Source organism: Anolis sagrei, chromosome 5 (genome assembly GCF_037176765.1).
Source record: "Anolis sagrei isolate rAnoSag1 chromosome 5, rAnoSag1.mat, whole genome shotgun sequence".
NCBI lineage: Eukaryota > Metazoa > Chordata > Lepidosauria > Squamata > Dactyloidae > Anolis > Anolis sagrei.
In genome coordinates, this window is record NC_090025.1 from 36,352,081 (window position 1) to 36,407,905 (window position 55,825).

The following is a 55,825-nucleotide window of genomic DNA, read 5'->3' on the forward strand; positions in this document are numbered from 1 at the left end:
AAATCCTTCTACATATTCATTAAAATTACAGAAGCCCACTCCAACTCTGTGGTAACCATCATTTACTGATAATTTCTTATTTCCTTGAACACGACTGTTGAGAAATATATCTAAAGATCAGAATACAAATGTCTGAAATACAAATCACACATGAAAAAAAACAAGCTTAAAAATAACATAGGACAGGATCCACTGAATAATGAAATTTCTTCCATAAATTCAGAATCTTTAGACTTGCCTTTTCTCAATCAGCAGGACTCCCCCTTCATGGAGGAATGAACTTTATCACACTTTATCACACTCCAAGTAGGAAATGCCTTTTCTGTAGGCAACCTGTAACTTTTGAAGACTGGAGACATATGAATCAAATCACACTTGTGGTTCTTTCCTTCTCATATCTATTTGAATGACATGTTTTGTTTGATCACATAGCAGATGGATGTCTACCACCTGATGTTCCCCTATGGGTTGGTACTCCAAATGGGGTACCTGTAACTGACCCCTGCACCTCCTCTCCCAGACACATGCCTATCTCCCTGCCTTCCCATAAAAATATCTTATGTGTAAAAAGGTTCTGTGAGACAATATACCCAAAGACACTCAGTCCAATTCCATTGTTTTTCTTTTTTTTTTAAAAAAAGTGGGACCAGTCTTGCGCAACTGCACAACTTTGTAACCTCAATCCCAACTGGGAAATTTATTATTTATTTATTTATGGCCTTTCTATGCCACCCTTCTCAGCCCAGAGGTGACTCAAGGTGGCTTACAACTGGCACAATTCGATGCCACAATATTCATAAAACACAATTAAAAACATTTAGCACACATTATAAAAACCATGTAAAAATCATTAAAAACATATAATCACCAGTGACTTCCTATTAAGTCATTTTCCATGAACTATGCAACTCCATGGGAATAGAAAAACATATTTTTGTTCCTATGGAGTTGCATAGTTCTGTCATTTAAACAAACAAAAATAATAATAAAGGAAACAACAATGTAAAAGTAGAAAACATGATTGGCTTTACTATTCAGAATCTTTCTCTGATTACCACTGGATGTGTACTGTCGACTGATTCAACAAAGAAGAATTGATCAGTATGATAGCAGATACAGCTATTGAGATTCATACAAGAGTGGAATCACATCTGGAAAGCTGTGCCTCTGATGCACACCAAGCAAAAAAACTATGAATGAAGATGATTCGGAAACTGTTTTTCAAATGCTACTGGCTGCGTACTCTTTACTAGAGTTGTGTGCGGATCCGTTTTCCTTCATTACATCCGTTCATTACTTTTGTTACCTTTGGGAGCACATAACGGGAAGCCCCCTCCCGGTACAAAAACCAGCTCGACACAAAAGCAAGCGGGAGCCATTCCTCGCTCCTCACCTGCTTTTTGTGAACAGCCTCCTTGCCTTGGAAGGAGTGGGTGTGTGCCATGCGCCTGCCTGCAGCCATGTGCCTACTCTGGAGTATGAGAACTTGCCTCCTTGCCTTGGAAAGTGCATGTGTTATGTGTCAAGCTAAGGCGCAACTTCACAGAAGCAAAATGCTAGATCCACTAGACACAGCTCTGTAAATCAAGGACTCTGGAGACTTTGGTTACAAAAAAAATTCAGTTTACTAAGCACAGAAAAACACGTCCAGCTACAGCGAGCGACACACAGGAAGAGAGAGGAAAACCGAAAGTCAAAACAGAACTTTGCAGCTGTTAATCTTCTTGCTCCAAGCGGCAACTCCCTAGAAGTTCTCAGCAGAAGAGAGCTTATCTTAAGGTCACTTAATCTCAGTCTCAACATAAACATTTCAGTACAGTATTTCCATTCTCAGTGGCATCCATATTTGCTACACAAGAATTACATTTAAAACTCATACACATAATACATATAATGCCTCAATAAATCCTGACAATATGCAGGCCCAGAAAGGTGTGTGCCTGCCTGCAGCCAAGCGCCTCCTCTAGAGTAAACTTTCCTCCTTTTCTTGAAAAATGTGTGTGGCATGCAGGCCCAGAAAGCTCGCACACCTGCCTGCAGCCTCCTCTAGAGTAAGCTTATGACCTTGTCTTGGAAAGTGGGTGTGGAATGCAAGCCCACAACCAAGCGCCCCCTCTAGAGATAAGAAGCCTCCTTAATCACAAGCCTGCCTGCAGCTGAGCTCCTTTCCTCTAAAGTAGAACATAAATGCCTAAAATGACAGGAATGGTGACCTGGGAAGTCCCAATAGAAAACGGATCTTTTGGCACTCCGAATGAAAACAGATATCTGACCCCCCCCCCTCCCATTTCGGGAGGCTCCCAAAAATGGATTAGGATCCCCACCAAAAGCTGGGACGTGAAACTGGTCAAGGTTTATCCGAATTGCACAAACCTGCTCTTTACTCATATGTAAAGGGTGTCAGAGCTGGGTTATTTCCCTTTGTGATAAGATCCCAAGTCATTTGCAGAATGCCACATAACAAAAAAAAATTCCATTAAGATTTTTTTTAAATTTCATTCAAATTTTTAAATATACAGAGCCTTTTGTTGGGATGCAGTTTCCAAAATTCCCCAAGCAATCTTTGTTTTAGTTGCCTGAAGGTGGCTGTGGGAATTCTGGAAACCGTACCCCAACTGAAAGGTTATTTTCCTAGACTCTGAATATTAAAACACGTTCATGGAATGACCTACTTAGGCTTATACATAGGAACTATTTTTGTTTTGTGGACTTCTTCAAAAAACTGCACTCTCAGCCACAACAAGCTGCCATCTTAGGCCTCTCTGAGATTTCGTTCAAAATCTTACACAGTTTGCTGGTTATTGACGCATTTGATGCAGCACTGTGCACTTTTCCAAATTTTTTCCTCTCTAAATTAATAGTCCATCCTAAATGGCTTTCTCATAATGATGTGAGGTAATCACAGTGGAGATGTGATTATGTCATTGGCTTTTGTTGTGTACCAAAACAGCGTTGTACCACTATATTTCTGTATAACTTGCTCTTCACAACTGGTGCTGACAATTTAATCTCCTTAAGGTTAGACATCTTCTGTTCTAATGAATTCTGATAAGAACAATGTGCCAGCGCATGAGCTGACAGAATTGCTAAATAGCTGACGAAAGTCAAATCTGTCTTTCATGCATCCATAATGTCATGTGTTACACTGGGCAAACTCATTTGTTCTAATAAGATTCTACACATGGTTGCTCCAAATATCTCAGCAGGCATGGATTAAAAATTCATTTGAGTTGAGGAGTACTTCCTTTTAAATCCCAGCTCAATAATACATTTAGCTATATACTGGATTATAAGTAGCTTTGGGGTAGTTCCACACAGGCATGAAAACACGGTTATACGTCATCTCACAGTTGGGTATCCACAAAACATACACTCCTAATGTGCACTGTGGCAGAAATCCAGTTCAGATTGATCAGTGGATCTTTGTGGCCACCATCCCAGCCTGGAACTGGTTCCTGGAGTAATATTTATGCACTTTGCAGCCAACCAGATTTCTTTAATTCAATTCCTGATTCGAATTAAGTGCCTGTGTAGAACCACTCTTAGTTTCTCATTTATCTCTAAGGGTACATCTACACAGTACAATTAATGCAGTTTGACACCCCTTGAATTGCCATGAGATTTATAGTTTGGTGAGATCCCATAACTCTTTGGCAGAGAAGGCTTAAGACAGTGGTTCTCAACCTTCCTAATGCCGCGACCCCTTAATACAGTTCCTCATGTTATGGTGACCCCCAATTATAAAGTTATTTTTACTGTAATCTTGCTCCTGTTATGAATTGTAATGTATATCTGATATACAGAATGTATTTCCATTCACTGGACCAAATTTGGCACAAATACCCAATACACCCAAGTTTGAATGCTGGTGGATTGCCGGGGGGAGGGGGAACATTGATTATATTATTTGGGAGTTGCAGTTGCTGGGATTTATAGTTCACCTACAGTCAAAGAGCATTCTGAACTTCACCAACAATGGAATTGAACCAAAGTTGACATGTAGGACTCCTATGGACAACAGAAAATACTGGAAGGGTTTGAGTTTTGGGGTTGTAGTTCGCCTGGGCAAACTTCCCACACAGAATCCCCATGACCAGAAAATGACTCCTCCCCTAGAGGTCCCGATCCCTAGGTTGAGAAATGCTGGCTTAAGATCTTATAAAACTACTGCTCCCATGATTCCATATCTTGAGTAGGCTGGCCAACAAAAAGGATGGATGTGATTCTTTTGCTTGTTTTTAAACCTGGCTTTCTTACTCTAGACTTTTTAGCCATCAAAGTGGCAGAAGATGTACAGAAAAATGAAAACTTGTGTATAATTTCATCACTATAATATGAAATAGCACTATAAAATAGTTGTAATACAAGAACAAGATTAATTGCATTTGTTGTTCTCAAGTTCTTTATTACTCCTTTTATAATTATGTCTTTAAAATACGTATATTCACAAGGGGAAGAGGAGAAATGTTATTGTTAGTATTTAAAAACAGAGCAGTCATATTGGAACTGAATAATGTAACATCTAAATCATATTCCATTAATAACATTGCATCTGGGTTTCACAGACACCTCTCTCTGAAGGATTTATTACTTCATATTTAATCCATGTCAGTCACACACAAAAGAACCCAATGTGTCTACTGTGTTTTTCTTTGGCTGAATTCTACCAGTTCAGAAGATGGTGTGTGTATCATTCAATAGCAAACCCTTCTTTGTGTCTGATGCCTCAATTAATGTAGTTTTATTAGTATCCATTTTTGATTTTTGATTTTGAAATTTACCTGTAGCTGCTGCATTTCCCACCCCCAGCTAATACCCGAATCAATAAGTTTTCCTAGGTTTTTGTGGTAAAATTGGGTGCCTCAGCTTATATAAAGTCGGCTTATACTCGAGTATATATGGTAAGTGATTTTCCGGCATTAGATAACGGGATTGGACGGAATGGCCACTGGGGATGCTCCTATTACTATTATTACTACTCCTACTATTATTACTACAGAGACTGAATTGCCATCTGCCAGGGGTGCTTTTCCTGCATGGCATAAGGGGGTTGACTGGATGGCCCCTGGGGTGGTGGTGATGGTGGTGGTTGTTTTTGTTATTATTATGGATGGATGCCAGCTTTCTGAGCTATGAGCAAAATTCTGATATTTATGTAATATCCATGTTGGCTTCAATAAATACACAATACCCCTGCTGGCTTTTATAAATGAAAGCTTGCTTCCAAAACTGTTGAACACTTATAATTTAATGTCAGAATGTAATGGCAGGGAACACTTCTTTGAGAAAAAGAATGCTTCGTCCCTCCCTCAAACATTTCATGGCTTTTCTCAGAAAGAAATGAAAAACACACACCCCTTGAAAGCATAATAACTGTGCTTTGGCTGTAAGCACGATGGTTTGTGATGTAACCACTTTCATTCCAAAGCAACAACAGCCTCACAAAAAGAAAGAAGCAATAAAAATCGATTTCAAACTTAGGCTCTGAACAAGCTCCAACTAGCTCTAACAGTGAGGGAAAATATATCCACAGTTCTTTCAGATGAACTATCACACTCATGGCAAGTTTATTATTAAAGTTATTTGTAGGAACTAGAGTACGTTTCATTATTAAATGATCATTTAAGAATTCCACAGGTTGCTACTTACAAAAGATTAGTCCAACCATACTGAGTGAGAAGAAAAACGTAGCTCCACATCACCATCTTGTGGTCACATCATTTATACAGTATGTTAATACACATATAAAATTATTATTTTTCTGTAAGGAAACAATGCTTTAATACAGTGATCCCCGCACCCAAACAAATATCCCTTTTTTTTAGACTCCAGTTCCCCAAATTCCTGACTATTGGTCAAGTCAACCAGAGATATTGGGAGATGAAATCCAAAACAACCAAAGGCCCAGAGTTTGGAAATACTGAAATAATAAAGAAAGCAGCCTTATCATTGAAAGACAGCACTGGCACAAGGTATTTTTCTACATGATGCAACGTAGAAAAAAGATCTTGCTAAACTCCCCAGTTCTACACATAGAAGCAGACTGGACTGGCAGATGAATATTACTTCAGCGCTGAATAGGATAAGACTGCATTCTGCACTGCTCAAAAGGGTAGCAAGTGAGCAAATGACAACATAACACACATATTTTTGCCCTCCAATGCTGGACTGAGGGTACTAGGTTTAAGCATGTGAGGAGACTGCTTCCCTCTGCCTAACAGTAGGGCCATTCCTGTCCAAAGGCCAATCAACTTATTGAAAAAAAACATTTGCAAACTAATCCCTCCCCAGATTCATCCAATCCATGGTTCAACAGAAAGAAGGAAACCATGAAAATGAACAAAACTGGCTACCAGTATTTAAAAAACTCCGAAATCAGGATAGTAAATAAAGAACAACACTCAAAACCCAGGGGGATTCCAGAGAAGAAACAGTCAGGGACAGCTAACACCTCCCAACAAAGGATGCCTCCAGGCAGGAAGCAGACAGGCTTTGAAACTGTAAGGCCATTCAATGTTAATCAAGGTGGGCAATTGCAACATTCACACTTGTCTCAAACAGACAGGAGTTCTTTCTCCCACCCTGGACATTTCACAGATATATAAACCTCACTTGCCTAGTTTCCAACAGACCTCACAACTTCTGGGGATGTCTGCCATAGATGTGGATGAAAAGTCAGTAGAGAATGCTTCTGGAACATGACCATACAGCCCAGAAAACTCACAGCAACCCAGTCATTCCAGCCATGAAAACCTTTGACAACACAATCCATGGTTAATTGATAGTTTATACAATAGGGTGCCTTCATGTTCATGTTCACAAGAGTTCTATAGGAAGACACTAAAATAATTTGAGACCTCTTGCAGCATTGGTATTGACCGGTCTGGGCTCAACAAGGGTTTATATCAGGCTCTCCAGGTGTTTTGGAATTCAACTCCCAGAAATCCCAGCCAGCTTACCAGCTATTAGGAATTGTGGGAGTTGAAGTCCAAAACCCCTGGAGGGCCTGGTTTATACAGTCCTGTTAAGGCCAAATTGACCAAGGGAGCAGCTGCTCCAGCACCTCCCTGCTCCCCTTACCCCCTCCCACCACCTCTGCTACCATCCCTCTACTCATCTGCCCAGCATGGCTCCTTCCTCATCCCCGCCCTCCAACCTGCTCTGTCCATCAGCTCTGGATACCCATACATCACCTGCCCTCCTTCATTCTGCTCTATATCTTCAAACTACTGCAAGATAGCCTTTGGTTATGGCTACTTCTCCGGAAATTAAGCTGCCCATTGCTAGATACTTAGTACTGTCTTACAAGTATCCATCTTACCATTTAATATAAGTAAATAGTTATACTATGGGATAGAATTAAAGCCAAGGCATATTTCCTAGAGTTTTCTATTCTGTCGCAGTTGCAAACATTTCTTCCAACACAAAACTTTGCAGAATTTATCCATTATTCTAATTTGTTTTTCTGACATCTGTTTGAAAATGGTCTGAATGATTTTGAAAGTCATTCTAAAACAATGAGTTTTGTGAGGAAACAAAGAACTTTCATACACAAAAAAAAACTCCACCCGTGTTCAAAATTTCTTTTGTACACAAGGCAAAAGTCACTTCCAGAAAGACTGTGACAGAATGCTAACATTTGGTAGAGAATAGCCCTCATTAGTCAGGGATTTTGAGCATTCAGATGAGAGCTGATTTTGTGAGACTTAAATTATAGGTTCTTAAAATGACCTGCTCTTAGAATGTAAACAGAAGATCATCTACATACAACTCTGAGAACATTTTGTTCTTTATGAATGACTGAACTGACAATTCTGGCCTAAACATTTGTATTTAAACATCTGCAATCAATGGGAAGTAATGTATTTAATGGCAATGGTGCAGCAATCCATATATATAATCAGTGTATCCAGACTTCCACCTGCATATTTTCCAATGCTACGCTCCATTTCCTAAAAAGAACTGTAGAAATGTATGCATATTTACAGTGTTCAATGACCCTTATTCCCAAATCAATGGAATGAAGATAGTATGTAACACTATGTAACAAAGTTTGAAAATTGTTCTATTCCTGGTTTGAAAATGTTATTTCTTGTTTAATTGTGAGGTACTTACTTTGAAAGTAGTTGTACTCTACAACAGCATTTCTCAACCTGGGGGTTGCGAGGGGGTGTCGGAGGGGTCACCAAAGACCATCAGAAAGTCCAGTATTTTTTGTTGGTCATGGGAGTTCTGTGTGGGAACTTTGACCCAATTCTATCATTTGTGGGGTTCAGAATGCTCTTTGATTGTAGGTAAACTATAAATCATAGCAATTACATCTCCCAATGTCAAAGTCTATTTACCCCAAACTCCACAGGTGTTCACATTTGGGCATATTGTGTATTTGTGTCAAGGTTGGTCCAGATCCATCATTGTTTGAGTCCACAGTCCTCTCTGGATGTAAATGATATAAAACTCCAAAACTCAAGGTCAATGCCCATCAAGCCTTCCAGTATTTTCTGTTGGTCATGGGAGTTCTGTGTGCCAAGTTTGATTTAGTTCCATCATTGGTGGAGTTCAGAATGCTCATTGATTGTAAGTAAACTATAAATCCCAGCAACTACAACTCCCAAATGGCAAAATCATTCAACCCCCAACCCCCCCCCCCCCCACACACACACACACACACACACCATCCGTATTCAAATTTGTGCATATCGGGTCCAGTGAATGAAAATACATCCTGCATGTCAGATGTTTACAGTATAATTCAAAACAGTAACAAAATTACAGTTAGCAACAGAAATAATTTTATGGTTAGGGAATTAATACATGAGGAACTGTATTAAGGGGTCGTGGCATTAGGAAGGTTGAGAACTACGGCTCTAGAAACTATGTTTTTGTGGCTGCCATTTTTAACCTTTCAATGTGCCAATTTTACCTTTCATATTCCATTTTAACCTTTTATACAGTTTAATCAACTTTTTCCATATTTGTGATAGAACCGATGAAGAAATGACATTTATAGCCCAGGAACAAAAATCGTGTTACTTAGTGTAATCTTTGACCACTAGATTTCTCAAAGGATTTCCTTGACAAATTGGGAAATAATTGCAGGAACTCATTTGTACTGTGATGAGCATCTGGGCGTGAGTCATCCTTATGCAAATATCCATCCTGATTGCATCCTATTGATTGGGATACCCGTTCCCATCTAATCTAAGACGCAGATAAGAGCATGCATCAAACTGTGAAAGTAGTAGATAATCAACTGACCCAAATATAGAGATCATGTTTTTAAACACTTAGAGCCAGTTTCAAAGACACAACTGAGCCAATTTACATGGGAGAAGGAATCCTAACATTGGAATTTGTTTGCAAAAGGCACTGACTACTGAAAAATTGAGTTTGCAATGAAAGAGAGAAACTTTAAGTTGAAACTTTTTAAACATAAGTCCACCACCTCCCTGTGGATTTCTGAAACAAAGGATAGTAGCAAACCCTATATTTTGTTTATACTTGTACTGGAAGCATACCATAGAATGGCTCTAGAGGATATAGAGAGCCTTAGAAACAGAAGGTTGGGGATTCTATAGAGTGCAGGTAAGAGAACCTGTAGATATCAAGTGCATAGACAAGGGATTATTTATTTATTATTTATTTATTTACTTACTTTGCTTGTATACCGCAGTTTCTCAGCCCGACAGGCGGCTCAACGCGGTTTACAACAAGGGTAAAACGTCAATCAAAACAATATACAATTTAAAACCATTAAGAACATAGTATACAAAATAATAACACATCAATAACAACTCAATAACATCTCGTAACTAGAATCGTGATCCAATTCGTCGTCCATAATTCCGTTCCTGTACTCATCATATTCATTGCACTGTTTATCCGAATGCCCGTTCAAACAGCCAAGTTTTTAATTTTCTTCGAAACACCATTAGCGAAGGGGCTGATCTCACCTCCGTGGGGAGGGCGTTCCACAGCCCTCCCCACGGAGGGCACATTTGTTATGTTGTACAAATGTATTTTCTTAACTCCCTCGATGGATTGTCACCTTGTCATGGTGAGGGGACTTGCATGTTCTAATGACCCTGTGGGCATAACTGTCGGAGTAATTTACTCCCAGGAGGGACCACAGGAATTCTAGACCAAGCACAATCCGAAGACCTAAAGACCTCAATGGCAGACAAGGCAGAAGATAACATGGTACATGTTACAACAGCTATGAAGGCAGAAAAAGGCTGCAACAGATTGAGAAGCCACCGTTGTCATGTCAATCATGCCACTGGTTGAGACCACCCTCACTCTGTGAAGACTGTGGGTTGATCAGCTGTGCACTGACCTCCACACATTAAAACAACTCATGCACAGGCATCTTCCTAGAAAAATAAAACCCTTGGAAGGCCATCATAATCAGCAACGAGGGATCACCTAAGTAAGTAGTAGAGTATTTCCTTAATTAGTTTAATATAATTTTGCTTATATGGGACGGTTGTAATTACAGTGGCACACACAGCAAAGAAAGAAAATACTGATTATTTTGACTTTATGGAGTATGAAGTTACACTATTTTGCATCATAACAGTAACACTGGCAGCAGCTAGATGGCACCAGAATCAAAAGCAAAGTACATTCCATTTTGAAGCCATCTACACTGACTGGTATTTCACATTTATATGATAGTTAAACCCGAGTTTCAAAACTACATAATTTTAGTTAGCTGGACAAGGACATTTTGTCTTTGGCTACAACTGCTAGGATCTTAGGGGGATCTGGACTGCTTAAACTGCTTTTGTTCTAATTCCCTCCAATTTTGTCAAGAGTTTGCAAATCTGAATCAAAGCAATTTTTTTTCATCAAAACACATTACCGACTTCTTTCGCTGTCAGCTAGCATTTGGGGAAGGATAAGGGGCAGACTGCTGGGGAAATGTAGGTGGGATTCTGGAAGATGGTTGTGCATTTTGGGTGCTATTTTAAGTCTATTATTTATTGTTTGTATGTATGTTTAACAATCTGTTGCTCCTGGCTATTAAAGAGATAGAGGTCGCCATTCTAATACACAGTGCTCAATGGTGCACATAATGGTATCCACTGTTTAGCTGAAACTGAGCATCTATGGAATGACCAATATCTAAGTTATCTCTTCAATTTTCGCTTTCAGCTATTAAGCAGAAACTGACCTGTTGTTATTTGTCAGGGCTGAATAGCTTCTAGGACTGTGAGCTAGTAATTCAATGCGACTCCATTATCTGTTGCGCCTGTTTTCTACCCACCACTATGCTTTGTAACAGCTCTTCATAATTCAATAGCATTAATTCAATTCTTAAACCATCTTCTAGATCAATTCAGCTTTATATAACATGGTGAATAAACAACTTCTACAAAGAGAGATTCTGATCCATAGCTATTTGCCAGTGATTTATATACTGCTCGTTGACACTCTATTCAAAGGTAATTTCAGTACATAAATCTTGCAGGAGGTCTTTTCTTTCCACAATTGGTTTATTTTTAAAAAATCTTTAACTTTGTATACAGTCAAAACCTATTCAGGCATACCTACGAGCAACTAAGTATTGGAGGCCCATTACACATTCTATAAACACGTTTTCATGATGCCTGACAATGCTTTTTATAGTTGTGTCCATACCCTGTTTGATGGAAACTTGGTGGAAACTTTAAACCAGGGTTCAGAAAACTTGTAGCCATTGTTGGACGGATATCATTGGCCAATGGAAATCGTAAGCCTATAAATCTGGAGAGCTACACATTTCATACCCTGCAAAATATTCTAAGGGTTTCCTGTACTTACTGTATCAAGGTTTATAAACTTACTTACTTTGGTGATCCCTCGTTGTCCAAGTATGATGGTCTTCCAAGTGTAGTATCTTGGCAATGGATACAGTACATAGGTGACTGTGGAGCCCTACTCTTGACCTGCATGTTCTTCCACAGTGAGAGCATCGGTTTCCAGGTGGAAGTTGATCTCAGTCAGAATTGGTTTGAAGCGGCTTCCTCTTCGCACATTTCTCTCTTTCACCCGCCATTTATGCCTCTTCAAATTCCACAGCACTGCTGGTCACAGCTGACCTCCAGTTAGAGCACTCAAGGACCAGGGCTTTCCAGTTCTCTGTGTCTATACCACAGTTTTTAAGGTTAGCTTTAAGTCCATCTTTAAATCTCTTTTCCTGTCTACCAACATTCCTTTTTCCGTTCTTGAGTTGGGAGTATAGTAACTGCTTTGACCTCCCATGTAGGCATATCGTCAGCATTTCCCAACTATATGGAAGGCATCAGATGGAGGAAAACCCGTATACAACTTCACATGTAAACATATTTCCTTGTATAATTAACTTACTGGGACATTTCCTGTCTCTCATAAGTGTATTACTTTGAAGAAACAGCAGAACATAAGAACATCAATATGTTGTCTACTAGCAGATTCCCCACTGTGCGACAATATCCTATATCCTAGGAGTAGACAAAAGGCAGACTGAGATGACTGGTAGTACTTTCAACAATTTGCTGCACACTGGCAAGATTTTCTCACTCTCAAGAGGTTCACAATATAAAAATGATCTCTCATGGCTTCCCTACTAATTGCTTCTCTTTTAGCTCAAATGTTATGCACCTATAAAATATGTATACTAATAATCCCCTCTGTGCAGCTCTAACAGATATTTATACTTTAAAACCCCTCGTGCAATTACAGGGACAGAAATATTGTACTTGTATAGAGAGATCATCTGAGTCTGCATCTTATATGGCACAATCATGTTCTGATTCTGACCCTGATTAACCATTTTGGATAAGGATCCCGCCTTATCATTGTGTACGTCACTCTAGCTAGTGACCTTGGGAGATTTGACAACCAAATGAAATTGTACCCCATAAGCAGGGGCGGCTCAACTCATGACGCAAAGTAAGCATTTGCAGTATAGTTGATTTTGCCCAGGGGCGCTCTTGAGGCGCTCTTGGGGAAAAAATAGACCTTGACACATGCGAGTTGTAGTTACTGGGATGTATAGTTCACCTACAATCAAAGAGCATTCTGAACTCCACCAATGATGGAATTGAACCAAATATGGCACACAGAACACCCATGACAAACAGAAAATATATTTCAGTGATTGGTTGGGGGGGGGGGGGCGGGCGCCAAAATACTATTTGCTTACCGTTGAAATTAACTAGGGCCGCCTCTGCCCAAAAGCCTAACACTTGCCTAGTCCTGGTAGCCTATTGTCTTTCCTCTAACACACTGGTTCCCAACCTGTGGTCCATGGTCTGCAAGAACTATGGTCTGCAAGAACCTGTGGTCTGCAAGAACTAAAATATGGTCTGCAGCCTCAGTGTTACTACACCATTGCAACGATAGTGACTGGTCTTGCTAAACCTTCTTATAGTGCAGAGGCTTGTTAAATATGGTTTTCTGTGGGCGAGTAGATGCCAACTACTGGACAGCATATGTTCTGTACCAGAAACTAGAGCTGATGTGGTCTATACAATGCAGTTTTCTGAATCAGCACCCTAATAACCAAACTGAATCTAAAGTTAACCAAAAACTGATTTGTAACCCTTTTGGTACTAATATTGGAGAGTAGTCCCTAATCAAAGCGGTCCTTGTTCATGTGGTCCCTGGTCAAAAATAGGTTGGGAACCACCTTTCTAACAGCAGCCTAATGGCATTTGGAGAGTGGCCCAATACAAACACTGTCCAAAAACATGTGCACTTCCATTGGAACTGTCCCAGCTGTTCAGCAATTGTCTTGTGCAGACAATGTGATCCATATGCTAGAAGCAATGCCTATTATTCCTCATGGAAGATGATTCAGCCTTTTTTCCCCTTGACATGTGGAAATCAACAGAGAATTGATAAGAGTATTCTCCATTGCACTCCTCTGTCTTCTGGTAGACTTCTCAGATTCTTGATGTTGGACTGTCAACAACCAATGCTACCTGCACTATCTTCCTCCATGAAGTAATTTACAGCACTCAAATGGAGCCATCATAAGTCAAAAAGGGCACCTTGGGAGTTACATATACACATGCATATATGTATGTGTGAATGTGTGTACACATACTACAGAATTTAGATATTGTTAGATTTGGTCATTAGTCTTCTTCTACTCCCTTTGTGTTGTTAAGATTAGTCCCTCTGAAAAAAATATTTCTGTTCAGAAGTGGCTTATGTGAGCCATACCAAACCAACAAATCTTGCAGAACCTTTGTGGCATGTATTATATCATGAGGTTTGTGGATTACAGTCTAGTCCATCATATGGATAATATTTTGAAACCTACCTCAGAAGTACTTCCCTATCCCAGAAGCGTGATGCTGGAAGAAGCCAAAGGTCTGTTTGAGGGCAAGGAGGAAGAAAGAGATGGCAGTGTGTGACAATAACAACCCCAAGGAAGCAGCAAAAAAGAAAGGTATGGAGCGCAATACATAGTTCAGTAGCCATCTCTTATCCATCTATATATCCATCTGCCATGCAACTAAGATTATCATGTTTGAGAACTGTACCTACTGAAATTATATACATTTGGGGATGGGAGCATAAATGGAAAGGATTAGAACAAGAGTTAGGAGTCTGTGGTCATCCAGATGATTTGGACTTCTACAATCCAATACCCTGGCAATGCTAGGAAGACTGATGGGAAAAACCCAAAGTATCTGGACATCCAAAACTTTACCATCACCAGGTTACAGGCAGGGCTTCAACAGCAGAACAGCAAAACTAAAATGAATGGAGGCACGATGAGTGTAACATACTCACAAGTCTTTAAAATGCTCTGCATTGTGTACATGCTCTATAGCAAATGAATGCTACTCAAACAATTATATTTTCCACTTTTTTAATAGCACCATACAATACAAATACGGCAAGATGGTTTATGCACAATTCATAATTTTAAAGCCACTAGCATAAGCTTTTTTTCAAATTAGCATTAAATGAAGTACAAAATATGGTTCAAGGAAATTGGTTTGAATTCTTGGAATGTATTTTGCTTTCACTTTTACAAAAAAGGAGTTAAGACTTTTAGTTTCTTGTCTATTTTACAAAGAAAAGAGGTAAATTTGTACGAGGCGTTTCTGTTAAATTCTTTTTTTTAGTTAGGAATGTAGATATAACAGGCTGAATCTCAAATGATGGCTGAAATCCTGTCCTGCATTTTTGAGATAGTAAACTGAATTTACTATGTCATAAAATGTGCAATAGGAAAGAGTTCTAGAGAACTCAAAAGTGCACACAGTTTGTGGATTTACTTTTTTCCCCCTAAAAGATTGCTTGATTATTCCTTCATTAATCAACACTTATCTAAATGCCATGGCTTCAGTGGGTCTACTCTCCTTGAGACTTGCAATTAAGATTAACCAAAAATGGTTGTACTTCATCCCCCCTGAAATCAATGGGATGGAAGTAAACCATGAGGATGAATGTCTCCCACTGAAAGGGATTTCAGTGCAATTAGTTTTGTCCAAATCCAACCTAATGGCTTCTGGAAGACTGGCCTGACTTTTAAGGAAGGATGTGTAGTGAAATAATGTATAAAATACAATACATTGAAATACAAACAAGGTCAATAATAATAACAGCAACCACAAAAAAGGTCCTTGCTGAGCAGCGGCAATCCTAAATAGATGGTCCAGTAGAAATTTCAACAGGAAGAGTAACTTTTATCACTTGAGTACATATTTGTAAATTGCTTTTTATAATAGGGATGCAGCTCTAAATGCCAACAAGCTTAGCCATATTAAGAGAGGAAGGCACATGGAAAGAAGTATGACTCTTGTCTTCTGTACTGCTCTTAAGTTAGTCATCTTCGCCGCCACAGAGCAGCAGGAGACCTTTCCGGTAGTCCCCAGATGTGTCTTTCTGCAAATCAAAACACAGGGAAGAAGTCAGCTGTGACTCCAAGAATAAAATCCTTGATGTATGATAGCTTTACCTTTCACCATATGAAATCCATTTGTAGGGTCATAAAATTGGAAACAGTAGATAGAAATTATTGGAAACGTCATGTTTTTTCTACATTTCATCAAAAAGCTGGAGAAGCAAATCTGGAACCTCACTTGCAGAAGTCCAACAATGTTGATATTGAAGGCTTGCTTACAAAAGACATAGGTAGAGTAAAGGTAAAAGTTTCCCCGACATTAGGTCGAGTCGTGGTGCTTTATTACTGCACTATTTAAAGTCATTATGTCCCTGTTATAACTGCTCTTATCCTTACGCTGCTACATGATCTATGCACCTTATTGATTAGCCTATTTTCTAATTTGTTGCACACCAGCCCACCCTCCCACAACAAGACTTGAAGTATGTCCTCAGTTGTTGCTTATGATGCTTGTTATATAATTGTTATAATGTTGATTTATGCTGTTTTATATTATTGTTATATTTTATATGCTTTGTTTTTAACTCTGTGTGATTGGGCTTGGCTCCATGTAAGCCGCCCCGAGTCCCTTCTACTCACATTTACATGTTTTCAAACTGCTCGGTTGACAGATGCTGGGGCTAACTGCGGGAGCTCACCCTGCTCCCTGGATTCGAACCATCAAACTTGTGGTCAGCAAATTCTGCAACTCAGCAGTTTAACCTGCTATGCCACCAGGCCCTCCCCCTCACAACAGAGATAACAGATCTACAAAACAGTTTCAGCCACAATTGCTATATTTAAACTAATTTATTCCCATTTCCAATGGCAGCCTACAATGGATTTAACACACACCAATATAAAATAAAATATCACCCTGTATCTTCAAATTGTTATAGATTATAATGTTTTTGTACCAGACACCTCATGTTTGTGCAAAAAGAGAATAGAGTAAACTCACTGCATAAGGGCCTACCTGAATTGCATGGTACAACGATTTTGCAAAATTCTTTCTGAACTCCTTCCTGATATCCAAGAGATCAATTTCACTCCTTGAGACTATGATTCTGATCAATGTATCATCATCAGTGCCAGCTCCCTGGTTTTTTAAAAAAGGAAGAGCAGGAGAGTTTTTAAAAATCAATTAACAATACAAATTAGTCAGTGGAAGAGTTAGAATCTGAATCATCTGACATACAACACACCCTGATCTGTGGCATTTTGTTTAGATTTTTAACTGATTGTTATTTACTGTTGAATTGTTTTAAGGTATTGAATTATTGCGTCTGTTGTAAGCCGCCTTGAGTCCCCTTTAGGTTCGAGAGAAGCGGGATATAAATATAGTAAATAAATAAATTAATATTCAACTAAAAAACCCATAAAAATAGATGGTAAGTTATAGTTTGTGTTAGCCCTGATCAGTCAGTACCTTCTTTGGTATTTGAAATGCCATACAGCCCAGCTTACCTATCCGAACGTATCTCCTTCTATGAACCATCTCAGAGTTTAAGATCTTCCGGGGAGGCCCGGCTTTCGGTCTCACCAACCTCACAGGTGCATTTGGTGGAGACGAGAGACAGGGCCTTCTCAGTGGTCTCCCCTTGGTTATGGAACTCCCTGCCTAGTGACATCAGATCAGCCCCCTCCCTCCTGACCTTCAGGAAAAAACTGAAAATGTGGATGTGGGACCAAGCTTTTGGATTTCTATCAGTGCAGTATGTGAATGTGGAATGATGCAATGATAACTGGAACGGTCTGGACTATGATATTGGATTATGTGATTTTAATCATTTTAATCTTGAAATGTTTTTAGTGGGGTTTTTTATGTATATGTTTTATTTGCTAGATATGTGTTGTATGGCATCGAATGATGCCTTCATGTGCACCGCTCTGAATCCCCTTCAGGTGGGAAGGGCAGGATATAAATATGGCAAATAATTAATATTGGACATTAAAAGTGTTTTTAAAAAGTAAGCTTCCCACTACACTTATTTTATTTCATATATTGTTGAACATTTGGGGCATTTTCTTTCTCAGATATCTCAGCAAGAAAAAAAACATACATGCTCATTTAAGATGATATTTGGAGGACATAATAGGACTTTTTCCAAGTAAGCATGCATAGGATTAAACTATCAAGCAGCTAAAAGCTTCAGAAGATAAGACATAGGTCATTAATTCAGAACTATTCAAACCAGAGTTTTCAAAAATGTTTTTGCTGTTGAAATGACTTACTTTCATTGCATAATAAAGCGATTCAGCCAAATAGGCAGGGATGCTTCGGACAGATTTCACTGGAAAAGAAAAACAATATATTCTAATGTGAAAGCAAGGCCTTAAAAATCCTGCATCATCGAATGACAGGCTGTTTTGTGGAAATGGCATTTGCCTTCCAACACATTGGGCTGTCAATGAAAAGTATTCAGAAGCTACAACTAGCAGGAAATGTGGCAGCCAGCTTGTTTATAGTTTGTGTTGTGGACACCGCATGTCACCAGTCCAGAGCCAGCTGTGCTGAATTCTGATTTGTTTCTGACTTCAATTCAAAGCACTAATTCTGACGTGGGACTCTTTCATATTACACAGTTATAGTGCTATTTTTTTCATGTCAGGAGCGACTTAAGAAACTGCAAGTCGCTTCTGGTGTGAGAGAATTGGCCGTCTGCAGAAACGGTGCCCAGGGGATGCTTTGCCATCCTGTGGAAAGCTTCTCTCATGTCCCTGCATGAGAAGCTGGAGCTGGCAGATGGGAGCTCAGCCTGCTCCCCAGATTCAAACTGCCAATCTTTGGGTCAGCAGTCCTGCAATCACAAGGATTTAACCCATTGCGCCACTGGGGGCTCCTATAGTGCTATAATTACACTTTAACTGCTATGACTGCATCCTATGGAATTATGGAATTCTTAGTTTAGGGAAGAATAGTTAGAATCTCCAGCCTTCCTAAACTCCTAACTTCAGGATGTAACCATGGCAGTTAAAGTGGATTTGTAGTGATTTAGTAATACAGTATACAACCGGCCCTACTACATAGCTTGAGACCATGATATAGAAGAAACCACCTTTTCTGGATGAGGCTGTCTGGCATTTGAGATCTTATAGTCCTGTTTATGTCCCACTACCTTGGGATTCAAGGTTGCTCAACACAGTGCCTTCTCTGGAGAAACCATTTTGTTGTGATGCTTTCTCACAATAGCTTCAAACTACAGGAAAGGAGATTCCACCTGAACATGAGGAAGAACTTCCTAACTGTGAGAGCTGTTCAGTAGTGGAACTCTCTACCCTGGAGTATGATGGAGGCTCCTTCCTTGGAGGATTTTAAACAGAGGCTAGATGGCCATCTGTCGGGGGTGCTCTGAATGCAATTTTCCTGCTTCTTGGCAGGGGGTTGGACTGGATGGCCCACAAGGTCTCTTCCAAAGCTATTATTCTAATTCAATTTAAGTCCAATCCTGCTATTCTTCTAGTAGCAGGTGAGAATTAAATAATTCGGTCTGGGCTTTACTTTTTCTGTTATCTGTTCTGGGGGGGAAATTAACAAGTTGTGTGTCTTGCTGGGCAGAGAAGCAATTAATTACTTTATTATTGTTGTGTGCCTTCAAATCATTTCCAATTGATGGCAACCTTAAGCATGGGATTTTCCTGGTGAGCTTTGTTCAAGAGAAGGTTTGCCTCTGAGACTGAGTGAGTGGGTTTTCATAGCCAAGTTGGGATTCAAACCATGGCCTCCACAGTTGTAGTCCAACACTCAAACCATTACACCATGCTGGCTCTCTTTTGATAAATAAATAATTACAAAGAATTGAAAATATATTAAATTAGGACTCCAACAGAACCAAACAGTGATCTAGGCTGCAACTCTATGTACATGAAGTGAACACAATGGGACTGATTTGTAAACATGCATAATAGATCTATCATTTCATAACATTAAAAATCTAGAATTGAGACCAACATGTTATGGTTTTTTGTTTTTCAGTCAGGAGTGACTTGAGAAACTGCAAGTTGCTTCTGGTGTGAGAGAATTGGCTGTCTGCAAGGATGTTGCCCAGGGGATGCCTGGATGTTTTACCATTCTGTGGGATGCTTCTCTCATGTCCCCGCATGAAAAGCTCGAGTTCATTCCAGTCCCCAGATGCAAACTGCGGACTTTTCGGTCAGCAGTCCTGCCAGCACAAGGGTTCAGCCCATTGCACCACTGGGTTCATATTAAGGTGAAATGCAACTAAAATCACTATCTCTATTTCCCCACTTCTAAGGACCTCAATAAAAAGATACTATTTATCCTTTACTTGTTTGTATTTCTTATAAACAATGTACTAAGAGGACTTCTCATTACCAATTGCCAGAAGCAGCTTCTCCATGGCTCCAGAAGTTTCCCGGTCAATTGTTTCTTCAATTTGAAAGCCAGAGATGGTCATATATTTATCAAACACTGAAAGAGAGAATACATGTGGTGACTATGTGCACTTAAATTTTCATTGGTAATTTGTAATTGTAAGTTGACAAGAAAACAAATCACCTCAGTGCATTGTACAGTTAATTTTAAATACAACAATAATGTAAGAATGTTCAACATGCTAAAATCACAGCAACAGGTCTACTTGCATTTGCTTCCAGTGCTAACATTTTCATCTCTTACCCTTCCTTAGGTGAGAAACACTTCGAGTTCCCAGGATGGTGATGAACTTTTCTTCATCTGTTCCCCATTTCAGCTCACCAGCTCTAAACAGCTCCTATTCAGAAGAAAATAATAAAGTTGGACCGGGCTTTAGTACAGCTGATAAATCACCAGCAATTATAAGATCTACCAGCTGAAAGGTTGCCAGCTCGAAGTCCTGGGTTGGTGTGAGATCCCGACTGTCGACCCAGCTTACTGTTTACCTAAGAAGTTCAAAAACAGCTTGAGCTGTAAGTAGAGAAATTAGGTACCTCTAAAACAATCGAGGGAGTATTGTACGACACCAAAAAGAAAAAGATTAGAAAATGCTTGGTGACCAAAAGGAAAGAGGAAGTCCTGATAGCTCTTCGTCATAGAGGATGGAGCGATAGCACCCCCCACCCCCCCGTGGCTGGATTCAAGCACAACCTCAAATGCGCCAAAAAGCTGCATGTCAACATAACATATCTCCTTCCTGTTCTGTCTGTCTCTGTCCTATCTATCCAAAATGGCATTGAATGTTTGCTGTGTATGTGTACTGTGATCTGCCCTGAGTCCTCTTGGGGAGATAGGGTGAAATATAAATAAAGTGTTGTTGTTGTTGTTGTTATCATCATCATCATTATCATAAGGGTAAGTTTTGAAGATGTTTCTGTTTTCTGGACCAATCTTTTATAAATGCAGCTACTTAGCCACAAGAGCATTTAAATATAGTCTTTACTAAATCCATATACAGACACACATTGCCAGATATAATAGGCTGCAGCTCCTATCACCCCAGCCAGCAATTGCTATATTAGCTAAGGATAACTGGTGGCAATTCTATCTGAAGGATGGCATTTTAGGGAAGGCTCATTTGAGGAGGTGCTGAATATAGATTGCCTGAAAATTTCATTTTATTGGACATACAAACCAAGAAAAATCCAAGAATCCAAGAATACTTCACAGATGGTTTCATGTGGATAGTGCATCACATGATAGTTTCCATGACCGACATTTCACAAAGTTCATAAAGAAAAAACACGATTCCAGATGTTAGCCTTGTCCACTCAAGAGAACTTATTTAAAGCCATCTGCTAGCTAGCATTAATTAACTACTTAATGCAGATATGTTAGGATCATAATTTGTTTTGATATTACACCAATGCCTCTGGTACAATTATAAAACCTCTTTACAACCTTTCTGAACATAGTTGCTAATTGCTATGTAAATAAGCCTCCATCCAAAATGAAAATGAGGGCGGCATGCACTTGCCCTCATCATTTTTATGGCTGTCTGTTCAAATCTAAAAGATGTGACATGCTTATCCAAATGACATAGCAATTCACGGGTTGGGTTGCAAAGGTGATGTCTGACCAGATCCTCCATGTTATGCTCCCTTATAGGTCCAAAAGGGTAATGCCTACATTATTATGTGTAGCCTTTCCAATCATTCTGTAACATTTCTCAGGTGCACCTGGCTTCACCCACTGAATTTCCCCCATGTGATGTTTATTCCAGTAGGTTAGAACAGTGCCCTGGATTGCCAAAATAAGCCCTTTGCCATTATGTGCCTGTCACTACAAATAAGACATGTGCAGTGTGCATAAGAATTCATTCATTTTTTCCCAAACTATAGTCCAGCCACCCAACAGTCCAAGGGATTGTGAATTAGCCATCTGTTTAAAAAGTTTGAGGGCCCCTGATCCATGCCATTATGTATCTTATAAGATATAGATGTGCTCATTTTAGGATGGAGCTGTGAAACCTGCAGGGTGAAGGCCACATAAGTCCTCTCTAAGGCTCTCCCCAAGGGAGAGTTATTTCAACCAGCCAGGACTAGACTGGCAACTGTCAGCCAGAGGATCTTTTTGTTGGCTGCCCCCAAATTGTGGAATGACCTACTAGGAGAATTCAACAAGTAAACACACTGTCTGGATTTTAAGAACAGGTCTGGTCTGGCCATTGCCTGGATAAGTAATTGCTTGACAAGCTACAGTTGTTGGCTCCATTTTGTTATCAGTATGCTGTTGGACTTCAACGTTGGCAGTTCGCTTTAGACCTCAGTGGAGGTGGATGCAGTGTGCTTTTGGGCTTCAAGAGAAGCAGTTGTCTTTTGGGCTTTTACAGGAACAATTTACTATATGTTTGCTTTGAGAAGCAGTGAGTACAATTATACAGTTTGGATTTTCATAACATGTATACTTAAAGACTTTGGACTATGGACTATTAAGAATGATACCCTGTGTTCTCAACACAGAGAAACTGCATCCTATCTAGAAATGTGCCTGTGTACTAAATTAATACAAGATGTTTATGAGTAAACAAGATATGTTACTTTTAAAAGAAGACCTTGATTTTTGTCTCTAAGTTTCAAGGGAGTGTATATGTTTTGGACAACTTCAACTTCAAAGATTTTTTTTCAAAACTCTGCTAGCTATGTGTTTTTTGTGCAGTGGCATGTCTTTCTCCCTGGTAGTTCAAAGACATGGTTTATCAGTTTAACAGCTGTGTTATCTGTATGCCATTACATAAATGCTTGTGAACATCACTTTTTCAGATGGTTGACTTCTAACAAGGTCATGCCTTTCCTCGATTTTCAAAAGGTGGTCTCCAGATGGTCATGGAGATTCACATTTGCCAAAAGGATAGGACATCATTTTTCCTTTTCAAAAAGCTTATTAATGCCATTTTTCCAAAAGCAGTGGTGTAGATGGACACATTCAGAAGAGCCTTTCTTCACTATGAATGCAACAAACTTTGCCCTTCAGAAGTTTTTGTACTACAGCTCCCATAATCCATATCCATTGCATATGATGGCTAAAATTGATACGAATAAAAAATATTTGGAAGCCATTGTTGTCCATCCACTACTTTATTAGGTAACATTTCTTCTCACCAGTTTTATTTAGGGAATGGTCATAACCATGAATAAGAAAGGCTAGTGCTACGATGACATGATTAACAATGCCTGCAAGACATTTTTTCTGCTTATACCCACAGAATACAGAAGAAGCCAAGGGCTACTCCCGAGATTCACACTGGATACAATCCAAGGGATTATGCAAATAGCAAGATGAATTGCTGCCTTTGGGTGTTGTTTTGCTTTGAGAAGCCACCATTCCTGTAATTTAAAAATTGCTCTTGGAGCTCCCACAGTGTATTCCTTTGAGAGTAAAGTGTTGACTCATAAGAGACTGTGATTCAAAACAAGTCCTGGTGTTTCTTCAAAACCAATTTCGATCCAAAAGAACACATCTCTAAAGAACAGCAGGCCTCCCCTGTTTGTAGCAATATTGAAGTTCATTCAGAAACTCCAAACAGCAATTTAAAATTCACAGGGAGAAGAAGATTACTTAAATTTCTGATTAAATAAAGTGCCTGATTCCCTGTTACTTTCAAGAGTCCGGTTTAGGGCTAAACAGCAGGAAATGCTCATTAGGCCAAGACGATTTCACTATTCTCATCAGGCCTGCAGATGTCAACATCAAGTTGGCAAACATATATTGTGAAAACTCTTATTATCTCTGTAAGGCCAGTACAGTGTAGTCAATACTAGTTGAGCATCTCTTGTCCACAAATCAAAAATGTTCCAAAATCCAAAATTATCCATATGGGAGGCTAATATGAGTGCTTTCTGGTGGTTCAATGTACACAAACTTTGTTTCATGCACAAATCTATTAGAATTATTATCTCTAAAATTACCTTCAAGCAATGTGTGTTAAGATGGCTATAAAAAATGTTCAGACTGAAATTGAAGGCCAATAATTAATCCTGTTGTCAAGCTACCTCATTATGTTTATGAAAATAATCCAAAATCCAGAAAAGAAATCCAAAAGATTTTTGGTTCCAAACATTTCAGACAAGGGAGACTCAACCTGTATACTATGTTTCTATTAGTCTTTTCTCTTCTACGAAATCTATTTTTTTCCATCTATTTCTACTAGAAAACTTCAAAAACACTTCTACTTCAAAAGTATGGTATTTGATGAAGCTGTCCTAGAGGAACAGCTAGGATCACTATAATTAACACAACCAGCCAAATCTAAAATAACGTATGATCTAACTGGCCCCTTTGTTGCTACCACTCCTTTTTCCTGTTTGTAAACCAGCATAGAGAAAACAAAGTGAAGTCATGGAAACGTTATTCACCAGAAACATTGGCTTGCCTGAAATCTTCCTGAAACAGTCACATCTGTGGTGGCAGGCTCTGCAATATAGTTACTTTTAAGTAGCAGTATAGTTTTAATTCCCAACCTTCTAGTGAGTCATTATATGAGTATCATCGTTATGACATACGCTAACTTGATTTAGTATACAGTAGAAAGTTCAGCTAGGAACTAGGCAGCATGGATCGAATCCATGCTCAGTCCTGAAGCTCCCTGTGAGATACAAGGCAATCTAGTAAACTGAACTGCCTCCCAAGGTTTTAGGAAAGTTACATTTCTGGACCTCAGCTCCCAGAATTCCCTTGACACAATGATTATGCTGATAAGGAGACTTATAGTTTTAAAAATTTACATTTCCAAGTTCTAGGTATTTGAGAACAATCTCTGTCATTGCTCTGGGTTCCTTTCATAAAAATGAATGGTAATTAAAATATACTATAAGGTCCTACAGGTCTTCTCCAAAGGTAAAAATATAAGCATCTTATTTTTGGCAAAGCCTCTTCATAGTTAAGACTATTCTCATCACCAATTAATTTAGATAAAAATAAATAAATGGATATTGAAAAAACTCAATTGGTGTTTTTTTTCTTAACTTAACTTAACCCTTAACTTAAGATGAAAATAAATATGGGATGAGCACCCTTCAATACCACTCCAAATCTTGTTCAACCTTTTGGAAGATCAATTGATAATCTGTCATTTGGAACCTGTGAATCTGGTGTGAATCAAAACATATCTAGTCCATGGCCAAACCCTGACACTGTCCACTTGTTCTGGTACTTGATACTTTATTGAGTTAACTGAAATACGTGTAGAGTTTGTTTCCAAAAGGAAAAGTTATACTTGGCAGCACTATTGGCTAGTAGAAGATTATGGACAGATCAAAATTATCAAAATGTATTAAAACACTTCAGTATATAGGGCTTGAGAAATTTCATAGCAAAAGAATTATATCCACACTTTTTTTCAATTCCTCTAAAATTTGTTCAGATTAATTTATTACCTTTTGGAAACATGATCCACAAATGTAACACTTACAAATGTAATCTTGCAAAACATTCCTTTTGATGGCATCCTTAAGAAGTGATATCATTTTTTTAACTGTTTGGAAAATGTGCTCGGGCTCTATATAATGCTATCTAATCTAGCACATAATGACTTAAATGTTATATTTAAACATATTTTGGGCTTTCTGTGAAATGTACTTTATTAGAGTACAGTAGTTGTAATGAACATCTCCCTCAGTAATAATATAACTGAAGCACATGTTTTCCTTATTTTTGGCAAAAGAATGATTACATCTTCGAGACCACATCTCCTTCTATGGACTGGTGTGGGCTCTGAGATCTGCCAAAGATACCGTCCTGTCTGTCCCCACCAACCTCCGTCTCAAGTGCGGTTGGAGGGGACAAGAGAGGGGGCCTTCTCAGAGGTGGGCCCTTGCTTTGGAATGTCCTCCTAAGAGAGATCAAGCCTTCTGGACACAATTGAAGACATGGCTTTTTAGACAAGCCTTTGACCATGTTTAGAAATTTTTAATAAACATATTTGAAGACCAAGAGATTATTTCTCCTTGCACTTTATGATATTGTTTGCAGTTTGTTTTATACCTGCAGCTATTGCTGAATTTTATTTTTAACCCATGGGATTGGTGATATTATGTTGTTTGTTATTGCTTTTGTGTTATTGTTTATCCACTTGTTGTATTTTGTGTGTTTACGCCTTTGAGTGCTTTGTAAGCTGCCCCGAGTCCCTTTGAGAGATGGTGGCGGGGTACAAATAGATTATTATTATTATTATTATTATTATTATTATTATTATTATTTACTACTACTACTACTACTACTACTACATCTGAAGGATACATCCTAAAGAGGACTATACCAAACATGTCTGAATTAACTGATTTTCTTTTGCTGAAGCATAAATGCAAAAAGAGAGGCAGCATGACGTGATCTGGGCTTTGGACAAGGATACTGGGAGACCAGGGTTTGAAATCCTCCAAGAGAATGTCACATTATTTAAGCCGCAGAGGATAGGTTTGTCTTATGTTCACCTTAAGTCAGAAATATGGTAACTTCAGCTTCACTCACTCTTTACTAACTAGTTCCATTTCAAGTTGGAAAAAAATCTAATTCTCTACCAGTTGAACATTCAATTTACCTAATAGATCAACGGGGCTGTTGTTGTTTTGCATGGGGCCACACTAATTAAAATTCTTGGAAATGCAGCTAATCGTTAACATTCATTTTTTTCACAGATGGCAATAAAGAGGAAAGGCCAGTTTGTAGAGAAAATGGTAGCAGTCACTAAAACATGACCGTCACTTTATTTTCTAGCAGCCATTTATTTCCTTAAAGCTTTTAAAAATGTGTCACTCTCCAAAAACAAAAATGATATTTGACACTTCAGTCAGCTCTGTCACCACAACCCCTTTTAAACACACATCCCTGGATTTTGTATGAACTGATAATATCATTTCCTTGTAGAAATCATGCCCTTAAGTTGATTTTATCACTGCTTCTGTCTTTAGGATGTTTTTCATGCTCATATGGGTGAACAAAAGAGCTGAGGAAATCTTCACTTACCTGAGCATCTTGCTCCACTAGCTTCTCGTTAACTGGGCCATCAGGGTCTCTATTAGCCTAAATAGGGAAAAATAAGTGCAGGTTAACTAATAAATGAATTAAAACAGTGCTTTCTCAAAAACAAAAAATAGTTTGAAAGGGAAATTTGTACCCACACTGTATTTGTTCACTTCATATGTCCTATACCTTCTATTACCAGGAATTTCCAAATGTTGTTGGACTCCTAACTTTCCACAGTGTTCATTATGCAGGCTATAGCTGTTGGCTGTTGTCATTCAACAAAGTATGGACTATGAAGTGCTACATGGTTCCTACCCAATGATCTTTGATATTTTTTGCCTTCGGTATGAGGATAATCCAAATACTAGGCTGTGTTCTACTTGGGTAATAAAGCTCATTTTAGCTCGGAATGCTGAATATATAGATCCAAAGTGATACAGGCCAAGGGAATGATACAGGCCAAGGAATGCAGTTGCCTTAGATAGTGATGCAGGCCAATAGACTACAATTGTCTCTGGGCTCCAAGGTTAATGACAAGAGTCAGAAACAACATCCTTAGATAAGGGGTCAAGTGAAGACGAATTGAAAGAAAACTTTCAAGGGAGAACACCTGGTGATACGGACCTAAGAAAGGATTTATGTCTGCAGATTAGGGCAGATAGTCAGCTCCGTAGATCAACAAGGCCTCATGGGAAACAGATAGAGAAAGTCAGTGGAAAATGCCATGACTTCATGTCTGTTTATTAACAGCCAGTGTGTACCCTAAATTCAGCTCAGGCAACATAGCATTTGAGTGAGAAGCTAGGCCTGAGTTCTCTGGTTCTTGTTTCAACTCAAGCCTTGGTTTTGGATTTAAGTATCCTGGAAGTTTTCTATGTTCTGGTTTTTGTATTCCTGCTCCAGTTTTACTAAGTATAACTTTTGCTTGTGGACTTAAGCTATATCTGTGATTTTTGGCTATTCCTGGACTGTGTTACCTTTGAATCTATATGAGACATTTGGATTCCTGTTTGGTTATCACCTATTGCTAATCATCTTCTTTATACATCTTCTTTCTTTATTCCTGAAATTTTCATATACTTCTAACATGTTTTTACAATAAACTTTTTGCCTACACTCTGGACTCTAGTGTTGTGGTCATAGGTGGCTCCATGCTTGGGGTGCAACACTTTCAGACATTTTGGAATAGAAAGGATTTATATAAATCAAGTAAATCTAGGTTTGGAAGAGTTACTTCATTTGGACTTCGCTCCTAGAATTCCTGGCCACCAATCACCCTGTTAGTGGAAGACTGGAGCTGTAGTCTTAAAAAGTAACTTTTAAGCATAAGTAAAGAGTAATGTGAACTGAAAGCAAAATGTTTTAGATACTCCAGTTTGTATAAAAGTAACTTCTACTATAATAAAAACTTACCTGAAGAAGAACTACCATCATCCTTTGATAATAACCAGAGGTGTCGGATGTTATATGATCTTCTAGGTTAGCTTCATATTCTACAAAAGACCATAAGCAGATACCATTAAACACAATTTGAACCATTTCAGTGCTTTGAAAGATGTAATCAAGAGAGAGTTATTTGTAATGGTGCTGGTTTTGTGAAGCATCTGCAAAGTGTGCAATTAATGCTATATGGAAAAGATGCCTACGGAAGAGTTAATGTAGTTGATGTTCTCTAAAAATGCAAAAACAGCAATAAACTGGCCTAACAACATCAGAAAATGGAATGGAAAAATGCAGCAAGCATGAATTCAATCTGCTAGCACTCCATCTGAAGATTTATGCAACAGGAAATAGCCCTGAAGAGTCACTTTATTACCAAAAACTTTTAATTACTTCGTCTTTCAATTACTTTTTCTTTCACTACAAATTAGCATGTGCCCGACTCGGAACTTGAGAAAATTACTTTATGGATTAATGTTCTCACAATCCTTTGAATAGCCAGTAATTGTGTGGTTCTGGTAGCTATACCATGATCTCTAGAATTCCAGAGGATTGAACCATGCCAGTTAGTGGAATAATCGTTGGATAAATAGGGTCTGAAAGAAATTGGGATCCAAATTCTCAATTGGCAAAAACTGAAGCAATGTCATATTCTATCCATTTTTGATCCCCATAAATGCAGGAGCCTTTCTGAGTAGAGAGCTCAATGTTTTACCTTCCTCGTAAACCTGCTTTATATTCCGGACTTCAGCAGGTGTTCTCGAAGCAAAAATTTCTGTCAGAACTTTTTCATTTGTTCCTGCCCCCTGCAAATAACAAAATCAACTCATGAGATGACATATTGGCTCAGTTCATACAGCTAATATTACCCCCTCCCCAAAACACTGAAGGAAAGTATCAATTGGTTTCATCAACCTTTTTAAAATTCCATAATATCAAAATAAAGATAATTTAACACCCAACATAAAGTAAAATACGGCCTGCCTCAAAAGAAATCCACAAGACTCATGGTTACAGAGTTCTGTTTTTGAAATGGCATGTGACCCATTAGCCATACATGGAATCCTATAAATAGAACACATGCTGACATGAACAAGAAATCTCTGGTAAAGTAAATAGCTAAAATAGGAACTCCCAGAACTCTTTCAATAAAACCAAATGAAGATTCTTTCGCCGATCTTGTATGTTTGACAAACTATAGGTTTTGGTTCAAAAAAACACAAATTGGTATTCTTCCCTTTCTATTCTCTCAGCATTATTATCAAAATGGCAAACTTCCAACTTGGAAAGAATGAGCTCATTTTTGCTAATGTGTACAGGAAATCATGGCCTTTTGTCTACCCCCTTTTCGCCCTGTATAGAAACTCTACTGCAGCAAAATTTGTAACTAACACAAAGAAGAGAATTTAAAGATGTCCCCCACTGTTATTTCTATAGCTGAAGTGATCTGGTTAATGTAAGATGCCAATTAGCAATGTCTGCTAAATATTACAATACTGTTGAGGTTTTTGTACATCTCACTAGTTATTTGTTCAACACTTAAGACACTCAAGAAAACACCAATGTTAGGTCCGGGCGTCTCTCTCTCTCTCTATGATCCACCTCAGAAACTAAGAGAGTCAGGGGAGGCCTTGCTCTTGATCGCACCCCCCTCACAAGCGCAACTGGTGAGGATGAGAGACAAGGCCTTCTCAGTGGTGGCCCCTCGTCTATGGAACTCCTTGGCCTTCAGAAAAAAACTAAAAATATGGCTCTAGGATTTGGCTTTTGGTCAATAATGGGAGTAGTGCAATAAGAGACTATAAATTAACTTAATGATGCTCTGGAATTACGTGGTTTTTATTGTTGTTTTAATTGGTTGGTTTTAATGTTTTTGTTTTGTTTAATGTTTTTGTTTTGTTTAATGTTATTCATTGATTTATGTGTACATGCGGCATTGAATTGTTGCCTTTGTAAGGCATAGCTGTAAATATTTTGGAGAATATTTACTCAAGTCACAACTTCAATTCTTCATGAGAAATGGGAAATAAAAAAAATAGAACTACAACAATAGCTGTAAGTATTTTGGAGAAGGAGGCATTAGAATTATAACTGTATACTTAAAAATGTAACCTTCCAAATTTTCAAGACCAATAAAAATATACCAACTCTATCCATAGAGTTTGCTTGGAAAAAATTATTTAGAAGAGATGGAACTTTTCAAAGGACATCCAGTGAGTTTCCATGAATCAACAAGAATGCAAACAGGCATTCAAGCCACTAGGCTACACAGGCTCAAGGCACAACTTCATTAAAATTCAAACACACCGTGAATACAAACAGAAAAATGTCCAGTGAAACCCTACTCATCTTTTCTTTTCTCTGCACTAGTAGAGTGAACCACAATGTGTACTCCATCCTGATCTCTCTATTTCCAATTTCCATGTGCTGCCAAGCCAAATATGAAAAAAGACCACTTTTTGTGAATGCAATGACAGAGTTCAATGCACTCAGGACCACTGACAAAGCAATGCTTCCAGTCAAGTGCAATTCTTCCAGTCAAGTGCAATTCTGTAGCTGGTTTCACAAGAACCGACAAGTCCTTTTTAGACTTTCCTTGCCAACAGAGAATTACAGGCAGTCCCTGAGTTACAAACATCCACTTAAAAACAACTCGTAGTTAAGAACAGGGGTGTTTTTTCATGTCAGGAACAACTTGAGAAACTCCAAGTTGCTTCTGGTGTGAGAGAATTCGCCATCTGCAAGGATGTTGCCCAGGGGACACCCAGATGTTTTGCCATCCTGTGGGAGGCTTCTCTCATGTCCCTGCATGAGAAGCTGGAGCTGACAGATGGGAGCTCACTCCGCTCCCTGGATTTGAACCGCCAACCTTTCGTTCAGCAGTCCTGCTGGCACAAGAATTTAACTCACTGCACTGAGAATTTCTACCCATAGGAAAGGAAATTCACTCCTGAATAAGTTATCATGGAGAAAAGTGTCTGAACTGAAGCTTTATCTCCAGTTCTTGTTTCCACAACAAGCCACATTTTTCTAGAGGATGTTAACCCTTCCCTACATTATCCAAAGCTTAGATAGATAGATAGATAGATAGCTCGAAATACATTTTAAAAGTATCTGTTCCAACTTATATACACATTCAACTTAAGAATTAAGCTACAGAACCTATCTTGCTTGTAACTTGGGGGCTGCCTTTATTGGGAATGGAGAGAAAAAGACTCATGAAGACAAAAGATTGCTTGAATATCGGGCAAAGCATCCCTTGTGAAGTGATTTCCAAAACATGGGTGCCACAACTATGGAGATTTGTGTATATATGCCTCTATTTTCACGCTTAATGGAGACAGAGAGATGAGCAAAAAGGACCTGCACATTTACAGGTAGGTTTGTGAGGAAATAAATGGCCTACAGAGAGCCTAACCACTGCTTTTCATGTAGGCAGTTTGAACAGTTTACTGTTTGACAGAAATGTAAATTCCCAGCTTGGGGTGGCAAGTCTAATGTGTAGCTTCAATCTCTGGTTTGGGAAGTAAAGTAAAGTGGAACTGTAAGATCTGTGGCAGAAACCAATCAATCCCTGCTTTAAGCTCTACTCACTTGCATAATACAACCAAGGTGACAGGAGTGAGACCTTTTTCATTCATTAACATGGTTGACACAATCATTAACTGTTGACATAACCTTCGTTACAAAAATTCCCTGCTGGAGTCCTTGTGAAAAGAAGATGTGAGGCAGGAATGCCACATCAGAATTGTGGCATTTCATACCTGTCCCTTCTTCTATTTGCCATCTAATTGGTTTTATCTCTTAAGTTAATATAAAATCATAGCCTTTAGATTTTCTCAGTTACCTCCCATGAAGTTCTCCAAATTCCAGGTGCAGAGGGGAATAAATATTTGGCTACAATGCTTTGCTGAGAGCATTCAGGCCACTGGAATGTCATAGATAAATAGTAGCTGCATTAGTAAGGAATTGAAGGTTGAGTGGGCTTGCGTATGGTGATTCACCATACTAGAGGTAGAAAATGTTCTAATTCAATTCACATCACCCTTAGCCAGCACATCCAAAAGGAATGCTGGAAGTTGTGGTCCAACAATTTCTGGCAGGCTGCAGAACTGCCTGGCTCAGTATTCCCAAGACCAATAAAACAGCTCTATGGAATATTCAGGCGAGATTTTTTTTCCTACCCTGCTAAACCTTCAGGATTAATTTGAAAGACAAGACCAAAGCATACAAGGAGGGAACATTGCTTATTATGAAGACTTCACAGAACATTTCACTACCTTCTCTAAGGACCTCATCACACTAGAGCATTGTTTCTCAACCTTCCTAATGCTGCGACAGCTTAATACAGTTCCTCATGTTGTGGTGACCCCCAACCATAAAATTATTTTTGTTGCTACTTTATAACTGTAATTTTGCTACTGTTATGAATTGTAATGTAAATATCTGATATACAGGATGTATTTTCATTCACTGGACCAAATTAGGCACAAATATCCGATACGTCCAAATTTGAATACTGGTGCGGTTGGGGGGTGATTTGTCATTTGGGAGTTGTAGTTGCTGGGATTTATAGTTCACCTACAATCGGAGAGCATTCTGAACTCCACCAATGATGGAATTGAACCAAACTTGGCACACAGAACTCCCGTGACCAACAGAAAGTACTGGAAGGATTTGGTTGGCATTGACCTTGAGCTTTGGAGTTGTAGTTCATCTACATCCAGAGAGCACTGTGGACTTAAACAATGATGGATCTGAACCAAACTTGGCACAAATACTCAATATGCCCAAATGTGAACACTGATGGAGTTTGGGGAAAATAGACCATCATTTTGGAGGTGTAGTTGCTGGGATCTACAGTTCACCTTCAATCAAAGAGCATTTTGAACCCCAATGACACAATTGGGCCAAGCTTCCCCCATGACCAATACAAAATACTGTTTTCTGAGGACCCCTCTGACACCACCTTGCAACCTTGCACACCCCCCCCCCCTCAAGGGTCCTGATGTCAAGGATGAGAAATGCTGCACTAGATTCACTTTAAATCTTGTTACTGCCTTCTGTAGACTTCTGGGGTTTAACCGCTGAGGTGTTGAAAACCAAAAGGTCACCAGTTCAAATCTGGGGAGCAGGGTGAGCTCCCACTGATAGCTCCAACCTCTGCCAACCTAGTAGTTTGAAAACATGCAAATGTGAGTAGATCAATAAGTACCACTCCAGCGGGAAGGTAACAGTGCTCCGTGTATTCATGCTGGCCACATGACCTTGGAGATATCTATGGACAACGCCGGCTCTTCAGCTTAGAAATAGAGATGAGTACCACCTCCCAGAGTCGCACACAACTAGACTTAATGTCAGAGGAAAACCTTTACCTTTACTAAGCCAAAGCAGCTATGCTGGTCATCATTTAAAAAATGTTTCCAATAGAATCACAGAGGCACAAAGTCATAAGATATTTTGTAAATGTGAAATTTTGATCATGGCATGAATACCTTTAATGTACACAGTCTACTCTGTAGTTCCTATAAAAAGGTAATGAACCTCTGAAAGCCTGATCACTCAGATCTCTTTAAAATTACTCAGATGAATAGGGAGATAGATGGAGTCATTAAAATGAAAGTAATTGCCAAAAACAATCAAGCAGATCAAACGCTGTAAAAGAATGAGAATAAAAAAGGAGGCTCAGTTCTAAAAAAAAAAGCAAGATTTTAATATATTTTTTCATTTTACCTTAATGGCATGCTTCACTGCATGGGCATCAAAAATTCGTGCAGGTCTCATCAGATTAACCATCAGCGTCTCAAATTTGCCTGTGAGTTCTGACTTTAGATCATCACAAAGGTCCTGACAGAAACAATGGAAGATGCATTATGAATAAAAAAAACAGTTTGAAATTCATGCTTCAGTCAAACTTAGAATATTGCTGAAATAAACTCAAAAGGGGCAATATATTTTGGGTGGGCTGGAAAAGGGACAGTAGGTCTTTGGGATCTGCTAGGATTGGATTCCAGGACCCTGCTCTACCTCAAACCCTGTGGATATCAAAATCCATGGATGCTCAAAACCCATTATATACAACAAAATGGCACCCCTTATATAAAATGGTCAAGTCAGTATTTGCTTTCCATAGAATCATAGAGTTGGAAGAGACCTCGTGGGCCATCCAGTCCAACCCCCTGCCAAGAAGTGGTAAAATCGCATTCAAAGCACCCCTGACAGATGGCCATCCAGGCTCTCCTTAAAAGCCTCCAAAGAAGGAGCCTCCTCCACACTCCACGGCAGAGAATTCCACTGCTGAACAGCTATCACAGTCAGGAAGTTCTTCCTAACATTCAGGTGGAATCTCCTTTCCTGTAGTTTGAAGCTATTGTTCTGCATCCTAGTCTCCAGGGACGAAGTAAACATGTTTGCTCTCTCCTCCCTATGACTTCCCCTCACATATTTATACATAGTCAACATGTCTCCTCTCAGCCTTCTCTTCTTCAGGCTAAACATGCCCGGCTCTTTAAGCTACTCCTCATTGGGCTTGTTCTCCAGACCTTCGATCATTTTAGTCATCCTCCTCTGGATACATTCCAGTTTGTCAACATCTCCCTTCAATTGTGGTGCCCAGAACTGGACACAATAGTCCAAGTGTGGTCTGACCAAGGAGAACAGAGGGGTAGCATCCCTGGATCTAGAGACTATACTCCTATGCAGGCCAAAATCCCATTAGCTTTTTTTGCCACCACATGACATTGTTGGCTCTTGTTTAACTTGTTCTCCACGAAGACTCCAATATCTTTTTCATATGTACTGCTGTCAAGCCAGTATGTGTGAAAAGTACATTTTCAAAGGTCAGTACGTTTTCTTTTTTAATATTTTCAAGCTATGAATGGATGAATCCATAGCTTGAAAATATCAATGGATAGGCCAACTATGCAGAATAATTCCAGCAGACTCAAAATAGTATCCTTCACAGAACATATATGTGTGTACACATATGCACAAACTCCCAACCCAAAGCAAAGTACTTACTCTGCCAAATAAGGTTTTAAAAGCGATAGCAATTTCCTGACGTTGAGCATTGCTTCTGCTTGTTAGGATCTTCACGATTGAGTCTTCATCAGTCCCTGAAATTATGCAAATGCAAAACAGAGTGATTTGCTGCAAGAAGATGAACATCAATATTTTGTAGATGAAATGAGTCACAGAACATAATTATGCATGAATATTCCATTTCTAGCAATCCTGCATTATGTATAGAATATAAAATAAATAGTTTCATACTATCTCCAATCTGTCTCTTTTCAATTTACAGTAAGAAATTCAATGATACTGAATTCCTCAGGAAAATGTTCATACTAAGTAGATGAACATCATTTCCAAGCATTGCTCACCACTTGTATTTGCCTATTTGTTTCAACAACCTACTGCTTTCATACTATTCCTTGTTAATCGCATTATGATATACTATCCCCTAATTAGCCTGCAAATCAGATTTAGTTACTTAACAATGCCACAACTGAGTGGAAGCAAAAAGTGATACCATCACTCAGAAGAGGTTTCCCTGTTATTTTGGCTATATAATGACAAGATAGAGTAAAAGCAATGTTCCAGGTTGATATGCTAGAGAAGTGTTTCTCAGACTTTGCTCCTTCAGATGTTTGGGCTTCAGGTGCCACAATTCCTAACAGCTTGTAAGTTGGCTGGCATTTCTGGGAACTGAATCAAAGAATCATTGAGTTGGACGAGACCTTGTGAGTCATCCAGTCCAACCCCCTCCCCAGAAGCAGGAAAATCGCATTCAAAGCACTTCTAACAGATGGCCATTCAGTCTCTGTTTAAAAGTCTCCAAAGAAGAAGCCTCCACCACAATTTGGGGCAGAGAGTTCCACTGCTGAATTGCTCTCACAGTCAGGAAGTTCTTCCTAATGTTCAGGTGGAATCTCCTTTCTTGTAGTTTGAATCCATTGTTCTGCATCCTAGTCTCCGGGACAGCAGAAAACAAGCTTACTCCCTCCTCCCTATGCCTTCCCCTCACATGTTTACACATGGCCATCATGTCTCCTCTCAGCCTTCTCTTCTGCAGGCTAAACATGCCCAGCTCTTTAAGCCGCTCCTCATAGGGCTTGTTCTCCAGACTCTTCATCATTTTAGTTGTCCTCCTATGGACACATTCCAGCTTGTCAACATCTCCCTTCAACGACAGTGCCCAGAATTGGATACTGTGTGATTCCAGATGTGGTCTGACCACGGCAGAATAGAGGGGTAGCATGACTTCCCTGGATCTAGACACTAGACACCTATTGATGTAGGCCAAAATCCCATTGGGTTTTTCGCTGCCACATGACATTGCTGGCTCATGTTTAACTTGTTATCCACGAGGACTCCTAGAGGAGTGGAGTTTGAAAAACTAGAGCAAAAACAATATTCTTCATTCAGGTAAACACCTTTTCACCAAGGACTCCAAAATAGTCATTGACACAGGGAGTAAATTTAGGATGGGCACAGATTTTCATGATTTCTCCCCATTTTAGTTTAGTTTTGCCATCAATTTCTCACAGACAGAAAGTGGTTGTTTCCTGTTTTGACTCATCATCTGTCTGCCAATATTTGCTAAGTAAAAGTTAACACGCTGAAGAAATCATTAACATTTCAAGGATACTGATAAAAAATACCCATTAATCTGTAATTTAGTTTCATTTGCTAACAATAGGCTCTGCAAACTAGTGCTTTTATGTCAAAATGTCAACTAATAGTAATTCATTTATGGGGTCTCATGAAATGTTAATGATGCTTGACATCTTATCCTTTGCTCATATGGATATCAATGAACGGATGTCAAGTTCATGTGTGGGAGGCAAGAATCAGACCCAGCCCTAAATATCTTGATCTCGCTTATAAAAAATATTCAAATCCTTATTCCGTTAATCACCACTTGATAAGATTCATGTGAGTGGGAGCATAGAGACTCTGGAAGGAACCTTAGACAAAGTCAGACCCATTAATCCATTTTCTCCAAGATTGGCAGATAGGGATGTGAGGAATGCTCACACATTTTCTCATCCTCCATGATAAAGGATGTCTTGACAAACTGAGTAACACCATCAAAAATAGTCAAGGTTTTAATATATATAAAGGCTTATTTCAAAAGAAAGTCCAAACTACACACACAAGGTTAAAAGTTCATTTAAAGATTTAACTCTTTACAAGAATGAATAATTTCAAACATTTTATCCTTGATGCATACGGGAACTTCTGTGCATTTTTAGAAAGATTTTTCACAGCATAAGTGCTGTGTGTATGTGTATGAATTTATCTATATCTATATACAGCAACTGTTGAATATTTTCTTAACCAGGTATCAAGTACCTTCAAGTATTGAGACCCTCTATATCAAGGACCAGAAAATTCATTTTTTTCAGCATTTTTTAAAAAGCAACATTTGCACATGAATTCTTTTTGTATTTATTCTCCCTCAGCAGGGAGAAAACTTCTGAAATTCTTTCTTCTTCTGAAAGAGAATTAAATATGTGAAAAAGTACATCCAGGCTTTAGCACAGCTGGTTAATCACCAGCAGCAATAGATCTTTCCCAACTGAAAGGTCAGCAGTTCGAGCCCGGGTCAGGGAGAGCATCTGACCTTCAGCCCAGCTCACTGTCCACCTAAGCAGTTTGAAAACAGATGTGAACTGTGAATAAAGACATTAGGCACCGCTTAAGCCGGGAGGTATTTTACAGCACCCTAAAAAGCCTGCAATCAAAGAACAGGAGGAAATCCTGTGATCAAAAGGTCATAGAAATTCAGCAACAGCACCCCCTGTGGCTGGAATCAAGCATAACCTCCAGGACGCTGAAGCTGAAAAATGTTGACACATAATTTAGCTCTCTGTCTGTCCTGTATGTCTAACAGCATTGAATGTTTGTCATGTATGTGTTCCATGATCTGCTCGAGTCCCCTTTGGGGTGAGAAGGGTAGATATAAATGCTGTAAATAAATAAATCTCTCCAATCTCAAGGGTTTGAGCTGAAAGGTCATACGACCTTCCTTGGAAATGCCATGGACTTAATTTGGGGTCATTATCATAAGGGCGAGGTTCTAAAAACATGCAATCCCATTAAGCTATGGCCATTCCCATCTTTCTCCATTAAGCCCTCATCCTCAGTTTTCATAGACCTTCATGTCTCAAGGCTTAATGTCAGCAAAGCTTAGCTGACTGCTTCTCAATGTTCCCTACATGATTCAAAAACACAGTTTACAGCATTTATTTTTGCACTACAATCCCAGAATCCCCTTGACCACACATGGGGGGTGCTGGGAGCTGTATTCTAAATGAAGCAGACTTGCAAGTTCTGTTTAGAAGCCCGGAGAACACTGGGAGCCAATCTGAATGCAGAAGGTTCTCTGTTACAAAAGTTGCCATCCACTCCTTGACACACAACTTTAACAATGCAGCTTTAATCACACGGGCCTCTATGTCACAAGGATAATATGCCGCACTTACCCAAGCCTTTCATTGCTTTTCGAAGAGCCTCAGCATCAGCTCTGGCATCAAAGCCAGGGAAAGGTTTCACAGTGCCTCTTGTATACTAAAAGAAAAATGAAATTACCTTGATGCATTGTATATCTATTCACATTATCCTAAAAGCCATTATCAAAGGGTGCATTAGCCCTTCAATAGTGTCTATCTTATTAACATTTTTAAAGCAATAAAAGCATCTTTTAACTCTAAATTGTCAACCACAAAGATTTGGCACAGTTTCAATTCTTATCCCTAGATACATGTAATGCATGAAAGCATCTTCTTTCATTGCAAAAGCTTGTCGAACCATGAATTTACACATGTTCATCCAACAGTGAGTAAGAAAAGTTTGCATAATGTGAAAGTTTGCATAGAAGACAAACATGAAAATTTACCATTTTCGTTTCCCTAAAAATAAATCCAAGCAATCAAGGTTGCAAAAGAATTGAGCCATTAGTAATCACAGAAAAATTAAACACAAGAATGACTGTGTATTACTGAGTTTGTTGTTTCAGGAATATGCAGTAATTTATCCTCAGATGTATGCTTTCTTCCCCCCAATTTAGCTTGAACTTTTTCTTCAGGTTCCCATTATTTATCTTGTAGCCTAAATCTACATGCATTGATCTGGTGCCCTCAGAACAATGACAGCTGGGGATGACGAGAGTTGCATTCAACATATCTAGAGTTTAGGAAATGCTAACTTAAGGCAAGAAATAATGCATAAATCAACCAGGTTGGTCCCACCACTGTAACAAGCGCGTTTGGTGGGATGAGGGAGAGGGTCTTCTCGGTGGTAGCCCCCTGACTTTGGAACACCCCCCCCCCCCAGGGAGACTAGGCAGGCCCCCACACTGTCCTTCTGTAGGGATCTGAAGACTTGGGTGTTTAAACAAGCCTTTGAGAATGGTCAGCAGTCAATGACACAGCACTGCACTTTCATCCCATGCCCTTGTTCCTTAGATACAATTTGCACTATCTCGTTCCCTTGTCTTGTTTACAGTCTGGCCATGTCCTACGGTAGTTGTCACCACAGGTTTTGGGCATTGTTCTGAGTTTTACATTGTTGTTTCATATACTATATGTTTTACTTTATTGTATTGTACTGTGTGTTTATTTTACGCTGTTTTAAGCACTTTGTGCCATATGTAAGCTGCTCTGAGTCTTTATGGGGAGATGGAGGGGCGTACAAGAATAAAGTTATTATTATTTATATTACTATTAAGTTGTCCTCTCTTCTCCACTTTTATTTTTATTTATTTTATTAACTTAATTTATTCTACTCCTTTCCCCCCTAGGGACTCAAGGCAGTGAACAGTTCCACACTTTTAAAAGTGCACATGTCAAAGTGCACATGCAGACAGGGCAGAAAATGCATGCCCTCCTGGATTTTTATGTGGGGCATCAAGAATGATCCCCCACATAAAAACAAATTCTTTCAGGACAAAGCAGGAAAACCCTGTTTTGTCCCAAAGTGGGTGATGTCTGGACTGTCCCCTCAGAAGTCCTGGAATTTCTGAGGGGTACATTCGCATAGCACTCTCGTGTTTTCCGGGCTCCATAAGCCCAGAATATCCAAGAGGGCCCTCCCCACCCCCAGAAAAGCCTTTACAAACTAAAATAACTTACCCAGCCGCCATTACCGTGCTGCCGGCCCTGTCCTGGCACATAGAAATGGCACACCAGGAGAAGGGGGGGCAATTGCTCCTGGTACATCATTTCTACAGACCAGGAGAGCTCCGGAGAAGGGGGCAAGTTATTTTCCTTTTTAAAAGGCTTTTCTGGGGTGTTTTCCGGCAGGGCATCTGGACACTCACCCCAGAAAAGCATGAGCTTTCTGGGGCGTGACTTTAGTGCAAGTCCAATTGGGTTTTTAAAATCCAATTGGACTAGCATTAAAGTGCTGTCTGGAACTGCTCAAACTTTTAGAAAAACACAATACAAACATTTAGAAACAACTAAATAGTACACTGTGGTAAGAACAGATAAAATTTTCATAAATACACTTAAAATAGTCTTTGAAACTCACCCCCACCCCTAGAATCGCACACACACTTCCCCAGCAGCATGCCCCTTATCCTTCCCCAAATGCCTGCTGGCATGAAGACCTGCAGGGATGGGGTCACCCTGATCTCTCTCAGGGAATGGATAATGGACAAGAAAAACATTGTTAGGGACATACACATGTGTAATAGCAGATGTGAAGGCAACGTGTTCATCTGTGCCTTGTCTTTGGAAATTGCGCATTGTGTGTTTTGTGTTATGGTTGTGCATGCTATAGTTTGCATTACAGTTGGCCACCATGTATTGTGCATTTAGCAATAGCACCTAGGTGTTCCACGATGTTGGTATTCCGCATGTGATGGCATAGCCCACACAGAGTGTACCTCCATCTGCAGACATTCATGCTATGCTAAGAGGATGTCAAATGGAGGCCCTTGTGTGCCTTTCCTGCAGATGAAGCACTTGGAGTACTGGCAGTTTGTTGGCTTAGAGCAGTTATCTACCAGGCAGCCAAGTATCCTTCAGGCATTTCTCTAATTTTGGAGCTGTTAAGAGTACAAGTGTTGAAATACTCCTGGCAGTATGATCTTCTGTTTCAGAAGTGGAAGGAAACCAGAAAGCAAGGGCACTCATATCATAGCAGCCACTATTGTGTTTACTACACCTAGATGCTTTTCCCTTTGTTAATACAGCAGTGTGTGGCAGCTGCTCCATTGAGAGGTAATATGATTCATCTTTGACCTGCCCTGAAACACTCTACTGCCTTTTTTAAAAAAGTATGTCTTTTGTGCAGATGCCAATATTGGCTAGTTCTTTGTTTTTCTTTTTGGCTTATGTGCGCCCTCAGATGTAAAGCCTTTGTTCCAATTTTTAACAATGAGCCAACTTACTCAAGATGACGAACAGAACTGAGTTTCCTGTAATAGTCAGATTAGAACCTGGATGAAATTTGTCACTGCAATGGTATGGGTGCTACTTATCACTATTGTTTAAAATAATGCAGGAAAGGTATACAGCAGGCAATTTTCCCATATAATGATGATGTGTGTTTGCAACTATGTTATGTTAGAGACAGACAGACAGACAGGTAAAGCTAAAGATGTCAACATGCCTCCACACATGGCATAATCCCCAACAATTCCTTAGTCAGCATGCTTCCTATGTTTTTCTCATATGAAATGCTCATGAAAAGCTTCCTTGACAAAGAAGAAGGAACGGGGGATATAACTTTTGTCAGGGCGATCATAACCAGTAAAGAATGGTAGAATCATATTATTAATACATCGGATTTCTTCTGGAACTTTTTACATGCATAGCACTAACGCAGAAAAGGAAGCTACAGTAAACTAGCAGAGGTGTGGAATTAACTGAGTTACACTGACAATAAAAAACTAGCAATGATTTAATGAGGGCACAGTATCTTTTTTCCCCACACTCATGTTTAATGTCAGTAGTGTCAGGAGTGTGGTGGAGGCTCCTTCTTTGGAGGCTTTTAAACAGAGGCTGGATGGCTATCTGTCGGGGTGCTTAGAATGCAACTTTCCTGCTTCTTGGCAGGGTGTTAGACTGGATGGCCCATGAGATCTATTCCAACTCTATGATTCTATGATTCTAAACAGTTCAGACCCAGGCTGTTTGAGAAACCACATATCTGCATACAAACCGGCACGGGCTTTGTGGTCTGCAGAGAAGGCCCTTCTCTTGGTCCCACCCCCCGTATCAGGCATGGCTAGTGGAAATGAGAGATGGGGCCTTCTCCATGATTGCTCCCTGCCTCTGGAACTCCCTCTCGAAAGAATTAAAAATGGCCCCTTCCCTCCTCTCCTAATAGAATCTATTAAAAACCCATTTATGTACACTAGCTTACTGGGAGGAGGAGGATTAGCATTTTACTACCACAGCACTGTTGGCTTGCTGCAAATTGCCTAATAATTTTAATGTTTTAATTGTTTATTATTATTAGATTTATTAGTTAAATTTGTCCTAAATGTTTTATTTGTATTCCTAATTTTCAATTTGTTGTTTATTTTATTGTTTTTAATTTGATCTGTTTGTTATACTTTGTTGACACTGAATGTTTTCTAATCTTTATTTGTAAACCACCATGAGTCCCCTTGGGGAGATTGGGGGGGGATAATAATAAAGTATTATTATTATTATTATTATTATTATTATTATTATTATTATTATTATAAAAACAGAAACACATCATGTCACCTAAGCACAAAAAGGTTACACCACCAATTTAAAAAGAATCTCACTAAAGCTCCTTCATCCCACATTACAGTTTGTGTACTCAAAATATGCTTCCAAAATGATAGTGCCACACCAAAAGAGGCACCAGGTGGAGTAGCACAGGCCTTTACTGCCAGAAAAATACCTTTCTACTAACAGAGCACTCTGCCAGGACAAATATTCTATTGTCTACAAACTGTTGGCTGAAGAGTGAAAGAAATGGTGTTGGAATAATTACATCAGATATAATATTTGCTCAGCGGTAATGCTAGCACAACATCAAACTCTTGGATTATCTCAAGAAGTCCTAGCCTAAGAGGATTTTGTATTCAAGCACAGCTAAAGCTCGTCTAGTGTTGGCTTTCTTCAACAGTTAGAACTACACTCTGATTCAGAACTTGTTCTTCTTAAATGGCTATAATCCCACTTTTCTTTTAACCTTGTTTTAAGCCTAGAATAATGTTTATGAAGATACAAATGGGAACAAGATTCAGATTAGTCATTGCAAAAGCCTGCAGCACATTGTGTAGCAGGAAAGCACTACGTAGCATTCGTGTGGGTGCTCCTCTTAACTCAGTTGTTAGATCTTATCATAACACCAGTCCTGGCAAATTCCAGCAAGGCGCTCCTGAAAAAAAATCCAATAGGCACAAATCCAAAGCATCAACCCCACATGCAAAATTTTGCAATACATCCTCGATAACAAATTGTTCCAATTCAATAGGTGAGTTTATCTGAGGCCCTGAGCTTGCAAGCAGATACATGCTTATTATCTGTTAAATTAGTAACTAGGAATAGAGGCTGTACTATGGATGAGACCATTAAAAGTTATTCCAAGAACAAAACCCAGGTGCTTCGGATCAGCTGCTTTGCTGGAAAACTCCCAGACCGCCCAAGATTTCATCATCCAGGATTGCTGCCCGCAATTAAATAAGTAAATGAAGCAACTGAGAAAACGACTACAATTGGATCATTTGTGTGCATGCATTCACCCTGAAAACAAGAAAAGCAGCAGGAACTGCATGCAGGAGAAAATGCGCTAAATGGTGATATAAAGAAAGCAAAAGAAACTGAGGCCAAACTAAAGGCCCAACTCATGGATGACGGTTCAATGATGTAGCAGGAATATATGAGCACCTTCCAGTTTATATAATTAAGCAGATGAACCCTCTGATTCTTTATCCATTCAAAATATCCCCAGCCACTTCTCTCCCCATGGAAAAAAAACTATTCAGAGTACAGTATCTTTCTTTCTGGCTAGTGGAAGGAGACATAGCCATTGTAACCACAGACATTGTTATGTGCCTTCAAATCAACTCTGACACAAATTCCCTGAGCCCCTGGTCATTCTTGTACGATTTCAGGTGTTAAATTCAGATAATAACTCTCCAACCGCCACTAGAAGTCATGGTAAACACCCCAAAGCTTCAAACAACAAAACAGCTCATTGGCAGAAAGTCTATAATTAAAAACCAGAAGCCAAGTTTCATTGGAAAGACAATTTTACAGTGTGCCACGAGCGCCAAAACATACCTCCACTGAGATTTTCCACATCACCTCTAAAGGAATACGATCAATCAGCTGATGGTGACTTTTAGTTTAACCCTTTATCTGTGGCCCGGAGCAGGGGATCTGTTCTCAGCTCTTTTATATTGCCCTCCCAAGTGAATGTAAGATGCTTATGTACTAATGCATAAGTTATGATCTCAAATGATCAGAAAGTGAGGGATTTCCAGTTGGGGATTTCTAGTGAATATGAATGTCCCTTTAAAAAAACACACTCCTCCATCATTCACACCAGATCTGAGGCTGTTTTTTAATTGTTTGAAACAGGATGGAAACTGTGGCATTCCAAGTATATGGGGGATACATCTCCCATCATCCCATAGCATTAGGCGCCCCCGGTGGCATAATGGGTTAACCCTTGTACCAGCAGGACTGCTGACCAACAGGGGGAGAGTGGGTTGAGCTCCCTATGTCAGCTCCAGCTCCCCATGTGGGGACATGAGAGAAGCCTCCCACAAGGATGGTAAAACATCAAACATCTGGGCAATGTCCTTGCAGACAGCCAATTCTCTCACACCAGATGCAACTTGCATTTTCTTAAGTTGTTCCTGACATGGAAAAAAATCCATAGCATTGGCCATGCCAGCAATGGCTGGTGGAAGTTGGAGATGAAAAACACCTGAAGACACAAAGTTGCCCATCTGACTCAATCAACAAGATGCTGACGATATGGTATAAATACAGTAATACAGACTCTGTTTTGAAAGCCAGGTGAATGTATAAGTTACATTTGTTATCCCATACACAGAAATCAAAGCTTCAGTTATATTTGTTTTAAAGCAAGGGTCAGCAACCACAGAGGGGATAGGATCCAATCCACCATCCCTCACCAATCCACAGGCAGATGCAGGAAGTGATAATACAATACTTCCAGTCACCATATTAAATATAAAAGTAGATGAAAATGGTTATGTTGGAGGATTTCAAGTGGTAGAAGGATAAACTGTCATATTGGTACACATTTGTGGTCAACCCTGTACAGTTTCAGGTGGTAAAACATCTAATAATATTGCCATTTTAAAATGGAAGGGTTTTTTTAGTGATGCAAATGTGAAAAGAGCACTGTTGCCCCTACTACTAGAACTTTTAAAGAGAGTAAGAGAAATACTAGCTTTAAAGCTCACTCAAATATATTATAGAGCAAGAAGGGGTCTTGCTTTTGTATCTGATGTATTGTGTGACACTGACTGCTCATGCATACTGCAAAAGAAACATACTATATCAGGACAACAACGAGGTGCATCCAATTCCCAGCTTCTCCAGCTGACATCCACGCACTGTGGCAACTGCAAGCAGGCTACAGACGCAGCTGCTCTTAGAAAAGGAAAGTCACACAGGTCAGGAAAACATCTCTAATTACTAAGGGAGCCAGTAAATATTACAGAAAGAAGGTTACTGTAGACTTCAGGTAATGGTGCTGCACTATAGCATTACAAATGTGGGCAACCCACACTAGCACTTCTACAGGGACCGAAGACTAAGCGTATATACAAAAGTGCTCACCACTTTTACAGTAGATGCACAGGAGATATCTTTATAGAACTGAAGAATTAGAGTATTCTGTTTGAAGTTGGCTTATGTTTGCCCATTCTTTATGCTCGGGATGCTATGCGTTTTGACATGCCACTTTGACAAACAGGACAGGATGTGGGAGAAATGTAACCAGAATCCCAATAGATTTTTTTCATGCAGGAAAGAACAGTGAGCTGGCTAAACTTTGAAAACCTGTTTTAACTAGTTAACATCTTTAAAATGTTTAACATGTTTTTGTTTTAAATTGTTTGAACTTATTTATATAGATTCCACTTCTGTGTCACCTTGAGAACCTACAATGAAGGGTGGGACGGAAATATTTTAATAGATTACCAAATAGTCCTTTTCATTCCAACCATTTTTCTTCACTGAATTCACTCTTCTATGCTGAATTCCCAGCAATATGAGAAGAGAAAACAGATTTTGCAGTGAAAATGAAAAAAAAAGTTTAAGAAACTAAAGTTGTTAAGAGGAAAAAGCAGTCATGGATAAATAGCCACTTGATCAATATTTTTCAAAACTGAAAAAAAGCCTTTGACTATGCAAATATGAGTGCCCGGTGTGGAGGAACTACATAATCTCTTTCAAAAACTACTAGTCCTTTGGGGGGGGGGGGGGGTTAATAAGATGACTATTCAAATATCAACAATGTAATCTTTAGTTTGGATTCTTGCAAGTATTTAAAGTCATGTGTCTAAACATTTTAGAACTACAGGAGAGTCTTGCTTATCTAACATAAATGGGCTGGCAGAATGTTGGATAAGCAAAAATGTTGGCTAATAAGGAGGTATTAAGGAAAAGCCTACTAAACGACAAATTATGTTATGATTTTACAAATTAAGCACCAAAACATTATGTTTTATAACAAATCAACAGAAAAGGCAGTTTAATACATGGTAATGTTATGTAGTAATTACTGTATTTACACATTTAGCATCAAAACATCACAATGTATTGAAACAGCTGTGGATCTGGGCAGGAGGCAGACTACGTTGGATAATACAGAACGTTGGATGGGTTTCAATAAGCGGGACTCTACTGCACTAGGAAAGGCAATGTCTACCTGCACATATTTTAAAAAATGTTTCCTTGGAGGCTGTATTATGGCATGCTTTCTTTCTTATCAATTCTAGATCTCTCGGTTGTTTTAATTACCCATATTGTGTATAATGCAGTCTGTACTGTTCAGTGTACTGTTCTCCACTTTTTTCACATTAGTTTATTCTTGCCATTCATTCGTTATCAAATTAAATGCTTAACATTTATTTGTTTATGGTGTATCTATATGCCAACTGTTGGCTCCCAATGGCCTCCAATACAGTTAAAAATAATAAAACTATAAACTTGGTAAACTAGAAATAGCAGAGAAGCCATAAAGAACTATAAAACAAAAGTAAACTGAAGCAAACACTTCAGATAAAGAAGTTAGTAAAAAGGTTAAAATAACCAAACCCTTTTATAAGTCTGACAATGTAAAACAAAGATAACAGCATAATGCAATCTCATAGCAATAGTTTCAGACCTTAACAGCAGCCCAACTAGAGTAGCGGTTCTCAACCTGTGAGTCCCCAGATGTTTTGGCCTACAATTCCTAGAAATCCCAGTCAATTTTCCAGCTGTTAGGATTTCTGGGAGTTGAAGGTCAAAACATCTGGGGACCCACAGGTTGAGAACCACTGAACTAGAGTTTCCCCAGCAGGTAGCTGTCCAGCTTCTTTTTGAAGACATCCACAGAATGAGGCCTACTACCACTTTAGGCCATTGGTTCTATTGACAAACTTCTCTCTTCAAGATGTTCCTTCTAATGATCAATCAAATTCTACATGCCTATAACTTAGTTCTATCATTCTGAGGCAATACTGTACAGAAGAAGTCAGTATTCTCCTGTATGTGACAGCCCTTGGGATATTTAAAGAATGTAATCACATCACCCTTGCACTTCTCAACTCCTTAAACCTTTTCTCAAACGCTTTGTTCTCCATACCTCTTGTTAAATTTTTGCACTTTTAGTAAAATTACTGAAAAAGAAAACCAGGTACAAATAACTTGAGATTTCACCCAATTGTTGAGAAGTGTTCGCTCTAAAGAATTCTCTCACTAAGGCAGTGGTGCAATTGGTTAAGCTCTTGTGCCTGCAGGACTTGCTGACTGACAGATCAGTGGTTCAAATCCAGAGAGAGCAGGTTGTGTTCTCCATGCAGGGGTATGAGAGAAGCCTTCCACAAGGATGGTAAAACATCAAACATCCGGGAGTCCCCCAGGCAACGTGCTTGCAGACGGCCAATTCTCTCACACCAGAAGTGACTTGCATTTTCTCATGTCGCTCCTGACACACACACAAAAAACTAAGTCAAGCATACTAGAAAGCACAATGGACCCAGAAGAGCAGAGTTGTGGAGGAACAGCTACCAACACTGTCCTCCTCATTCTGCTCCCTGGCCCTAAGGGCGAGGTTGCTCTCTGAGCTTTGTCTCCATGGCAGCATATACATGCAATTTAAAGGACTCTATCTGTTTTCACTGGAGCCAGTGAATACAGTAGTACAACTCTGAATCTCAGAGTTCAAATCCCCACTTGGCCGTGAGACTCACTGAGCAAGTCATACTCTCATTCTCTGAGGAAGTCCAGCCTCTTCGGAACAAATTTTACCAAGAAAACACTTTTGTTTTGGATTACAAATTATACAATACGCAGTGACCATACTAACCAGAGAATTGTAAAACCAAAGTCCAAAAAAAGGTGGGGGGTTTTGTCAAATTTCATTTCTGGAATGGCAAGACTATGTGAATTGCTGGTTGCAATCATTGTGTTGACTCCAGACACCCAAAATCCAATATTGCATCAGAAAGCAAAATAGGGGAAGGAAGGTGCTAGAAAATATGTATCATTACACATTCTCTCAATCTGTGAACTTTTCCCAACTCAGTGATTTCACTTCTTACTAGGAGCTAAAGTAGACCACAAGCTAGCTATGAGTCAACATTAGAGAAGCTTTCCACAGGATAGTTAAACATCCGGGCATCCCCTGGGCAACATCCTTGCAGACAGCCAATTCTCTCACATCAGAAGCGACTTGCAGTTTTTCAAGTTGCTTCTGGCATTAAAAAAAACCCATTGTGATGTGTTGGCAAAAAAGCCAATGCAATTCTAGGCTGCAATTATAGAAGTATAGTGTCTCTCAAGGCAAGCCATGGTGCCTCTCTATTCTGCTGTGGTCAGAACTCACCAGGAATAATGTGTCCAGTTCTGGGCATCACAATTCAAGAAGGATAATAACAAGCTGGAACATGACTGGGGGAGCATGACCAAGATGGTCAAAGGTCTAGAAGGTCAGTATGAGCAGTGGTTTAGGGAACCCGATACATTTAACTTGAGAAGGTTGAGAGCTGATAGGATAGCCATCTTTAAATATTTGAAGAGGCCAGCATGTCATATTGGGGCTCTGGAGTCTAGGATTTAAATCTCTGCTCTTGCCTAGAAAACCCCATGAAACGTTCACCTTAGAGTTACCAGAAGTGGGAGACAACAACAACATGTAGGAAATGTATTTTTTGCTGTTCCAGTAACCTAGATACAAACTACTGAATTCAAGTTACAAGAGAACAAAAGTCCACCAAAACATTAGGAAGAACTTCCTCATTATAAAAATAGAACAGTGGCTCAGGCTGACTTGGAGGTCCTTAATCAGAGGTCAGTTGTCCATATCTCCAGAGTGCTTTAACTATAGGTTCTCACAATAAAAGGAAGATGCTAGATCTCCCTTGAGGAACCTTTCAAATTTTTGATTCTATGAATGTTTCAGGTTGTTTCAGAATTAACCTTTGGAATTGGATGTTGTACTACAACTCCCAGAATCCTCCAGCTATCATGCATCGTAGCCATGCTGAAGTTATATTTTGAGTCTACACCAGTAGTTCTCAACCTTCCTAAAGCCACGACCCCTTAATACAGTTCCTCATGTTTGTGGTGACCCCCAACCATAAAATTATTTTCATCACTACTTCATAAGTGTAATTTTGCTACTATTATGAATCGTAATGTAAATATCTGATATGCAGGATGTATTTTCAATCACTGGACCAAATTTGGCCCAAATTCCTGATACACACAAATTTGAATACTGGTGGGGTTGGGGGGGGAGGTATTGATTTTGTCATTTGGGAGTGGTAGCTGAATACTCAATATGAAAAATATATGAACAGTGATGGAGTTTGGGGACAGTAGAGCTTGACATTTGGGAGTTGTAGTTGCTAGGATTTATAGTTCACCTATAATCAAAAAGTATTCTGACTTCCATTAACAATTAAACTGGGCCAAACTTCCCACACAGAACCCTCATGACCAACAGAAAATACTGTGTTTTCTGATGGTCTTTGGGGACCCCTCTGAAACCCCCTCATGACCCCCCATGGGTCCCGAACCCCAGCTTGAGAAACGTTGCTCTACACTTAAGGATGTTTCATAACTGGAACTCCAAGTGTCTGTGTATTTTAGAAAGAAGCTTCTGGAGGGGATTTGAATTGGGCTTGTGATTCACTGGTGGGTGTGAAGGAACACGTAGGAAAGGCAGGAAGGTTACAGCCTGCTCTTACCAAAATTCACACTATACTCAAATTGGATTTATGGAAAATATTTTAAAAGACACTGGCAGTTCCAGTCACGCCATGTGTAATCTGATCTCTGGTTACTCCCCTCCCATGTATAATTTAACCCTCAGCTAGCATTCTTCCACACACACTGAAAAAGTATCGTAAAGTAACACCAGGAGAATAATGAATGAATAGTAACTTTTCAAATGCCTTTCAACTTTGAATAAAGTCAGTTAAAATAGGATTGCAAACTAGTAAGTCAACCACTGTTGAAAGGAAGCAGAGCAGGCCTTTTCCTGCTCTGTTTTAACCACCAGAAATAGGCAACACCCACCGGTTTACAGTGCAGAGAAACTTGGCAAAAACGAGCGGAAAATGGAAAAAGTCTGACGTGGATGATTTCACAGAGTGAGAAGGAGTTCACACTGTTCCCAATTCAGTCTCTCTTTTAAACCTTTTGATTGAGTTTTTTCAGACATTATTGAATAAGCAAGTTGGAGGAATAGTAAAACTTACTTAGCCTTAAAACAAAACACAGGAAAAGCATTGTTTTAGACCAGGCATGGGCAAATTTTGGCCCTCCAGGTGTTTTGGACTTCAACTCCCACAATTCCTAACAGCCTCAGGCCCCTTCGTTTTCCCCCTCAGCCGCTTAAGCTGTTAGGAATTGTGGGAGTTGAAAACCAAAACACCTGAAGGGCCAAAATTTGCCCATGCCTGGTCTAAACAATGCCTTCCAGTGTCCCTCTACAATGAATAAGATGACCCGTTTCCTGCCCCTCAACGTAACCTACTTCACAGGATTGTTGAGAGAACACAGTGCATCCACACTGTAGTATTAATGCACTTTGGCACCACTTGAACTGCCATGGCTCAATGTTATGGAACCCTGGGAGTTGCAGTTTCATGAACTCTTTAGCTTCCTCAGACCAAGAGTGCTGCCGCCTCACCAAAATTACATCGCCCAGGATCTCGTGGCATGGAGCTGTGGCAGTTCAAGTGGCATTAAACTGCATTACTCCTGCAGTGTAGATGCCACCATAGGGCAAAGCCAAAGTGGCCCTGAAATGGAAAGCAATAAACAAATCTATACCCATAATAAAAGTGGAAATATGTATGTATGTATGTATGTATGTATGTATGTGTGTGGCTGGAGTGCCCACTTACACAGACAGGCTCCTGCTTCCTGTCTGTCCAAATAGCTATAACTCCCACTACTCAGGAGACACTAATGACCTTCCCTCCAATAACATTGCAGGTTATAGAGAGTGTCGTAAACATAAACAAGAGCTTGCCAATGTCCTCCACAAATGCCATACTGCCCACCACCCAAGTGAAGGCTTTCATACAGGGACAATTTCATCCTAGATTTTGTTTTTCCTCCACCACAGACATCCCAGTGTTTCTGATTCTCTCCATTGGTGTGGATTTTGCATGATCCCCTCCCCCTCATGCAAAATCCACACCAATGGAGTACCACAGAACATCAATTTTAAAATTCGTGTCAATAGGAGTTAGCATATCAAACACCAGAACAGATCTCACTAGAATTTACTGTATTACAGGGGAGTGCAGTAGACTCTGCAATAGCATTGGCAAGATTTAAGAAGTCAATACACTTGAAAGTCCATTTTTTTGTTTGTTTACTATCTTCTTTTACTTTTCTATGGCACACAGCAAACAGAGGAATTGAGCAGCAACTGAACATACTAGAGAGGTTTGAGAAAAATTCACCAAGTTTATAGAAGTTGTAGGTAGTGGGATGTATAGTTCACCTGCAACCTGAGAGCACTCCACTAATGATGGTCCTGGAACGAACTTGGCACAGAACCCCCCATGACCAACAAAAATACTGGAGGTATTTGGAGGGATTTATACGAGTTGTAGTTCACCTACCCAGAGTGCACTATGAACCCAAACAATGATGGATCTAGATCAAACTTGGCATGCATACCCAGTATGTCCAAATAGGAATACTGGTGGGTTTTGGGTGGAATTGGCCAAGACATTTTGCAATCAATGAGCACTTTGAACTCCACCAAAAATGGAATTGGAACAAATTTGGAACATGGAGCCCCCACGACCAGCAAAAAATATTGGAGGTCTTTGGGGAAAATTCACCTTGATTTGGAGGAGTTGTAGTTCACCTACATCCAGAGAGTACTGTGAACCCAAACACCGATGGATCTGGACCACATTTGGTACACATACCTGATATGCCGAGATCTGATTACCGGAGGGGTTTGCCGGGAACTGTCCTTCCTTTCTGGAAGTTGTAGTTCACCCACAACCAGAGAAACTGTGACCTCTACCAATTATGGACTTTGACCAAACTTGGCACGCAGAACCCCCATGACTAACCCAACCTACTGGTGGGGTTTGAAGGGACTGACTCACCATAGTGGGAGTTGTAATTTACCCTACAGCCAGAGTGCACACTAAACCCCACTGATGATGCATCTAAAGCAAACTTACCCAACATAACAAACTATAAGTACTGATGAAGTTTTTCGGGGTTAACCTGGCATGACATGAATTGTAATTCACCCACAACTTTTGCATTTTGTACAATTTCAAATAACCCAAGCAATGCCGGGTACACAGGCTAGTGTACTAGTAAACATATCGAGAAAAACTGTGATAGAGTTGTGTCTTTCCTTACCTATTGCATTCATTGAATTAGATTTTACAAGAGGAGAGAGAGAGAGGAGAGAAAGCCAAGTCTGACTCACCTTGGCCATGGCTTCGGGGATTTTTCAGGCGAGGCAAAGGAAATCTGCAAAAGAGGATGGAGTTCAGCCCAGAAGTCAATGGAATTTCAGTGGGATTTTCAACGTGCATAAACTGAATATACTGATTAACACAGTCTGAGACCACTTGAACTGCCATGGCTCAATGCTCTGCAACCAGGTGAGATGTAGTTTGGCAAAGTGTGCTGCTACCTCGCCAAACAACTCCTAGCTGAAGCCACGGCAGTGCAAGCAGTGTCAAACTCCATTCATTGCATTGTCAAAGGCTTTCATGGCCAGAATCACTGGGTTGTTGCGAGTTTTCCAGGCTGTATGGTCATGTTCCAGAAGCATTCTTTCCTGATGTTTTGCCTCTAAAATCAAAACAGTAAATAAAGAGCAACATTTAAAAAACAGGGGAATTCCATACAAGAAACAATCAGAGCCAGCTAATAATCTCCCAACAAAGGATTCCCCCAGGGAGGAAGCAGCCAGACCTTGAAATTGCAAGGCCATTATGTGCTAATCAAGCCAGCCAATTGTGCCAACACTCAAAACAGGGGAATTCCAGACAAGAAACAATCAGAGCCAGCTAATAATCTCCCAACAACGAATTCCCCCAAGCAGAAAGCAGCCAGACCTTGAAAGTGCAAGGCCATTAAATGCTAATCAAGCTGGCCAATTGCAACAACACTCAGAACAGGGGAATTCCAAACAAGAAACAATCAGGGCCAGCTAATCACCTACCAACAAAGGATTCCTCCAGGCAGGAAGCACCCAGACCTTGAAACTGCAAGGCCATTAAATGCTAATCAAACCGGCCAATTGCAACAACAACACTCAAAACAGGGGAATTCCAGACAAGAAACAACCAGGGCCAGCTAATCACCTACCAACAAAGAATTTCCCCTGGCAGGAAGCAGCCAGACCTTGAAACTGCAAGGCCACGAAGTACTAATCAGCTGGCCAATTGCAACTTTCACACTTGCCTCAAGCAGACAAAAGTTCTTCCCTGGACCTTCCACTTTCCTAGTTTCCAACAGACCTCACAACCTCTGAGGATGCCTGCCACAGATGCAGGCGAAATGTCAGGAGAGAATGCATCTAGAACATAGTCATACAGTTCGGAAAACTCGCAGCAACCCACTGCATTCATTGCGCCCGAGGTGAAGAAAGTCGCTCCAGCCAACGCCCCAACTTTGCGAAAGCTCCTTTCATCGAGGCGAGGAAAACTCTGGAATGTAAACAATGCAGAGCAGCCTACAGGGCGCCCCAGCCCAAGCCCACCAGGAGCTCTCCTTTCAGGCAGAAGCAGAACTTACCTGAAACTCAGCCGAGAGGGAGCCCCAAAGAGAGAGAGAGAGAGAGGGACTGCTCCGCCGACAGCACTGAAGTCAGTGGCGCAAAAGGCAGAAGGAAACTCTACTCGCCACGCCCTGGATTGGGAGGCCTCTGCCCACGCCTCAGAGGGCCTCCCTTTCCTCCTTCCCTGCCTGCCTCTTTCCTGGCTTTCTCTCTCCCTCTGGAGTCACAAGACTGCCGGGTGGGGACTCCCCTGACTCATCCACACTGTGCAATGAATTCCCAATGCCACTTGCCCTGCCATGGCTCCATACTATGTATGAGATCCTTCCACTTCTCCAGTATTGGGCTGAGAAGACTCCAGATCTTGGCTGGAGCTACACTGCCATGTTATTCAGTTTCTGGACCCAGATGAACCGGTTTGAACTGGGTTATTTATTTATCGTGTCAGGAGGAACCAGACAGTGGTATTACATTTTTAACAAAACAAACAAACAAACAGACAAAAACACAAAGTTTGCAAGCTTGGTAGTTGATTAAATGTCCTTTGACCTGAAGCTGGTCTCTTGGAGTGCCTCTGGTGTTGCCGCAAGAAGGTCCTCCATTGTGCATGTAGCAGGGCTCAGGTTGCATTGCAGCAAGTGGTCAGTAGTTTG

At 39.8% G+C, this 55,825-nt stretch overlaps 1 protein-coding gene across 1 annotated transcript; it reads right to left on the reverse strand.

Moving 5' to 3' along the window:
• Nucleotides 1-14,831: 14,831 nt before the first annotated feature.
• Nucleotides 14,832-55,295, reverse strand: ANXA5 (annexin A5). The gene is made up of 13 exons (XM_060778996.2): nucleotides 55,190-55,295; nucleotides 53,871-53,914; nucleotides 39,194-39,278; nucleotides 35,724-35,818; nucleotides 34,437-34,550; nucleotides 29,419-29,509; nucleotides 28,677-28,756; nucleotides 27,264-27,320; nucleotides 20,508-20,601; nucleotides 20,205-20,300; nucleotides 18,104-18,162; nucleotides 16,845-16,967; nucleotides 14,832-15,870 (listed from the first exon to the last, which is right to left on the reverse strand). The coding sequence occupies exons 2-13, from the start codon at nucleotides 53,877-53,879 to the stop codon at nucleotides 15,808-15,810; spliced, it is 966 nt and encodes a 321-aa protein (XP_060634979.2). The 5' UTR covers nucleotides 53,880-53,914; nucleotides 55,190-55,295; the 3' UTR covers nucleotides 14,832-15,807.
• Between the last annotated feature and the right edge of the window lie 530 nt (nucleotides 55,296-55,825).

What these genes read in the sequence shown, in the direction of transcription:
- ANXA5 (XM_060778996.2), bottom strand. An exon ending in AAAGCAGGTTTACGAGGAAG is followed by an intron (nt 28,757 to 29,418) that starts GTAAAACATTGA and finishes GGTCTTTTGTAG; the next exon opens with AATATGAAGCTAACCTAGAA. An exon ending in TAGTGGAGCAAGATGCTCAG is followed by an intron (nt 20,602 to 27,263) that starts GTAAGTGAAGAT and finishes TCTTCTGAATAG; the next exon opens with GAGCTGTTTAGAGCTGGTGA.